Source organism: Columba livia, chromosome 4 (genome assembly GCF_036013475.1).
Source record: "Columba livia isolate bColLiv1 breed racing homer chromosome 4, bColLiv1.pat.W.v2, whole genome shotgun sequence".
Lineage (NCBI taxonomy): Eukaryota > Metazoa > Chordata > Aves > Columbiformes > Columbidae > Columba > Columba livia.
Window position 1 is genome coordinate 37,043,210 of NC_088605.1, and position 72,089 is coordinate 37,115,298.

Here is a 72,089-nt window from a genome sequence, read left to right on the forward strand (position 1 = left end):
GGGATATGATCCACTCTGTATGTAAAGAAGGTCAGAGCAAATTACAGATTTGCTGGAGGGAACAGTGCTCCTGTTCATGGCTTCTAGGTATTGCAATTTAGCACATGATGCAGTTTGACAAGTTGGCACATGTGACTGCAAATTGAAGGCAGCCCTTTCAATTTGTGTTCAGTCCGCTGAAATATTTCTGTGACAAGTGACATCCAAAATTCCATGTCCCAGTGGAACAGCTTTCTGGTGTCCTCACTGAAGTTAGTAAACACACCTGCATACTGAAATGAACTCATTTTTTTCTAGTTAAGTGTAGAAAATCCTGTATGAGATTTAATCTTCTGAACTCATGATCATCTTGAAATAGTCTGATATCTAACTTTTGAGTTGCACTGTTGTTCAGATTGGTATGTATGAGGCAAAGTAAGGAAAAGTATCAGCTACAATTTATAATACATGTTTGCACCCTTCTTAATGCTAGGAGGATTGCTAGACTGCATTAGTGAAAGAAGTATGAGCTCCTAAAACTGCAGGTGTTAGGCATTAGGGTGGGAGTTCTGTCTGCAGTTACAGAAAACACTGACTAAATCATTCTGTCTTTGGCATTGCCTGCCTCACCAACAATAGCAGACATCATTTCTATGTGGGTCCTCAGAGAAATAGGCTTCTCCTCACATATGCTGTAGGTTTACCTAGTAGGTTTAATGAGTAAGTTCATGCATCCTGATTAGTGTGGGAGGCAAAGGATTTGGAGATTTTGGCAAGTCCAAGTTATTTCCTGCTGAGGTATGGTGTGGGTGCGATCAAGAGAAGAGCTCTATTTGTACATTGCAATCTAGAGCAGAGCTCCAACTGACAAACTTTGTCTCAGAGAATATGAATTTAACTCAAGAACATTTATCGAAGTCAGCACAGTTGGAGATCTTTGTGTGTTTAAAGATCCCGTAATCTTTTTCAAAATACTGTGCAAAGAATAATGTGGCTGTGATTAAAAAGAACAGCTAGATTCAATTACATTTTCACTGAAGAAGCTATATTGCTTTGAAACACCCAGTAGAAATAACTTAATTTATATATTTTGTTCCAAATCAGGCAAGTTATAATTTCTACCTTCATCACTAATGCACATTACACTTTCTTTTTTTCACACAAATTATACTTCTTTTAATTTGAAACCATCATGCATTTAGTTATTCGATTTAAGTGCCTCTATTTCCATCCTTTCACTATGAAAATTGTGGATTTTTAAATCAAACTTTTTGCTTGACTGTCTTTTCAAAACTAATCAGTTTCAGTAATTCATAACTAATATACTCAAATAATTTCAATTTCAATATTATTTATTGTTTACAATGGATTTTATTACAAGTTTACATAAGAACTTAGATGCTATGATAATAATGTATCAAGTAGTATGTCTTGAACTGTTAGGATAAATCCTCTTATTACTTCCATGTGAATAACTGGGGTAGATCTTGGTCTCTATCAAACCTTGAAGCTCACTGATTTTTAAGGTGTGTATTTTGAGATATCGTTTATTTTAAATTAACCTACCAGAGGTTTTCCTGTCTTTTGCAAATGTTATCCAATAAGTATCCTAAGTTAATCAATCAGTATATACAATGTATGTTACATATCCGTAGCCTTCGGGGATATGTTTGCCAAAGAGTTATGCACCAATTACGTGGTATTTTTCACAGAGATTTTTAATGAAAAGCCCTGAAGACACCAGTGGTGAATAAATGCCTCAGGTATAAGATTCAGAAAAGTAAGCACCTCAAAGAACAAACAAGTGCATCATGGTCTAGAGAGGAATCAGCTAAAATGAAACGAATCAGCAAAAATTAGTTCAAATTTAATTTGCCAACAAAAATAAATAGTTTGCCATGAGAAGAGGAAAGCAATGCCACATAACCACTCCAAATTAAATGCTGACTTTTTCTTCCTTGTAAACTGTTCATAAAAGAGCAATTAATATTTCATACAAGGCATGCACATAGTTACTCAGAAGGCATTTTGTTTGACAGTTATCAGTTTCATCATCCTTTTGGCTTTCTTATAAAATTTAAACCTAGTTTCTTCAAACTGAGTCTTGATGGATAACTTGGTTCAGAAACAGATGTAGATGTGGGTGACGAAATTAAAAAGCCTAGATTTGGGGATTAAGGATACAGAGGGCAAAAATAAGAATGACTGTTCATGCTTATATTTGTTTTCAGGAACCCGTAGTCAGAAAATGGAAGGATATAACAGATGTTAATTAACCAGGAAAACACATTAACAATAGTACCAATGTCGACTGGGCATAGAAATGTAAGCTGAGTTGAGATGACAGAAATCACTAGGACTAGCCACCTTGTTCTGTTTTGTGGCAGGACAATATATATGTACTCCACAATATAAATATTTTCCTATGATTGCTAAAATGTCAAAAACAATGTGGCACTTTGAAACATCCATTTTCAAATGCATCTTACATTTTTTTTCTACAGATAAAAGAACAGTATGGCAACTAAGCAGGCAGTTCTGCGCAAGTGTTTTATGTATTACGTGAAATTATACTTAGGCTTGGTTATTGCTTTAACAGAGAGAAAACTATTCAGCTGTTAGTAGATATGCATGCACAGATAGAAGAATATAATTTTTTATACCATTTGCACTTAGTAAACAACTTCTGAGAATGTTAAGGTTCCCTCTTACCAATTCCCACCCTTATTGATCCCTTCAATGAATTAGAAAGAATAGCATTCCTAACCTCTGTATATTAACATGAGACATGAAGTAAGAAGTGATTTCTTCTCACAAGTTCTCGAAGTTGTATCTACATCTTTCTACAAGAAATGCATATTTGTCTTAGGGAGGTGTTTAGTTGCAAAGGAATCATACGTTGTCATTTTCCAAACTATTTCATAATTTAGAAAACATGTCTACCAAATCACAGTATCACAGTATGTTTGGAATTGGAAGGGACCTCAAAAGATCATCTAGTCCAATCCCCCTGCTGGAGCAGGAACACCTAGGTGAGGTCGCACAGGAACATGTCCAGGCGGGTTTTGAATGTCTCCAGAGAGGGAGACTCCACAACCTCCCTGGGCAGCCTGTTCCAGTGCTCTGTCACCCTTACTGAGAAGAAGTTTTTTCTCAAATTTAAGTGGAACCTCTTGTGTTCCAGCTTGATCCCGTTACCCCTTGTCCTATCATTGTTTGCCACCAAGAAGAGCCAGGCTCCATCCTCATGGCACTCACCCTTTATATATTTATAAACATTAATAAGGTCCCCCCTCAGTCTCCTCTTCTCCAAACTAAAGAGACCCAGCTCCCTCACCGTTTCCTCATAAGGGAGGTGCTCCACTCCCTTAATCATCTTTGTTACCCTACGCTGGACCCTCTCCAGCAGTTCCCTGTCCTTCTGGAACTGAGGGGCCCAGAACTGGACACAATATTCCAGATGTGGTCTCACCAGGGCAGAGTAGAGGGGAAGGAGGACCTCTCTCGATCTACTAACCACCCCCCTTCTAATACACCCCAGGATGCTATTGGCCTTCCTGGCCACAAGGGCACAGTGCTGGTTCATGGTCATCCTGTTGTCCACCAGGACCCCCAGGTCCCTTTCCCCTACACTGCTCTCTAATATGTAATTTCCCAACCTATACCGGAACCTGGGGTTGTTCCTGCCCAGATGCAGGACTCTACACTTTCCCTTGTTAAATTTCATTAGGTTATTCCCCACCCAACTCTCCAGCCTGTCCAGGTCCCGCTGGATGGCAGCACAGCCTTCTGGTGTGTCAGCCACTCGTCCCAGCTTAGTGTCATCAGCAAACTTGCTGATAGTACACTCAATTCCCTCGTCCAAATCGTTAATGAATATATTGAATAATATTGGCCCCAGTACTGACCCCTGAGGCACTCCACTAGATACTGGCCTCCAACTAGACTCCGCACCATTGACTACCACTCTCTGGCTTCTCTCCTTAAGCCAGTTTGCAACCCACCTCACTACTCTATTGTCTAGACCACACCTCCTCAACTTAGCTATGAGGATGCTATGGGAGACTGTGTCAAAGGCTTTACTGAAGTCAAGGTAGACCACATCCACCACTCTGCTATCGTCCATCCACCTTGTTACATTCTCATAAAAGCCTATGAGGTTGGTCAAGCATGACTTACCCTTGGTAAAGCCATGCTGACTGCCCCTAATAACACTCTTATCCTTGATATGCCTTGAGATGGCACCAAGGATAAGCTGTTCCATTACTTTCCCAGGGACAGAGGTGAGGCTGACCGGTCTATAATTACCCGGGTCCTCCTCCTTGCCCTTTTTGAAGACTGGAGTGACATTTGCGTTCTTCCAATCCTTGGGCACCTCTCCCATTTCCCAAGACTTGGCAAAGATGATGGAGAGTGGTCCAGCAACGACTTCAGCCAGCTCCCTCAGCACCCGCGGATGGATCCCATCTGGACCCATGGATTTATGGATGTCCAGACTATTTAATTGCTCCCTAACCCAGTCCTCATCGACTAAAGCAAACTCCTCCATTGACCTGGCTTCATCCGGGGTCTCAGGGGTACAGGGCTCCCCAGGACAACCTCCGGCAGAGTAGACAGAGACAAAGAAGGCATTCAGTAGTTGTGCCTTCTCTGTATCTTCTGCCGCCAGGGCACCCACCCCATTCATCAGTGGGCCTACATTGCCTCTGGTATTAGTTTTATCTGCTATGTATTTGAAAAAGTTCTTTTTGCTGTCCTTGACCCCTCTCAACAGCTGTAATCCTAAGGAGGCCTTGGCTATCCTAGCTGCCTTCCTACATCCTCTAACAGCAGCCTTATATTCTTCCCAAGTGGCCAGCCCCTGCTTCCATGACCTGTAAACTCTCCTCTTCTGCTTGAGCATACCCAACAGATCCCTATTCAACTACGCAGGCCTCCTGGCTCCCTTCCTTGACTTCCTTCATGTGGGGATGCTCTGATCCTGAGCGTGGAAGAAGCAATCTCTGAATGCAATCCAGCTATCTTAGGCCCCTTTTCTTTCAAGCAGTCTTGCCCATGGGATTTCCCCCAGCAATTGCTTGAAAAGGCCAAAGTTAGCCCTGCTAAAGTCCAGGGTTGCAATTCTACTTGCTATTCTGTTCCTGCCACACAAGATGCTGAACTCCACCATCTCGTGGTCACTGCAACCCAGGCAGCCCTCAACCTTTACTGCTTCGACCAGACCCTCCTTGTTAGTGAGGATGAGATCCAACAGTGCACCTCTCCTAGTCGGCTCCTCCACCATCTGCATGAGGAAGTTATCATCAATGCACTGGAGGAACCTCCTGGACTGTAGCTGGCTGGCTGAATGGTCCTTCCAGCAAACATCAGGGAAGTTAAAATCCCCCACAACAACCAGGGCCTGTGACTGTGAGGCCACTCTCAACTGCCCATAGAAGGCCTCATCAACTTCCTCAGCCTGATCTGGTGGCCTGTAACAGATGCCCACAGATAGCACACAAATAGCTTCTCAGTTCCATGTGTAGCAATAAGTTCCAAGTGGTTTTGATGTGGTGTTAGAAAGTATTTTATACTGTTAGTTTAAATTTCATTTCCTTTCTGTTTAACCAGATTTTTTTAAGCTATGATGAGAAGTTAAGTAGTACCAAAAATCTATTTTTCTTAGTCCTTATTGTATGCTTATGCTTATGGTCTCTGTTATTTATATAGAGTCTAACTGAAACAATTACAATGGTTTTATTTTTGCCTCACAGCAGACTTTTTATACCTTTAATATTTTTTCTTATGTTGCCCTGCATGTTCATTTTTCTCAGAGGGATTAGTATTTCATTACTAACAAAGAATGAAAAAGCAGGCAGAGCTATAGAAGAGATCTTCATTGGTCATATCAAGATGGCAGAGTTAGATGCTGAGAAGCTTGGATTTACCTGGAAAAAGTCTGACTGTCCATTCTGCCTCCTGAGGTCATGGTAATACAATCAGCTCTTCTTAAATCTTGTTTCTTTTCCTCCACTTCCAGTCATCACCCTAGAGCCAATGTTGATCAGAGCTCTACCACCTTTTATATTTGAACTCTTTTCACTAAAAGGGATTTCAGTATGGTTAACACTGGTGGCTGCATACATTTTGTTTATACAGCTTTCCCCATCTCTATTGAGAGAGAAATATGCATATAAAGGATGGGAACTGTTAACACCTAAAGAATATATAGCCTGTCACCGGGTTTTTAAAAAGTATTCTCTTACCTGTGGAAATGCTGCTGTGGTGAAGGGAGGGAAGGTGGGAGTTCAACTTATACTCGCATGCAGTACCACTGTCTACACAACTGTTTGTAGATTTCAGCAATTTGGATTCCAGATCTAAATATCTGACATGATCACTGGTCTGTACTGGGTCTAGGAGAAATAATGTCTGTGAAACAAATATTGATGGCAGCTGCCATACTCAAAACAATTTAGAAAGTCAACAAGGCTAATGTGAGAGTGCAATTCCAACACAAATGTCTATGGTTGACAAAAACTAATCTGCTACAATTAGCATAGTACAATAGTTCAGCTGAGTCTGTGCCAAATTTAATTCAGGTAGACACATCTCATATCGGGCTAATTAATGTAGAGCAATCTGAGAGTCACCTGGCCACACGTTTCCAGTCCCTTAAACTTATAAACCTTTCTCCTGGGTAGTGTCATAATCCTCTGCTCCATTTCCCTGTTGATGTAGCTGTTCAGTAAATGCTGTTTTTCCAGGATGTTATTTGTTTTCCTTCTGTCCCTTCCATCTCTCTCTACCTGTAGCTATATATAGTCTGAACAAATGAACCAGCAATCATTTTGGTAATTAGTGCCCATTTTTATGTATTATCCAGAGTGTTAACACATTCCAGATTTGCTTTCCTTCTCATCTCAAAGCTAGATCACTTTTTCTTACTTGTTTTTCATTCCTGGGTGGAGAAATACAAATGAGGATTTCCCAGTACATGCTCTTGTATGCATGTATATATGTGTGTACTTTTCTGTATATATGTGTGTGTGCATGCATATGCAGGTTACATTTCATGACACAGATACTGTTTTGGAGTATTCTAGATATATAATTTTATTACTTGTTCATCTTACAAATCGTATCATGAGACTCATGGACAAGCATTTTCACAAGTAGTTTCATAGAGGAAGGAGAAAGCTCTTTCTCATCCAACTATCCTTGTTACGGTTGTGGGGTGCTTTCTGGGTAAGACATGGAAAAAGTAATTTGTTAAATTAAAAAAGTTTAAGGTAAAAGCTGTTGTATCAATGTTTGGTTTACCTGTATGGTTAGACCCCTGGATGAGAACTGAGATTGAGTTTAAAGTACCCATGACAAATTGTTAGATTAGGGTTTATGGCAATCTCAGTCTCAGATTCTCACCTTCAAACCTGCTATTTGTATTTCAAACAAAGACTTGGCCTAAGTTGTCTCTCTACAAGTTAGCATTATACATTACTTTCCCAGATCTGGACCCCTACTACTCATAAACTGCACAAATAACACACAGAATACATACACTGTCATAATTAAACAGAAATACACTAATTATATTATAATCTCCTACTAAATTCTAGTGACTTCTCAGGGACAATGCAAAACTGGCTGAGGATCACTGGTAACAGGAACCTGAAACTAAAAATGCCAAATAAATAATTAGTTTGTACATACGGCTTCAGACTAATTTCCTTTCCTTTTTCACTCATACCTGTAATTAAAAGTTAGGCACAGGGGACATGGGTGGACAATGTTAGTTTTATTAAATCTACACTCAAAACAAAACATTATTCTCTAACTAGAGACTAATTAATGTTTCTCTTGAAGGTCTTCATATTGCATTGAAAAGAATGTCCCTGACTTCTTATTCTGTTTTTGTCATTCAAAAAGAGCACTAAGTGTGAGTGAAACTGCATGCAGGAGGAGGAAACTAGACTTAAATAACATACTTATTTTCCATAACCAGGCAGCTTTTCCAGTTCAGGGGCAAACTAGAGCAGTTGTTTTACCTTGCAGGAGCCTTTTATTTTGGTGTCTGACTATGCTTTCCTGCAGAAAGTACTCACACCACAGTGTGTGGGAGGTATACTTTTAAACTGAATTTATATACATACATATTTATACAAATATGTTTGTGTGTATCAGGTAACTTGAGATTACTGTGATGGGAATATTCAATAGGCTGACAGATTAGGTCACACTTTAAGCTTTAAAACTGAATTTACTAAATTGATTCATTAAGAAAACCATTTTTGCTGATGGTTACTTCTTGTATGTTATTAATAATTATCACTGCTTATAGCAAACTGATTGTCACTAAAAATCACAGCCTGAAATATCCATAAACATATAATACTTTAAAGCTGGTGCCATATGATTAGTGCATGATGTCTGTGGTCTGTAGCGATTCTGTAGGTGATCAAGCTTGAGAACTCTTTGATGAGAGAAACGAGAACCAAAGTGAGATTCTTTTCTTTTTTAAGTTCATCATTGACATTTTCTAATGTAGAACAGTATGTTTATTTGGTTTAAAAAACAGACTAAGCTGTCCTGTGTATAGGTGAAATTACACTAGAGATTTTATCAGTATAATTATTTAATCAAAAAATCACATACCATCCAATTAGTATTCTGCTAGTGAACATTTTCTATACAAATCGGGCTTAATTCAGTTTATTGGCAAGTGGAGCAAAAGAGTCAGCTTTCACTGTTGCTATAGATTCATGGACTGCCACCAGAAAAGGCCATTCAGTCATCCAGCATGTTGGGGTTTTTTATCTGTAATGTAAGATTTCAAATTCATTCCTTCTTGAGCTAGAGCAGAATTGGGGAACCAATCTGCTTTTAAGAACTTCAGAAGAGCAAATACTGATCATTTGTCCAAAACATGTCTTATGCCAGCCTTAAATTATCTCATTTATAATTTGAATATATCTAGCTGCAAATACAAGCCATTGGGTGTTACTGTTACATATTTTTTCTGATAGACTGAAGAAAGTTCTCTTACCAATCATCCATCCCCTTTAATTATGGTCCCCTTTAATTATAAATCTTAGTTATTAACAATGAAAGTTATATCTTAACTTTCGGGGAGGATTCTTAGATTATTTTCTTATCAGAAAAATTCTCCAATCTCTTCTCTATTTCTGCTGTTCTTCTTTTAACCTGTTCCATTTAAGCCATGTCTGTTGTGGACTCAAAAATTAGCTGTTAAAATTAGCTGTTACTGACTTAAAATTACACCAGTCTAACAACTGACCTATTATAAGCAAGTATGGAGATTTTCCAAACACATTAGATGGCAATTGCTTTATTTATGTGTCCACAGATCATATTACTCTTATGAATTACAGCATCATAGTGAAAGTTTGTTGTCAACTAATTATCCAGCTTACTCCTTGAGTCTCTCAGCCTGCTGCTTCATATAGTGTCCACCCTGCTGCAAATACAGCCTAATTTTTCATTCATAGATTTGTGACTAGATACTTATTTAACATTTTTCATTAGACTGACCCATCTTTACAAAAAAAAAAAAAACCCAGACATTATAATATCAGTAAATTATCTTATTCAATTATTTTAGCCATTCTCTTATCAGTATACTCAATGAAGAGTAATGTTTTCCTATCAGACATCAATAAAAAAACAACAGTAAAATGCAAAATATATAAAATCCAACAGGGTCCTGCTAGAAACTTATATGCTACATGACATTTTTCAACTCTCAGTGAATTTTGAAACTTTCCACTTAGACAGCTTTTCATCTATTTATTGTGTGTAACACTAATTTTGTTCCTTCCTTCTTTATTAGACAAATTGTGGTACAGTATCAAGACAAAAGCTTGCGATGCAATGGGTGTATTTCATCAATCCTGTTTCAATTATCAACCAAACTAGTAGTGCTGTTGAAAGAGCTATCAAGTCAGTTTGATGAGATTTATTTTCTGTAACCTGTTTTGATTGGCATTAATTATATTTACCTTTTTTATTTCTTTATTAATCAAGTGTTCTAACAGCCTCTTTCCATTACTTTGCCTGAGATCAATGTCAGGCTGACAGGCCTACACATCACCCAGGTGATTCAACTCACCCTTCTTTAATATTATCACAACATCATCTTTCCTTCAGTCTCTGGAGAACCGCCCCAGGGTTTCAAGACTTACAGGAAATCAATGCTAATAGTGCAGAATACTCATTGGCCAGATATTTTGTAAGAAATTAGGTAGACCCTCTGATTAAACAATGCCAAACTTTAGCACATGCTGTGCAACTTTAATCCAGTTTTCAATGAGGAAATAATTTCCCACATTTCTAAATATACCATCTGATATTTTCCTAAATATAGAACTAAAATTTGTGAATGTGATCATTAACAGATAACATTTAATCTTAGATTTCCTCTTCTTCCTGTCACATACAAAAGCTTCTGCTTTTTAGCTTGGCTACATTTCTCCACATGCACTTCTCGTTTTCTCATTGGTTTTCTGAAATTCCTAATTTCTGATTTGTATTCTTCCACTTGTAATATACAGATGTTGTAATTAATTATTTAGCTGCTTTTGTTTCCCCTTTACGTCAAACTAGAGGATTGCTTTTTTCATGCAGCAGAGTATTTCTTGATTCAGGATTATGAATTTTTGTCATGTGCTAAAATATTTTCAAGTTACATTATTATTAATGTTCTTCTATAAAAAAATGTCTTGCCCACTACATTCTGCTCATAGTCTTCAGCTCTTCAGGTCTTCTTAAAGTACAAATATAGAAGTATTGTTAGATTTCACATTAACTCTTTCCCGCTTAATAAGAAAATTATCATTTGCACAGTGACCACTTATTTTTAGATATTATTCTCTGTACTTTGTGATCAATTTCACCACTTTCTGTTTCTTAACATGAGTCAGCAATGTGCCCTTGCAGCAAAAGCAGTTAACAGAACATTCTGGGATCCAGCATTAGGAGGACCGTTGCCAGCATGTAGAGGGAAGTGATCCTTCCCCTCTACTCAGCACTGGGGAGGCCACACCTGGAATGAAGTGTCCGTATCCAGTTCTGGGCTCCACAGTACAAGAGAGACACAAACATACCAAAGAGTCACCAGCAAAGGGCCACAAAGATGAACAAGGGACTGGAGCTTCTCTCCTAAAAGGAAAGGCTCAGAGAGCTGGGACTGTTCATTCTGGAGAAGGGTCAGGTGGGATCTCATCAATGTGTAATAAATACATGAAAAGAAGATGTGAAGAGGACAGATCCAGGCCCCTTTTGGTGATGCGTAATGACAGGACAAGAGGCAATGATCACAAACTGAAAGACAGGTTTCAGGAGGTTTACTCTGGACATCGGAAAACATTGCTTTACTGAGAGGGTGATGGAGCACTGGCACCAGGTTGCCCAGAGACATTGTGGAGTCTCCATCTGTGGAGATATTGAAAAAAAAATCTAGACATGGTCCTGGGCAACCAGTTCTAGGTGGCCATGCTTAAGGAAGGGGATTCGGCAAGATGACCTCCAGAGGTTCCTTCCAACCTCAACCATTTTTACCATTCTATGATCATATGAAGATCTAATATATTTTTCTGTGTCAAGTCTAACAGGTTTTGAGTAAGGAAGTTGTAATTTATAATTTTCCAGTTTCAATGAATATTTTAGTTTGATCTGTGTGCTATTGCATTTGAAATCTACACTGAACTGCCCTTTCCCAAGATGAGGTTTTCTCCTAGGTGCTGTAAATGAGTAGTTAGAACCAGTAACCCTCTTCACCAGAGTAATTTGAAGATTTGCATCAGTTAATCATCAGTTTCCAAATTAATTTACTAAATTAGTTTAAGATTTTCTTTTGAGTTGTAACAGGGTATTTTTCAAAATACTCTCTTCTGCCTAATCACTTTTTCCCCCTTTCAGTACTATGAAGTTGTCTCAAGGATGAACTTTAATCTTAATTATTATAACTTTAACTGTCAAGTTTATAAAGCCAGGTTTCTAGCTTAAATGCCAAGAAAAATATTTATATTTATATTTATGTATATAATATACAGGCTATACATAACATATATAAATAAAATATGTATTGGGGGTGGGATTCAGTTCCTGATTAAGACAGTATATTTAGGTGCAGACATGCAGCTTTCTACCTCTGTGCTAAATGTGTATCACCCAAAATGGCACAACAGGCTGACGTCTTTAAGAGTCTTCAGAGTATCCAAGACATCCACACAGGCCTGGCATGGGATTTACAGGAGACCCCTGATCTCTCAACATTTCTCAAATGGCATGATCCACCTAGGTGGGGCAACTCAGCCAAGCCACTAGAAAACACATTTAGGGAACTGTAGAGAGGTTTCATCTACTGTAAACAACTGAGGCTTGTCTCAGTTGCCTGAAGACAGGGATCCAGTGCCATGTGAGATGCTCTAAACTATCTCTTACTCAGAGTTTGTTTGCAAATCTGTATTCTTACCTGTGGATTAATGAAAACTGGAATGACACTTTTAATCAACCAGCCAGAAAACAGATATATACTGCTTTTTCTGCTGTGGTTTTCCTCCATTTAAACGCATTTCAAGCACTTCTGAAACAGACAGAACACCATTTTTTCTTGGCTTAAATTTGTATTAACATAAATTTATGTATAAATATTTCTATTGAGAAGTTATAATAATTTCTGTGCAATTATCAGGTCCTTGAATGAATGGTTCTCAATAACATTTATGACTGATATTCTATCCACTGATAATCAAAGGTGTTGTTTCCACTATTACGATCAGCACACTTTCCTACTACCTGAAAAAAAACCACATTTTTAGTGGAAGAAAACCATGCATCTTGACGGTGGGATTTTTGCTTAATTGATGTATGCTTGCAAAAGTTATTTATATGTTTTCATTTTCAAATAAAAGTTCACAAGTAATGTAGCATAGTCTAAGAAGCAGCAGTTCAAGATTAATTTCTAATTTCAGCTTCCTGGAGAGGTTACTTTTTTAGATAATGGAAACTGTCTTTTCTTATTATATGTTGATAGGACTTTTTTTCATATTATAATTTTGGCATTTCAAGTTCAGAATTTTCTTCATATCTCCATGTTTGCATTTCAATTGGATGAGACTATCCAGCAGATTAGCACCAAAATGCCAACTTGTACTTCTAAACTTATTATTTGAAAACTCTGAGGAACAATATGACTTTGGCATTACTGTGGTGCTGTTGTTTCCCTACACAACCAAGGCAGATAGAATGCATTTGTGGCTATTTGGAGTGTTTGACAAGTACTAAAGGAAAATCGCTATATAAGCAATGTATAAATACAGTCAGGCAATTTATTTCTCATTTTCTTAGAAGCAATTTGATAAGAAAATGTTTGCAGAATTAACTGAATGGCTGCATTATACATGTTAGTAAACAGATCAAATTATTTCCTTCTTTCTCCTTGTGATAAGCAACTTTGCACTTCCCTAGGTGTGAGTTTATTGGTGTATGAATAATTCAGCTTTTTGAACTAACTTATCTCAAGGAGTGCTATCCAACATTTTTTTCTTTCCCTTTCCTGCTATGCCCTTTGTCATTTCCTCCTTATGAAGTAAATTGTTGAAATATAGACAAAAGGGAGATAAAGATTCCTCAAGGCACAGTGAGTGAAACAAAGGAATATTCATTTTGCAGAAGTTATTCTTGATTTATTCTTGACAGGTGTAATTGAATTAGATTTCTAGGGAATGTAACAGATGATGATTACAGATGACGAGCACCTTCTGACAGCTTTCTGTAGCTTCAGTATACTGTATGAGTAATTCAGTAATATGTGAAGGGACATAGTATTACCAAATTCATTTGTTGGGGTCAACTTTCATGCTTGTCAGATAGTCAGAATTCTGATTGAAGTTAAAATAGTTAATATAAGCAATGCTTATATCATCATTCATGAAAATTCAGTAATGGGATATCACAGAAAGAGCTGGAATCCGGCACACCTGCACAAATATTTTGAATAAATCTACTTATTTGCTATGAAGTGAAAATTCAGGCCAAACTGGATATACAGGGAAAAAAAAAAAAAAAAAAAAAAAAAAAAAAGGTTGGGTATCATTCATTTCCACCTAAAAGCTAATGCTTAGATTTTCACATCATTTAATTTTATTTGCATGATAAAAAACAAGAGGCTTTTTTTCAGCATTTTAATAATATATGCAACAAATCAAAAAGTCGGTATATCTCACAGAGCTATTACACATAGTGAGGCCATTATAACATAGTATTAATAATTTAATAATTTAACTCAGCTTGTGTGCCTCAAGATATCTAGATATCATGATATCTAAAATGCATCTGAAGAAGCAGACTGTCTTTCAGACATGCTTTAGACAACAGCTGTATGAAGTAGTCTTTATTTCACTATTACTACTCTAGGTTACCTGCTTTAGCAGGTGGGTTGGGCTAAATGATCTCCAGAGGTCCTTTCAACTCCAACCATTCTGTGACTGTGATTCTGTGATTAGATTAACACTTAATTTGCATTGGAGTAAACATGTTTGTTCAGTCACTGAACTTTTAACAATAAAACTTCTAAGCAATAAGTTACGTTTCCTGATGACCATAATAAAACAGTGTCTAGTTCCGTGTTTGTTTTTAAAGCTCATTTAAAAGATTGTTGTTTTTTGGGAGTTTTTATTACTCTGTCAGAATTCCTTAAATTTTTGAACTCGCAGGGCCTGTATTATTTATATCTGATGGCAACCAATTATATACAACAAATTGGCATATATTCTATCATATTAAAAGTCAAATAAAAACATTCTGCAGCACACTCTAGGAAGCGGGGGTGTCAAACTCATTTTCATCAGGGGACACATCAGCCAAGTAGTTGCTATCAAAGGGCCGAACTTAATTTTAGGACTGTGTATATACATATACATACATATATATATATATGTATAGATAGACAGATAGATACACACACACATATATATACAGTCCTACATAAATTTACAGTCCTAAAATTACATTCGCCCTTTGATGGCAACCACGAGGCTGATGTGGACCCTGGTGAAAAAGAGTTTGACAGCCCTGCTCTAAAATCTTTGAACATGTTCACACATACATTTTACAATTCTTTCTGCATACTTAACTGCTTAAAAGTTGACCTTACAGAAAGCCTTTGGGGTAAAATATATGAATGTTAATAATCCCCTAAATACTTATTTACATTATAAACTCTTAAAGCTTCAAAGGAACTGTCATAGGCTCCTCTCCCAAACATTTCAGTCCCGTGTTCATTCATCATTTGCTTTTATCATGCAAATTCTCAGACAGAAAATTCCAGGCTGAATGAGAGACACTAACACTCGGAACAAGTGGGCTTTTTCCAGCAAGTAGCATTCTTTAATTTCAGCCTTTTAACCATAATAGTAGCATTTCAGTCATAATCTTACAGACTCTTTATAAAAAGCCATGAACTACATGGGAGCTGTGTAAAGTTAATATCATCAATATCAATATGACACAGCCTTGCCAGGAATTCCAATTAGGAAGGAACTTCAGAAGTGCTTTGCACAGAGAGGTAGACACAGTCCCTGCAATGAAGTTTACAGTCCAATTTAAATCACAAAACTACAACTGAGTATAACAGATTGTAGGAGAAAAGTGGTGAAAGAAATTGTTTGAGTTACCGAGAACTATGTCAAAATACTTTTCATTGGAAAGTGTTGTTTCAGTCACATTGTTAGTATATGTAAGATTATGCCAACTGAGATGAATTTCAGAAACAAACATTTTCTAAATTAAACTTTTCAAGGACTCATTTAATCTACATGGTACTTTATTTTGGAATTTCTTTTCTATTTTTGCATTCTTTATCATATTTATGTGTTTAGTTTTACATTTTATTATTTTAGTAACAGCAGTATACAGTATTACTACTACTGCAAATGACATAATGAATAGCCTAAATGTGTTACTGGCTTTTATGTTATTTCTCACATCTTCAACTCTTAACTGAAATATCTCCTTTTCTTAGAGAAAGATACCTGCTGTTCATAGAATACCAGACCACCTCCTTAAAACACAAACAAGATTTGTCCTACTCTAGAAAATAAGATAAGCTCTCCACGTACTAACTGGAGACATCACTGTTTCAAATAGCTTGTATATGAGCCTGGAATAATTTTTCAGGATATTAAAAGTGATGCCAGGTTCGCAGTGGCTTTGCGGAACTTACATTTTTAAGAATTTGGACTCAAACATAAAAGGGTCAAAGCTGTGGCAAAAGCAGAGACAAATTCTACTTATCTTCTTTTACATCTATACTTAGCCTACAAAATCCTTGTGATTTAGCTATCGGTTTCTGAAAGGAAAACGATTAATAATTCCATTAAAGTAAATAAGAGACAAAAAATTCTAAAGGAAGAACATTGCCATATGTTCTCTCCTTATTGTCACATTTTCTCAAGATCATCACACAGGAGAAATATACTATGGTCATACTTCGCTGTTTTGGTCCTATATCTTAAAAGAGAACAATTTTATCAGACAGTTGAAAATTAAACAAATTTTTTTAAAAATTATTATCCTAATTGTATCATGCACTGCATAAGACTTGTGATATTTTGTAGAAATCTCACAGAAATAGAGAACAGTCATATTTCGCAACAAGAAATATGAAGGAGCAGATTTGGTTTTACTTTCTTCTAATTCTCAAAGGACTTCCAAATGAAGACGTAATTCATACAGCGCATCTACTGAAAAAACACTTTTAAAGGAAATGCTCAGTGGTTTATAGTGAACAAGCTCATCATAAAAAGATAGCTGTGGTTTAAGCCTAAGTAAACTTAGTCTGATGGTTCAAAAATAGAGGTAAATACACCAACCCACTCTGATTGCTTTTGATCTGCAAGTTCCTTGCAAACACCTAGTCACAAAACTCACGGCATTCATTACATTCTTTAGAGTCTACGTGTGCTGTTTGAGCACTTTTATATGAGTTGTATTTGCCATACACAACTCCCATAGCAGTGGATTATCATAATTGTGCTAAAAAGCCAGACAAGGAGAAAACAGTGTGACAATTATTTTAAACGGCATTTTCTTTATGAAAAAAAATACATGTTTAGTGGAATACTACGATTTAGAACATGTTTGTTAGTCATATAAGGTTGATCCACTTTCAACTAATCTGAGAATAAATATGTACAGCTTGTGACACCTGCAGTGTCATTGCAATGTGACCACCTTTTATGATTCCTGTAGTCTGTACTGTGGAATAACATTTACTGTCCTTTAAAATTTGGAATTTGTCTTAACATCTTGTAGACAGTGACTGCTGAGACAGAATCCTTTTTTTTTAAAAAAAAAAAAGAACTTTTTCTTCAGGTCTAAACTTACGTTACTTTTAGTTGAGCTAGAATACTTCATTGGAAATGAATGATGGATAAGCTGAAATATCATTCAGGAAATGAAAACTGCAAAGGAAAGTTCAAAGCAATAAAGAGGTCTAAGAGAGAGAGACAGTATTGTAAGAGCAAACAACACTGAACTGCAAACAGTTTTGAATAAAAAGATCTGCAGAGCAGCAGCGTGCATGCTGAAGTCCAATATCAAAGAAAAATGTGCTTCTGAGCACATCCAGCATCTGACTTTGCCTGACTACTGAATGAAAAGAAAAATGGGCAGTTTTAGAATGTGCAAAGGTAACTGTACTGCAACACTGGAACATGTTGACAACTGTTCTTCTTGTGGGACACTATTTTTTTATTAATGAGCCTTGTTGGTAAGTATTCCTCTAGTAACAAAAATTAAAATAATTATCCAGTTCTTCTGTACCTCTATGTTCTCCATTAATTTTATCAAATTTGAATGCCTCTTAATTTAACCCTGGCTCTCAAAACAGCTGCTACAATCATTCTAAGTTTACTTTTCTGGTAGAACATGTACATTCATCAGATTTCAGATATGGTGCATCCTACTGCCAATTGTTCTTAGTTTTGAAGAGTATTTTGAAGTCAGTGAGCCATATTCCGTGTTGATGAGGAAAGCTTAATCTACCCATGTTTGATGGATAAACACTTTTGTCATTTTATAGCAGAATGTGAAACACTAGTCCTGAATACTTTAAATTCTTCATCACTCCCGCAGCATGTATTTCCCCAGTAAATCAAGCTGCAACATTAAGTGTTAATGTTAATTAAGCTGTAACATTAAGTGCTAAAACTAAAGATGTGAAAATAGATCTCAAGCAAAGGATTCAAATAAAATTCCCCATCCCAATGAGAGCTAAAGCTGTGCCGGTAGGAGGGCAGCAGACAGAACAGTGACAATGATGGAAAGCACTACAGTGAGTGGAACAGGGAAAAGATCTAAAATCATGTGAAGCCTTGCTTCCATATGAGGAGTATAAACTAGAGCAAATGTGCTACTACACTAGCTCTAAACTTCTGACCATACTGCTGGACTCGTAAGGTAGATCCTCTCCCAATTGCTTTGTTGCTGTGTCACCTTTTTGCTAATGAAACAAAAAGAATGCTTGTTTAAGGCTCATGGAGACCTGGACTGTCACATCAAGCTGACTCTTCACATAACTGTTTGTTATACAGTCATTTAAGGCATTAAACATTTCTTCTGCAAGGCTTATCAGTATGAGCAATTGATTCTGTCATCACATTCAGGTAATGGAATTGTGAAGAGAATATAAATTGAAAAATTAAAAAAAAAAAACAAAACAAACTCATGTGTTTTAGCCTGAAAAAAATGAGAATTCCTGATAAAGCAAGTTTTATGCTGCAGTTGGTGGCAAAATGTCAGGATACATTTTGATAAAGTTAATACATGCAAGAAATCTCTGTCTTTATACCCCTTAATTTAAAAATTCTTTCCACAGAACTTGGGCTTGAGGTAATGATACTTGAACCGAGTATGGGCAAACTGACTGGAAAAAAACATTAACTGATAGAAAAAAACTGTACACACACTTGTCAGAAGTGTAGCACAACATTAGATTTGGACTCTTAAAGACTGACTAGACAGAACAGTAATTGTTAAACAGTTCTACAATGTACTGACAACCTCTCCTACCCCATTTCACTGATTTTAAATCAATGTAATTATATATATATTACATATTACATATTACATATTACATTATATATTATATATTATATATTATATATTATATATTATATATTATATATTATATATTATATATTATATTTTATATTTTATATTTTATATTTTATATTATATGTATTATATTTATTATATTATATCAAATAGTGACTATGGCTCTGTTTTTATAATTTCTTCTTCCTCCAAGTCACTTTTTGTTTAACTAATAATAATAAATTCAGTTTTCAAGTGAAATTTTTATAAAAAGAATAATTCATAACAGATAAATATTTCTACCAGTGATTCCAGATTTGCAACACCTGGAGTACACAAAATATCTGAGGTTTTGGTGTGCAAAGGTTTAGCCAATGACAGACTTTCAGAATTAATTGGCCTGTTATTGAAGTTAAACTCTTAAATATATGTTAAAGCTTCCCAGTACAACATATCCAGCTGTTCTAGTTTTGGTTGGAATAGAGTTCTTTTTCTTCCTGTTAGCTGGTATAGTGCTGTGCTTTGGATTTAGAATGAGAAGAATGTTGATAACACACAAATGTTTGAGTTGTTGCTGCATAGTCAAGGAGTTTTCAGCTTCTCATGTCATGCCAGGTGCACAAGAAGCTGGGAGGGCGCACAGCCAGGACAGCAACCCCAACTGGCCAATGAGATATTCCATATCATAGGATGTCATGCTCAGTGTGTATTTTGCAGAATGCTTACTAGAAGAACTGCTGCTCGGGGACAGGCTGAGCATCAATCACCAGGTGGTGAGCAACTGCACTGTGCATAACTCTCCACTGTGCATAACTCATTTTGTATAGTCTTCTTTGTTGTTGTTGTTTTTCTTCTCTTTCTCTGCTGTTCTGTTAAACTCTATCTCAACACAGTTCAACCCAGGAGTTTTACTCTTTTTTTTTTTTTTTTTTTCCATTCTCCCTCCCATCCCATTTGGGAGGAGGAGAGCAAGCAGCTCTTTTGTGCTGGCTGGGGTTCAACCATGACACCATCTTTCAACACCCTTAGGTCTGGACAATTTCTATAAATGTGATAGTATTTACAAGTCCCAAAAGTTCAGCAGATCTGTTTGCTTGTGTCTTAGTTATGTTCTTACTGCCCTTAGGAACACAGCTACTGAAGTTGAACCGCATGTTGTCAAACCCGGACAGCTTAGTTTAGCCAAACTGTCTGTAGCTGTTGAGTGTGAACATGAATTTCCCTGTGAAGACAACTAGCTGACTGCCTCCCGCACAGAGAATGCTCTGGCTGAGAAGCCAGACAAGAAGACAACTTGCATGAGTTAGGGACCTCAGGTCTGATCCCCCAGGTGGACCTGAGGCCCCAATATGGGCTGAACTATTATGGAAATACAGATGCAGACGAACTTATGACCCAACAGAAAAATACCGGGCAAGCAGAATCTTTTACTGCAAGCCCCCTCCTCCCACTTTTTTTTTTTTCTTCCCATGGATGCTAGTCTTACAAGACTTACTTGTTTGATTTTTCAACTTCTGAACTTTGTAGATATCAAAAAAAAAAAAAAGAAAATCCTGTAACACAGAACATATTGAGTAAAATTGCAACAAATTATGTCCACGAGCAGTGGTTGTTGGCTGGGGATATCTTTTTTGTTCCAGATTGGTGCATCTGTCCTCTACAGTAAAGTGCTGAAGATGATGTGTTGTGGAACTTAAGTTTTCTACCTCTAAAACCAATCTAACCAGACTTCCAGGTAAAAACCTTCTGCAGTTTATTCCTATATAAGTACCTGACAAATGAACTTGTACATTCCTTCTCTGATTCATTATTTATATGGGTTATTTCAAGGCACTAACGTTATTGACTCAAGAGACTATAATAATATACCATATTCACTTTCAAAATCAAGTCATATTCTTACTAAGACCTCATTCTGCTGCTCTCTTTGAAAAGGAAATTTATAGATTTCTGTGAGAACAACTCAAAATGCTACCATGGGATGGCAGAATGAGGAATTAACATGTCAAACTGTTGAGGTAAAAAAAGAGATTGGAGTATGACTTTCTCACCATGGTACTATTACAAGCTAACATACAACTTAAAAGATGTAAAAAATAGTGTTACAGGCATTTCAGAAATCCACTGCAAACCAAATTTCTGCTTAAAAAAGAAAAGCACTTCTGTACAAGAGTATTTGGATTTAATTTTGGTAGACATGCATTTAGCATGACTGCAGCATGAAGACACACAATACCTGAAGAAAATAAGTGAGTTATTGATTTTCATGAGGAAAAATACAGGTATTACAGGGCTCTTTAATCTTGAACAGAAAGGTGTAATGAGAATCAATGCCTACATGCTTAAGTCAAAAAAAAATCCAATTAGAAGTAAAGCACAATTTATTTTAATACAGAAATTATTAACCTTGGTAACCAGCAACAAAGAAAGTGATAGATTCTCTGTCTTCTGGTGTCTTTTAGTGAAGATTATATTTCCTGGAAAACAAGTATTAGCCAATGATCCTTATTCAAATGCAGATTATCAGGCTCAGTGGAGGGAATCTGAAGTGTAATGGCCCGTGATATAAAATACAACAGACTAGCTAATGTAATGATGCCTTCTGGCCTTGTGTACTTCAAATCAATAAACTTAGAACTTTGAAAAAAGTGCAGATCCATGGTAATAGTCATATCCTATATCCTATCCTTCCCTCAGGAGCTTCCTAGTATATAGTATTTAAAATATCTGAGTTCCTTGTTCCAAACAGAATATGAAAAATTCAGTTTTGATCTGAAATAAACTGACAATAAGGGTAAAAATCTGCTCCTACTGACATTACTGGCAATGTTGATATTAATTACAGTAAAGTCAGGTCTACAGCCCAAATCTCTGGTCCCATGATTGAAAATAATATAAATCCTGAGGTTCTAAAAATTAAGGAAGACATTTATCATGTGTTCTTTGAAAGGTGTATTTCATCTAAGCATAGATGTAAAAGAAAAAAAAAAAAAGAAAAAAATTACATTATATATTTAAAATGCAGTGCTGTTTAGTAAATTTATAAAATTAAATGGGCTAACTGAAAGTCTTTGGCTGCCCAGACTTTACATATACGTGTAGTATATGCACAACTCTGTTATTTACAACACAGGGAGATAAGGATGAACAAAGGAATGCAACAAGATATGTGACATCTTCAGGAAGGTGAAAATGGTAATGGTGATTGTTGTTAGGGAAAGTGTAAAGCTGGAGATTAACAGCAGATTTTTTTTGAAGGATCAGCTGGGGTGATCTTGTTTGTTAGTTCCATTGGAGATGCTGACATAGAAAACAGAAGAACTCTGGGGCTGAAGTTAAGAGATCCTGGCAACAAAAAAAAAAAAAGCACTATCTTTCAGGCAGAAATTGGTAACACATAGGAATGGAGAATGAAGAACAGAATAATTAACAATATTCATAGAATTATAGAATGGTTTGAGTTGGAAGTGTCGTTAGAGATCCCTTCAGGTATTGCGTGGCTGCTATAAGGTCTCTTCAGAGCCTTCTCTCTAGGCTGAACAACCCCAACTCTCTTAGCCTGTCTTCATAGCGGAGGTGCTCCAGCCCTCTGATCATCTTTGTGGCCCTCCTTTGGCCTTGCTCCAAGAGGTCCATGTCCCTCTTATGTTAGGGGCTTCGGAGCTGGATGCAGTACTCCAGGTGGGATATCATGATAGTGGAGTAGAAGGGAAGAATCACCTCCCTTGACCTGCTGGTCACACTTGTTTTGATGCAGACCAGGATACGGCTTGCTTTCTGGGCTGCAAGTGTACATTGCTGGCTCATGTTGACCTTCTCATAAGTCAACAGCCCAAGTCCTTTTCCTCAAGGATGCTTTGAATCCATTTCCTTCCCAGCTTGTATTTGTCCTTGGGAAGAAAAGAAAAAGAGAAAACAAAAAAAAAACAAAAAAAAAAAAAAACAAACAAAAAAAAAAAAAACAACAAAAAAACCACAAACAAACAAAAAGCAAAGCAAAACAAAACAAACAAAAAAAAAACAACAACAAAACACAACACACACAAAAAAAAAAAAAAAAACAAAAACACACACCAGAAAGAAAAAAAAAGGCCTGAGGGGAATAGCTAAATAGCTGAAAGCAGCCAGAGTAGAGGGATGAGGGACTAGCACCACAAAAAAAGAGAGATCCAATGTTATTGGAGTAAAATAGAAAAGTAACTTCTAAGCCTATCATAGAGAAGTCAAGACAAAGACAGAAGGGAAGGCAGGGAGAGTAAGAGATTAGAAATATATCAGGGAGAAGGAAACCAGTTATTTAAATGAAGTGCTATGTCAGCAAGTGACTATTAACTGATTCTGAATATATTTCCACAGAACATTAGGAAGAGTTTGCTGAACATCACAGCATGTAAATTCTGAAGCGGCACAAAAACTGGGTAAGCTGGCTAAAAAGCCCAACTGATGCACCTTTCTTAGTTATTAGTGGGAACAGAAGATAGGGTTTCTGTAAGTGACAAGGACTAAATTCATTGGGCAAATTAATACCTTCTGGTTCTGTGTTCCTGTGCTATTACTGTAACACCCATGTATAAGGAAAAGTGTTTTCTAGGCTGCGAAAAAACACATATTCTGAACAGTTCACTCTCTTGGGAGGACAAGAGGAGAACCTGGCAGGGTACAGCTGCAATCATTAACAAGGACTACACTGCTTCAGAACTTCCAGCTTTCATGAGTGAACACCATTTTGCTATGTTCAACTTGTAAGCTATTTTTTAAGTCTTTTTTCTTTAGAAAGTTAACAACGTCAAATGTCTTTAATAAGAACAGATGAATCTATGGACCACATTCCTGTTGTTGTTTAGATTTGGCAGTATAAAAAAATGTATGAATCATTCTAAGTTTTTTTTTTCAATTGACACTTAACCTCACCCAATACTGTTTGGAGACAAAGTCAGATGAGGTGAAAATAAAACTGACATTTGCCTGCCCTTGAATTCAATTAGTGTCATTAATTCATAGCATCCTGCATTCTGCTGAGAATCTGATATGCATGTCCTAAAGATTCTTCATTAGATTACATTTAAATCACTATCTAAAGCAGAGCTATTAACATTAAAATTTTATAGAAGCATATATTGTGGAGTTGTAAGGTTTTAACAAAGCTGGCTTGTCAGTGGTTTGTAGATTCAGCTTTGTTGGCAACCTTGTTCTTTTAATACCTTTTCATTTTCACCAAAGGTAATTAACCTCTCTGTTCGGTGACAGTTTTGAAAAAATGTCAAGTTATTAATGACCATCATGATTCTACCAGAAATGCAAAAGATCAAATTCAGTAAGAAATTTCAGTCAAAAAGAAAACGGTAAGATGCTAAGCTTGACTTTCATAGCATTTCCTCTGAAAAGATACATAAAGAATTCAGAAGAACAATAGCATAACCTTCATCAAAATTCCATGAGAACATGACTATGTTCCCAGGACATAATGCATTACACCGCCTTGCAAATAAATACATACAATCTGCTTAGGTACACAGGGAATATGTCTTCATTGCTGCCAGTTTCATTTAGCTACAATCATTCAGATATCCTTCAAGAACATAGAAGAAAAAGCTTCTATTTTATCACAATTAATACATACACGTATTTTTATCAGTAGAATTTTGATAGCAGTATTGCAATCAGCAGTTTTATTTTGCTATGTTTAATAGACTATTTTAGTCTGAAGTAGCCTCAAAAAGATGTGCCTATCCACAGAATTTAGTGAATTCTCTATTTCTCTACATAAAGATCATATTACCCATCTGAGTTCCCGAAACACACATGAAGGCAAGACAGGAACAGCAGTCACATCAGTAATCCACAGATGGGTTAGAAGGCTTCAGGTTTACCATATTTCATTCACCATTTTAAATTCTGCTATGGGATAGAAGTGACTGGCTAATGGAAAATTCATTTAACTGTAGAATGGGACAATATATATAACTATAACATGGAAAATTTGGATAGTTATATCATGACTTCATGAGCCTGAAGACTCCTTCATCATTGTTTAATACTGTATGTCTCCTACCATATTCAAAACTGACTGATAGCTTCCTCCTCTGAATAGACAGGATACAGAGAGCTCCCTGTAGATCACATCCTGTTGGAATTTCTACTCATACACCATTTGCCATACTGCTACCCTCTCTTCGTTAATTAATTAACTAAAGTCAATAAATACTGCACTCAAAGTTTACAGCATGCTCAACCTATAAAGCCAAGCTCTTTTGGTTAGTATGTATCATCAAATCTTTTCAGTTTTACAGATAATTTGGTAATGGATTTGTAGACTAATCAACCTTCACCACAATATTTTATGACCAACAGTTTTGAATCTAATTTAAAACTGGTCTGATCTGTCCAGAGAAGTGTACTTATGATGAGAAGTAAATTAAGTGGTATTTAGAAATTCTATAATTTTTTGTGTTAAAATTGTTACTTATTACAATGTTTTACATTTGGAGGAAGCATTTGGAGGAAGCACTTGGAGGAAAACATTCTTTTAAGAAAATTCAAATAGTAAAGAAAATATCCAGAATTGTAGAGACATGTTACAACATCCTTCCTAAAGTTTATTTAGGATTGTGATGGCTACAAGTTTTTATTTTAAACATATAAATTAAAGTCTCCAGTGGCCTATTTAGTCTTATGTCTGTAATATTCATGTTCACACCTACAACATGAAATTAATCTTCTAGAACTTTCTGGAAGGATATTCAATTTTTTGTCCTTATTTTATGCTAGAAAACAGTACAGCAACAGTAAGCAGCTACGTAGATGAACACTGACCAGAGGCACATGTTGACAAGACCTCTGAATTCTGAGACCTCAAAGGTACCACAAGGAAACTATCTCAGGTCTTCCACACAGCTTTATTTCTTTTGCACAGCTCTGTGCTACTGCACAGCTAGGCAAGTAGCAGAAAGATGAGCAATCTCCAAGAGATCTCACCTCTCTGACAGTACAGATGTCGCCCAAAGGTACCTCATTGCTCAGTCTGTTCCATCAAGAAGCATTAAGCCTGTATAAATGGCCTAAGCTGCAATTTGACAAGAGAGCAAAGGTATGTCCAAAGGCTTGTTCACATATTCCAACTACACCTAATAAAAGCTATTACTTGAAAATTTTGCTTCACTTTTATACCTTAAGCTACTGGAGTTAGAGTGTTACTACTGCTCTTAGAAGTGCTCGCCTAGTCATCTCACAGATGTACCTGGAGTACCTTTAATCAAGCTAGCTTGGACTGGTCTTCATATTAGTGGAAGAACAGCATGGACTTTGATCATACTTCCTGTGCTCAGAGGATTTCAAGCTGGTTTGCATGAAATGTGCATCAAAGTGACTGCTGGGATCTCTGTTCCTGGGCTAAGCACAAAGGCAGGTGTATCTACAAGTGCTGAATGCTGACCACAGCATAGACAAGGCTCCAGCAAGGCAGCTGCACACACAGAAGTTAGAGCGTGCCAAGTTATAGGCCACACACTGCTTGTCTTTCTCTGATTCCATCTCACGAGGGCTTTTCAAGTGCTGGAACTGATGTATTTATTGCAACTTTAGGTAAGCAATCAGAAACCCTTCCCCTCTTCCGATTTTCTCTAATCTCTTCCGTGTTGTACCCCCGACAATGACTACAAGTGACAATTTCCAACCTCAAAAGTTATGTCATGGCATTCTTCAAACTGGAATGTGTTTGCCAAGAAATAGTATATCTTCTGCTACATCTATTATTACTATTCATTATTATTATTGTTATTGTTGTTATCATCGTCATCATCATCAGCAGCAGCAGCACAGTTAGAGGGAAATATATCATGCTGGACTCAACAGCTCAGAAGATCAAGGCTGCTACAGTTCCTTGTGCCCAGGTCCAGCCAGTAGTGAGGGTGTGTTCCCAGCAGGCACGTACATATGAAGCACCCAAATACAGCACAAATGTACACATACAGTAACAAAGATCACAGGCAGACACAAAGAGCACTCACAACACAAACAGCACCCACAGCCTTCTCTTGGCTGAAGCACACCAAGGTACACTAGTGACCGTACATATATAAACGCAGATGTATATGATTTTGTATAGCTAAAGGACCCTTTATAATTTTCCTCTCCATCTTACCATCTTCTGTGCTTGCTTTACTTCTTTCTTTCTTTCATTCATTCATTCCAGGTTAAAAATAATAAATAAATAAGCTGCCTAAGAATACTTGAAAGGTAACCACAGTTTTGATCACTAATTACCTATCAAAAAGTTTAGGATGATCATCATCAGGATGTGCAAAAAAGGTTTTTATGGACAGTGAGAGATACAGAAAGTCAGAATGTAAGATTTTGCAGAGCAGCAAAAAACAGGAGAGTGAGAGATTAAATATATAAATTAACTACTCTAAATAAAGGAGGCAATGTTGATGCAATAAAACTATCTTTTCAATATGCACTTGCATTCGATTAGGGACATCAATAAAAAGAAAAGGCTGTAAAAGGCCAACAGATGCCTTGAGGCAAATAAAAATCCCAAATGTCATCTTCACAGTTGAGACAACAGTTCCAATATTATATACTTCTTATGGCCAGCCACAGCTCCTTGAAGTTGTGACCAACACATTCCCCATAAAGTCATGTGTCAGGGGATGATGAACAGAGGGGAAGGTTGTATTAATATCTTGGAATATGTCCTGGTTTGCTGTGTTTTGCATTGTGCTTGTAACTTCTTGAAGCTCAACAAAGTTAGTTTATGCATAGAATACATATTTCAGACATGACTATATGATAGTATAGGATATGTGAGTAAATATTTATTTATAATGGTTAAAATAACAAATTCTAATAAAGTAATCTTTTCTTGCAGCTTTGAAGTTAATGACCCAAAGTTTACTGGGACTGTAATACTCAGTGAAGCTCAAAGGATTATATGAGAAATGTAACACAGGAATAGTGAGTATTAGTGCAGAAAATCCTACTCTTTCTTCTAAAAATAAGTAGTACCATTAGGCCAAGAAAGCACCCGCTTTATACTGTTTGACATTAAATTCTTGAACAAGATTCTTATCCGTTGTAATCTAATAAAATTTCAATTTGTAGAGGTAAGGCAGTTTGTTGTTCTGATGTACAAGTCATTAGCAGTAAACATTATGTAAACGAAAAAGAATAGAAGAGTATAAACCACAGGCCCAAGTAAAGGACTAAAAAATCCTTAGATTCTGTGTATAAATCTCATTAAATTAATTAGCAAATCATGAACTAAAATTGCTCACTTGCATTTCTAGAATAAAACATTTTCCTGGATAAAACTGAATGAATAATCAATGAACCTTTAAAAGGAATGCCTATCATAACTGGTCAAAAGGCTACGAACAGCTGGATACGATTGCTGGATAAACCACATATGGTTTTTGCATCCATCTTTTTATCTTTTCACTATTTAGGAATTTTTACTGATTGTCTTTGCAGAGTCATGAAGGACTTGGCCTGAATGTCCCCAATTTGCATATGATGTTTTCTTAGCTTAAGGGTCTGCCTTCCACAAAGTAAAGATTTTTAGGATTTCTTTTTTACCTCTTAATTCACTGGTGAAAGAGAAAGTACTTTATTAACATATTAAGACAGTGAACGCATTAGAGTCACATCTTCAAACTTCACCTGTATTTCTTCTGTAAGCAAGGGTGTACTGCAAGTGCTGCAAAGGTATTTGCCATCCATTGAAGCAGAAATTTTGGAGTCATCTAGATGGTAGGGGGTGAAGAAGGTGATAAAGGCCTGTCACTCATCTGCAGTGTTTGCCTTCCCAGGGTGATTTCCCAAACAGCAAAGCACAGCAATTGCAGGGCTAATAATGCCTATGGAGAGCAAAGAAGAACAGATGAAGTATTACAATATTTAGGAATACAAATGTATCTACATCTTTACAGCAGAGGTGCTACAAAGCCATTGAATAAATATAACAGACTAGAAAGACTGGGATGTGGAAATACTCAAGGATAACTGAATCTGCAAACCAAATGCCAAATAAAAATATCAGCCCCAAACCTAGGTGCTAAGATACAAACTTAGTTACTAACATATAATATACACACCTTTGAAAGTTTTCTACTGAGTTACGTCTGTGCCATAGCTAGGAAAGGGTTGCTGTAGATACAGGGCTTTTGAGAGGCAGAAGCTGGCTTTTTCCTAGTAAGGTAGAAAAATAATGTATTAACATAATATATTTCTTACCTGAGGCTTTAGAAGCCTACTAGATGCTTAGCAATACCAAGACACTGTCTAATTATTTTCCAGCTTTTAGTATGATGCTGATGTTTCCCCACAAATATGATGGTAAATTTTGAAAAAAAAGATCTCTCATCTCCATCTGCCCCTTCCCAAATATAGCTCAAAGGACAGGTTTTGCTGAACTAAGGATCACTGAAGAGGCATGAAAGATCCAGTGTATCACCATACCACACTACCATATACATTTCAGATGTATGTATTTAGAATCTGACCTTCTATATACTTCTGGAAATGTAGACATTTCAAGTATTTTGCTGTGTATTTCTACACTTTTATTTATTAGTAGTTTTAGTGCTACTGAAAACAGCTGGATTGACAGGCCCAGAGGAGAAAACCCTCCATAGAAAAGGGACAGGGTCAACAGATTTCTCTGTACTAGCTCAGCAGAGTGTTTCGCTGTTAACTTAGAAAAGGAGGTCAATCCCTTTGCCCATTTAGTTTTTAGCCTTTCTGATCAAACTGCCAAGTTTGCCAATTAGTGCCAGTTGTGCTCAGTATGATCTATGATCTCCTTTCTAACATAAGAAGGGCTGCTACACAAATCTGCTTCATGCAGGCAACCAAAACCAAATGTTCCATATCATTTTAAAATAACTTCTAACCTTGGCATTATTTGAATTGTCAACCAGAAGAAAAGCTTTGAAATGCACTCATGTACAGATGTACTGTAACATTTGCTGAGAATGTTCTGGTGAATTCTGAATGAAATCTGTTACACTACCCATTTAATATACACAGAACATTTCTGGAACTTGTAATACAATTAATATTAATTTATAGTAAATTATAATTAGAAGGATCCATGTTTCACCCCATATGCACCCCATACAGGAGATGAAAGGGCATGTGGGTATGTACTGTATAGCCTGTGAAAAATATTGGCATTGGCATTAAGTGAAAGGCAAGGAACAATAAATAGGGACCTATCATTCTGAATCACAGTTTCTCTCTCACTATTAGACTTCCTACATACATCCTAATCACTTATTACATACAGCTTGCTAGCATCAAGAGATACAAAATTCCACAAGAATTAGTTGCAACAGGATATAAAGGTGATGCCTTTTTATAAGGAAAGAAGAGATCATGCCTTGAGATTTTTCGTAAAATTAATTCCCTTGTATAGCACCCAGAGCAGCTTTTGAACAGCAGAATGATAAAACCGACTTTTATGATTTATGTGGATTGTATAAAAAAATCAAAATACAATCCACATTAAATTAAATTCAAACTTGGCTGTGGAAGGTTTTGGAGGGGGCCAAGGTAATACTGTCATATGTATAAGGTGGGCATGGTCATCAGGTGTGTTTCTTTAGGGATTGTCAAGAATGTGAAATGGTCTTAAATTTTTATTACATTTGCTATCTGGCTGAGGTATCCCTAGAAAAGCAGTCATTGGGTATCATCTGACTATTGTATTCATATTATACTGCCTTTCTAAAAATGGAAAAGAAGATAAAGGTACAACACTTTTGACATGCACATAATGAAAGATGTCACAGAAGAATAAACAGTTTTTAAGCATACTGAGATCCAGCACTAAATTTTAGTACTCCGCATAAAAGCTTTTGTTATAATTTTAAAATAGGTTTTGTGCTAATACTTCTCATATGGCAATTTCATTCCAAACATAATGATTCTAATATGTCAAAAACAAAGCAAAATTCCAAAAGAGAAGAGTCAGACACTTCTCATTACTAAGACTTTTTTAACTGTAGTAAAACTGTCTGTGAAAGACAGAGTTGTCATATGCTCTTCAGTAATATATAGCAGTTTCAGAAAATCTTGAGAACACATCTGAAATTGCAGAATTAATTCCTAGTTAAATCATCTAGAAAACCAGAATTAAGCAGGGAAAACAACAACAACAAAAACAAACAAACAAAAAAGTTGTGAACTTATTTAACTGTATTGGATGCATATGCCACAAACTGAATAAAAAAAAGTCTTGATATTTGATTTACAGTCTTGACCATCACAAGAAAAAAGAACTCCAAAAGTATTCCAGCTTTTCATACTCTATCTATAAGGTACATATTGTAGATATTGTAGTGGTGTTATAGTATAGCAATATCTATCATTGTACAGAGGTATTTGGACCACCCATGTAGGAACTTCAGGTAGCAAAACATGTTACCAAAAGTTTTTGTATGCCTTTTTTGAATCTCAAAAATCATTCCCTTTCTTTCTGATTCTTTTGCCCTCTATGGACTGTATTACAATTTGTCTTTCACTGTGAAGCAAGGAATATCACTGATATGGTTCAGAGTGAAAAGGAACATAAATACAATTCTACAGTTGTTGACAGCTTGTTAAAAACTTTGAGAAAGGTTCAACAGCTTTTTATCGTGAAGAATTTTGAACAATTGGTGAAGGTTTGCACAAAGCATTACGACCTCGTACCCAAGTTTCTAGTAAACTGATTTTCCAGGAGTGAAAAGAACAGAAAAATACTATGAAAAAGAAATTTTGTAAACATTTCCATTATTTTTCCAGTTTTTCTCTACAGATAACTCAGATGCAGTCTTGACGTTAAAAAGGCCTATGCTTGACTTAGCCTTGGATTTCAGTCCCATTTTAAATGACTTCTCACGTATTCGTTTAAACCTGTTAATAATCCTGAACTGACAGTATATGAAACACTTTGTGTATTTTCTGCTATAGTAAACAGCTATGTCCACACAATCTTGGTCATAAACAGGATTCAGCTTAGACAAAATTCCTTTTTAAATTCTGACTATATATTTTCTTTTAGCAGAGTAACAGCTCCAATTTATTTCAATGACACATAAGATCCTCAGAAGAATGTGTTTGTAGGTGAATATTATGTGTTTTAAGAAAGTATAAGATAGTCATGCAATTGTTCATTCTCAAATGAGAAAAGGTTTCAAGAAGGTCAGGAAATGACTGCTGTGATGCTTACAATCACACCACAAAACCTGGCATTATGAGTATTCCATTACATAGCTGCTATGAGCAGTTGAAACCTCTACGGGTAGTGTGCTATTAATCACTCTGACTTGTGTCCCCAGCAACTTCGTATTGACTGGGATATTAAAAGAAATAAGTTTGTGTCACTGCAGGATATTATTATCAACTGTCTTATTGTGGAAGTCAGTAACACATGAATACAGCTTGAAGAAGAAGACTCTGAAAAGAAAATTAATGCATGTAATAATGCAAAACAATGAAAGAAACATTTTCAAATATGGAAATAAGTGCTAACTCTTTGAAAACTCGTCCATATACAAATTTCTACTACAGTTGTGTTAACACTGCAAGAAAATGAGCATATGAGCATGAGAATAAGATTTTTTTGGTTTTATTGAAATTGTGTGTGTACATCTTTGTCCCTCCTCTTTTGTTTGAGACATTGGTTATATTGGAGAGTAATTGCCATAAGTAATTCAGTTCCTCTTTTCTACTTCCAATAAAGCCTTCCACTATTTCTCCTTTTCATTTAGATCATGTTAATATGTGGTAGTTATTTTTTTTCTTGAGTCAAACCAAATAATTTTTCTATCCATGCAGAGATTATTTTCTAGCATCCCTGTATGTTTTGATTTGTTGGCTCTCTATCCCTGAGTATGTCATGAAAACACTTTTGGATCTAGGCTGTGAAGATGAATATCAAAAGTGAGCTTTTGAATGTATTTGATGATTCATATGTCATCCACTATTTTTAATATTCTAGAGCAAACCATGATGGACCTGAATGCATAAGACTGAATAGTTTTATTTCTGTCCTCCCAGCATACTTTTAGCTTCTGAGTTTTAAGAGGTACTGTCTTCACACACACAAAACACTCAGATAATGTATTTCAAGGATCTTATTATTATTAGAATTGGTATTATTATCCTCCAGTTACCTTAACAAATAACATAGGTAATGTCAGTTTTGACAACGTGATGTGCCATTACTATCTTTGCAAAAAAAACCCAAAGAAACAAACAAACAAAAATACTTTTATCTGTTGTCCCTTTTGAGCCCATACACTTCAGTGTCTGTTTTAAAGCACGGTTGATCTTTTTAGTCTTTTGCAAAGTCCCTGAAACTTTTTGCTCTTTCATAAAACGGTTGAGCATACAGACATTTTGCTAAGTAAATGAAAAATTTAGTCCTTCCAGGTAATGACTGATTTCACCACACCACTAGCAGATGTGGATGTCACTATGTGCAACTTTCTCTGCAGGTTTTCTAAAGAATAGCCAATTAAAAATTAGTAAATAATTTGTCAGGGGTTGATGCTGTTCTTGGCTCTATTCATTGTTCCTGTATTTGTTTTATATTCCACTGATTTCTCAAGTCCTGAGTTCCCTGCAACACACTAGTAGTCTGTGACAAACTCTGCTCCCACATATAACTCAAAAGATAAAATAGTAAAAGGGGAAATTGGATAGAGTCACTCTTCTGTGCTTGGATTCTGCAGGATTTACTGGTTCAACTGTTTTCTCAGCCATGCCTCAGCCACAAGGGTATATTGCATCGACTCTTGCTTCAGCAGCTGCTCCTTAATGTGTCACTAGCGTGCCATTCATAAACAGAAAATCTCATAAACCTCATAGTGCAGGATCTGGCTGCAATTCAGAGGAAAGAAAACATGCCTTTCCTACTGACTCTGAGGATGAACAAACATTTGATTTCCCAGTACTAATGAGAAATAAGATCAAGTCCTATGTCAGTGAAAACTGGAAACAAAAAAAAAAATGTAACTCTTGCAGATGAGCAGAGTTATATCCCTTAATTTGAAATTAGAAACCTCTTTCACGTTTCTCCTTGTGCGCCCCACAGAACATCTCATTTTGAATGTTTTCATAGAAACAAAGTTTTCATAAATCATCATTTTAGAGGTAGATATGGCTAATTAAATCATGTAGACTCATTCTCTGTTAAGCAAAGTCATAAAATATCACCTTATATTTTCTGTATCAAACTGATAGCTTTTCTTTATGTTGTCTTGGTAGCCCTGTTCACCTAAACCTCATGCAAAGTACCTTGTAAAGATGCTTTTAATGTGTAGATTATCCCATCACATATTTTTCTCATTAGTTAAGTTCTTCCTAGAAGTTTTTTCCATAAAGCAATTTTTGTAATTACATTTTTTAAAAGTCGCCAATACCACTGAGTCAGTAATGACTTTTAGATTCTTTCCTCCATTTTTATGCTCAGGCAGAGCAGAAACTCTTGTAACAGACTGTATTTCCAAGTATTATTCAAGACTCAGTCAAGAATGGCAAAATTTTTCCAATATATTTGTGCACCTTACTTCAGAGAATGTTGCATCCAGTCATGTGAAAACAAGCTTCTCTCTGGGGCCATCAGAACTACCTACTTAGGACCTGATCCAAGATTCATAGGAGATAATGGGATTTTTCTATCAGTCTCTGTGGGCTTAGGGTCTTTCCCTTCCTATAAAAAAGTGGAAAGTTTGTATCCTGCATGAGAAGTAAGGCCCAAAAAGTGGACCAAATGAGGTACATTAAGCTTTAAAAAAATAAATTAAAAAAAAAAAAAAAATCTTGGGTTTAGGTAACATGTTTTCTACTTGGATAGTGAACTAGAGGTGTACACATATTTTAGAACGTAAACAGCTCTGATTTCTCTCTTTGCATGCTTATACTCAGGTTCCCTTGACAAAAAACTCTTTAGAGGAATAAAAGGAAAAGGTACCTATTCCAGAGCATGTGTGTAGGTAGTTTTCCAGAGAGGAATTACCAAATGAAGCTGCTTGAAGCAGTCAACCTTTGTTCACTTAGCCAGCCTACGTCAAATTAAGGATAAAGCCCTACAAACGCAATACATCAACACAGCTGGGTTTTTTTGTTTGGTTTTGTTTTCTTTTGGCTGAGGATTTCTTGCCAGTAATGTGAAAAACAAAACCTCTTGTACCTGGCTAGGTAAAGCAGGGAATACTTGCCCTTCATTACGGTCCCATATGACTTCGCATCTCTACTGAAATTTGTGCAGAAAGAGTACGCTCCTGAGAAATCATTGCTCTGGGCTTTCAAAATATCCTATTTTATGTTTCTATGTTACAAAAAAAGACAAAGAAAACATAGTTATTGAATCACTATTCTGTGTTGATGTTTAAGAAAAAATATAGAGTTTGTGAAAGCAGTGTTTATATTTAGCTAAATCCGCTTCTTGATAGATTATTGATCATTCATTTGGTTTCCATTTTTTCCATTCTCTTCTTAAACCCAGGTACTCTTTATGAAGCTATGCATCAAAATGCACTCCAGCAGGTTCAGACACAGGGTCTTTACTTGTGCATTTGTTTCATATTTTGTCCCTGCGAAATTTCATGAGGATTGCTAGTTATTACCACTTGGTGATGGGAAAATTAACAATTCCAACATTATATATTATCTGTGAGACATTACAACAGTACAGTTTACAAAATGCTTCTCACACAAATGACTGTAATGTTATCTGCTTCACTGGTATATGTAGATTACTTCCCATTATCACAAATGTATTATGCCTCTATCTACAATTGTAGAAAATGTGATCTATTTTTTTGCAAAAGAGTATGCAATCTTATAATTACAATACTTTTTGTTGTTGTTGTTATATGCGGCTCAAACTGCATTAATCAATGTAATTCTGACTACATACGGCAGCTGAGCAATTTACTGAAGTATAGCATTATTGCAAAAATACAATAGGTAGCCCGACAATAACTCTGCTTGGAATGGTAGAGGTTACTTAGGTTCAGCTGCTCCCCCCATACAAAATGTAGGCATTATGAAATCTGGACACAAAGCAAAATTACCTCAGTGTCCTCAAAGCATATTTCAAGTGCCACGGACCAAACGTGCAGTGTGGACAGAAGTTTCCTTTTGCTAGCACCTAAGCTGAGAGTCCTCCACATACCATATTAATCTCATTCCCCAAGACAGGGTTTCTTTTGCTGTCAAGTATATTTCTGAAGCTACAAAACCCAACCACTGTTTCCTGATATTTGGCTGTGGAGTAGCTGAGGTCAGATGAAGTACACAACGAAAAGGAACATATCATAATTGCTTCCCACTGCTGTAAACACACACAAGACATAACTGCCCTTAGCTTATAACAAACCTGTTCAGAATCAAGGGATGAAAAATATTCAAAACATGAAGGTTTAAAATGACAGTAATGGCTACTCGATATATGTGAAAATATAAATATACTTTTTTTTTGGTAAAATTTAAGCAAGATTGGGAAAAATCCTCAGAGGTAGAAATATGAGCACTTTACTGATACTTCAGTAAACTTCAGTTTCTATCAGTGAAATAAAGTTCATCATATCTGTTTGACTGGAAATGGTACTGTTAAAATGAAAGTGCCTGCTTAAAAACCAGACTTTTTTTGCTAAAAGTTAAGTATTTACTGAAAACTAACTTTTGATGTGCTCTTGGAGTTGGAAGCCAAATTATTAACAAAATCAAGAGAGCTTTTCTTTGATTACTTTATGGGGGAAAATAAAAAAGTGAATTTGTCTATTTGTGAATGATGGAAAGAGTTAAAACAATTGGGACATTTGATAAATTTTGAAGAGCATTCTATCTGTGGGATATTTAGATTACCCTAATACATAATGAATTATTATTACAAAACAGTGCATTCATTTTACCATCTCTATCATGAAGTACTAAATAAAAGAACTGCAACTGAGAAGCATACTTAATCACCAGTCACATCAGAAATTAAGATGTCATCATTTAAAGAATTCTTTTAACTTACATTTTCTCAGAAAACATTTTTTATGCCTGTGAGACCGAGCTTCATTTGGTAGAAATGGACACAGCTTCATTGAAAACATCTGAGCTATAGTAATTTACCTCAGCTGATGTTCCAGAGGTCAACAGAATAAAATTGTTATTTCCACTTTTACTGTACCATAGCAGTGTGTTGCAGATTTTAGTTTTGTTGTTATTTTGTTTGTTTGTTTTTAACATATAAACAACTACCCAGTCTATTTATCATTTGTTTCCTTCTCACTTCTTAATATGTACCTTCAAGTTATGGTATTTCTCTGTAATTTTTTTCAAAATTCTTCAACTGCTTATAATTTCTTTGTTAGTGTCACTAAACTATAATTATTCCCTAAGGGTTTTGGCTCTAATTGCACGTTCTGATTTATCACATACAATTACATCTATTTTAAATTAAAAATATTTTGTGTTCCTGATGGATATGTGAATAACACTGTAATGTGGATTTCAATCTAGAATCTCTGGTAGAAAGCCATAATAGCATAAAGTAATTTCAACAGGATGCAGGCCTGCACTGTTTTCTCTCCAGTGTTTATTCTAAATGAAACTCATTCAGTTCTCTGCTTTTCTTATATATATATATATATATAAAATATATATTTATATTTATATTTATATTTATATTTATATTTTTATTTATATTTATATATATATATATATTTATATATATATATAAAAATTTTAAAAATAGTGTTTTGTTATTTGTTATGAGAGAATAAAGCAGTTAATATACTGATCAAATGCTATTTCCCTTACTCATTACTACATCGCAGCCAATGCACATTTTACCACATACATTAGACCAAGTTCCTTGCTTTAAACCTTCTGTGCAGGTTTCTGACCAATAAGGACATGATTCAAAGCCACTTTTCCTTGTCAGATTCACTTTTCCATCGCATGGCATGGCTGTTTTATTTTGCCCTCAACAGAAGGGTTTCTTCTACCCTGTCCTGGAAAGGGTGCAGGGCAAAGATGCTGCCTTCTTAGCCCCTCACTGCAGCCTGTGATCACAAGAGTAACATATCCCTTTCACTCCCTGTCTCTAACCTGATGGAGTAATAGACAATACATGGAGAAATTTTGCCCCCAAAGGTTGGATTTTTTTTTTTATTTTCTGTGTTTACTTAAACTGAAAAGACTGCATTTGGAATAGAAAATTGTACCTTTCATGGGAAAATACACCTAAGAAAGAATAAGTCTGTATTCATCTGCAGGCATTCCTATTGCAATTTCAGTACAAGAGGTGTTGCCCCATCACAAAACTCACAGTATTTTATTCAAGGAAGTATTCTAGAGTTTTCCTCAGGTAAGACTTTCCTTCTTTCTAAACAATCTCCACAGTACTGAGGAAACAAGAATTTCTCCTGTCATCTGAAACAGTTGTACATGTGCATCTGTTCTTAGGGGTACAAAGATAAAAGAAAATGAAAACAGAGAAATTTTGAAGTAAATACTGAAATGTAAAATAGGGGAGAGGAGCTGCCTTATTACTAGGTAATACATTACCCGTATATTCAATCCCTTCTTTTATACTGTCTCTGAAACATAGTTTTTGACAGGTGAGTTTAAAAAATCTAGGGAAGATTTAAGAACAAACAGACCAAACATATCAAGAACTCTTCAAATATATCAAAAGAATCCCACAAGCAAGACTGTGGATCCTTTAGACCACCAGGGTGCAATCAAACAGGATCAAAAGTCTGCAGGGAAAGTAAATGATTTATTGGCATGGGTCTGTACTGGAGAGGATGGTTCTATCCTCAGATTTGTCTTTACAGGTAATGAGAGTAAAACCACTACAGAGATAAGAGGATCAAAAAGAGTTGATGGAACAACTTCAGAAATACAATTGAAATCAATCAAAAGGACCAGATTGTGTTCATCTTAGAGCTCAGTGGAAGCTAGAGGATGGAGTAGCTATTCCAGTAATATACACATCTTAAACTCATCCTAAGAAAGAACTAAAATAAAAATTGGTTTAATACTCTGAGCTTTGTCAGGAAAGATTCTAATGATGAACCTAGGAATTCCAGAAAACAAGCAAACAAACAAACCAAAACCACAAACAAAACAAAACAAACAAACAAACACAAAACCAAAACCAAAACAAACCTGCACTTCTTTGCAGGCCCAAACACTTTAAAGGCTTTGTAATTTGTACTGTTCATTGGGAGTCACATTGCAGACTGTTAGATTTTATAAATCAGCAAGTAGAACTGAAAGAAAAGAAAAACACCTGAGCATGAAAAACCATGTTTCCTCACCATTAAAGTAAATTAAGTTTTGATTCTTTCCTGTCCCTCTCAGTCAGGAAAATAGAAAGGAAAAGCATATCAACATAGTGAAAAAGTATACTGCATCACATAATTATTTTGACAAGTGATTTAACAATATAAATTCACAAAAAAGAGCTAAATTTTATGTAAAAAGAGAAACCAATCTAAACTATAGAGATATATCATACTTCTACATTGGCTGTTCTCTAAAAAGGACTAGACCTACAAAGCCCTAGAGATCCTTCTGAAAATTAATGTGGAAGCTTTCAAAATTCTATTGCAGGCATACAATGCCCAGCAAAATTTTCTCGAAGTCATAATACAAACTTCATAGAGTACTGAGATGACTAACTGCAAGGATAAGAAAGCAAACCAAGTTTTTCATAGCCTGTTATGTCATGATGCAAGCTAAATCTTCACTAAGGAATTACTACAGTTAGAAAGTTAAGGAAATGAATGTTTCCTGTTTTGGTTTTGGTTGTTTGTTTTTGCTTGGTTGATGTTTAAAACAAACAAACAAAAAACAAAATCAAAAACCGAACCAAACTTGCAAAACTCTCATTGACCCTGCGACTTTGTCACATGAATATTGTAGACATTTCTGTAATAATGGTAAAGGGATAACATGAACATTACTTTAGGTTTAAATACTCTTATTTAATACTAAATATGCTAACCACAGAATAAAATTTATCTTGCATTTTGAAATATACTGAGACAACAACCTGCAAAACTTATTAGTCTTAGACATAAAAACACATAGTAACAGAGGTACATATATATTGAAATGTAGTCTGGATTATTCCACTGAGATACCGGAATATTAAAATATACTGATATATATGCAAGTTTTCATCTTTCAAAGCAAATACTGCAGTCAGCTACAGAAGAACTCAGTAGGACATCATAGAAAGTTTTGTGCATGGACATAATAATTAAATGCTATTTATTCATTGAAGTTTTATTGTGTACACTACTATCTTCAAGGAGGAGTTTCCTTACTTCTGGTCAGACAATATTATTTCACTAATGGAATTTGAATTTCTGTTAATTATAGCAAGGGCTGTCAGCTGAAATTTTCACTCTTGGTGACAGGGTGCTCTGTGAAATCCAAATACAACTCAGATTAGTCTGAGAAGCTCAGCAGACACCCTGGCAGCTCAGCCAAGCTGAGCTCCATGCTGTGGCAGCTGCACTGCTAGCAGCACCAGCCAACAAGGGATGTCTACCTGAGCTGTTGTCAAACCCTTGGCTATAGTCTTAACACCCCCTAAGATGATTCACCAGGAGAAAATGAGAAGCTGAAAGCTCCACCAGAGACTGGATCTTCACGGTTGTGGAAGACAACTCATGAAGTTCAAAGAGCATTTCGTTGCATGGCTGAAAACAACAAGCATGAGGAAGAGAACAAGTTTGGCAATGAGCAGCTCTGAACCATTTTGCATTGTTTTCTCCTCAGATTTGAGTGTAGGTTAATAACAATATGAATGTAATACAAGCATGTTAGGTGTGAAAATGTAAAAAAAAAAATAATGTCTTTATTTATAGGCCAACAATAGATAAACCTGAGTGTAAATCATTTAATATAATTTTCGAAAGAGGTCTGACAAGTTCTCTGTGAGCAGTTAAGTGGGACATTTTAGCTAAAAATACATATCTCCAAATTGAAAGACTGGCTTTCTTAACACTGATATCTGATATGTTCAACAACAACAACAAAAACACAGCAAAATCAAGTCCATCCTGAAATATATGTATTGACTTTAAAAAAAATACTGTCCTCCACCACCCCCACACCTAACAAAACAACAACAAAACAACAACCAAACACCTAATAAACCTAGTAAATCTGAAAAAATAAATCCACTCTTGCTTCCGGAACTGTTGCTGAAATCAAGACCCTGTAGACGGTAATTAAGCACAGGTGTCTGTGACACTGTATTCTCTGTCTCTGCTAATGATTACAAGATGAAAAAACTCAGTATGAAATCAGCCATTAAAAAAAAGGAAAAAAAAAGGTATGATGACTCTTTAAGTATTATGGCATAATGAGTTAAGAAAAAAGGTATGTGAAGGTATTTTAGGGACTGTAAAAAAATATATAAGGTAAAATTCACTTTTGTGTTGTGGTGCCCTGAATGAACAGTGACATAGGAAAAGAATTTAGGGTTTGTCACATACGCAAAATATAGGCCACATCAAGGAAGGGTCCCTGCTGATACCACAACAAAAAACACTATTTGAAAGTGTAGTTTAGTTTTTCTTCAAAGTAACATCCTATTCTAGCACTTCCGTCTCATTTTCTGCATGCAGTTTTTATGAGAACAGGTAAGAACTAAGCAGGTGATGTTCATATCCTGTTTTTACTAGACATTATAAGTTACAGTGTAACATGTGACAGTGAGTCCTACTTTAGGGTATAAGCTTAAGTCATTTACAGTTTAGTATAGACACAGAGCAGCTAGTTCCCATCATCTCTATTCAACAGCTTCAAAAGAAACAGTGTAAAAATAGTATTGTCCCTACAAGAAAGATCTAGACAGCCTGCGTCTGATACACCTCTATTGCCGTTAAATTCTAGAAAAGCATCAGCCAAACATGATTTTGTACCTGTCAGCATTTTAATAAATGGGAAAATGGAAACAAGAATTCTAGCAGTATTAGAAATTGATCTCAGAATCACTTGAATCTTCTTAACATATCAAGTGATAGATAAGGTAGGCAAAGGTATAATTTTGTGGTAACTGTTATCAGTATAGCAAAATGGTGTTGAAGTCATTAGACAAGAAATGATGGCCATAAACAAGTTCTTATATGAATTTCTCACCCTGTATAGACTTATCACAGAGCAATGAGTGAGAAGAGTGGGAAGTAAGGGATGCTGATTTGGTTTAACGAAGTCATGCAAGAACCAAACATTGAAACAGTGGAGCCCAGGGAAAGGGACAAATAGGATAAGTGGACAAATGCATGTTTATGGTGTTATTATGATGATAGTGCTAGTACACCAGGAGACCTCTGCAGGTCCAAGGAGAAGTCCTTCAAGAACTCGCTGACTACCTGTTACAGGCTGAGCTGTTGGACTGTTTGCAAGTGCAATAAATTGTGTGGTATGTTAATGTTGGCTTAAGTATTATATAGTCTGTGAGTGGGAAAATGTGTTATTAAAGACCATGACACTGGGTTGAGTTCATCTGACACATAACATCAGTTGCCTGAAGCCACATTTAGCCTAGTGTCACTTGAATGCCCTGTTTTACCCAAGATCAGTGTGAGTGATATGATGCGGTACTCAATACATGATTTGTGTCCATCTGGAATGGCAGCTGGAGGCCAGATGTAATGCCCTAGGGCATTGCTGATGAAGTTGGATGTCCTTATGTAGTCAGCCTAATGAGGAACAAAGCCTTAAAGAGGTTCTTCTGTTTCAAAGGATGCTTACAAGCACTGGATATTTACTGAATGTATAACTGATAGCATTCTCAGCCATGTGCAGTACCTTTTCTAAGAGAAACTTAAAAGCCTGTGAGCTGTTACAGGGTATTGCTGCATGAGGCCCATGGGCACCTATATATATATTTTATCAAAGAGACATGCAGCCATATTCAGAATGAATTTTTTTCTGTTATATACTCAAGGAAAACCACCCAGACTAATGATTACAAGACAACTATATGTGGAACATTATATGATCATACTTATTTTTTGAAAGAAAAAACATTGCCACTTCAGGTTTCTAGAGGTAAAAGAGTGAGTTTAGATGGGCTTAAAATAACAGCTGGCATTTTTCCTGGTAGTTTTTTATTAAGCTTTTGATTACCTGTAGATATTATACTAAAATGCTAGGTCTAATTACTCAGAATTTTGTAAGACTGAACACATAGCGTTAACCAACAGTGCCATGATATACAGTATTTAAAACATATGAAAAAATGACACTCTGCTTGTGAACTGCTCTAAAATGAAAGGCAAATTTCCTCAAAAAAAAAAAAAGAAAAAACAACCCAAAAATCTATTTTACAGCTCCAAGATTTACAGACAGACCAATTACCAAAATACATGGAGAATTTGCGTAAATAAGATTTTTATCCGTTTCACCAGGTTCAATGTTTATTTTTCCCTCTAAGCATCCTTACGACCTACCCAAAATGGAATGTGTGTTCAGTGGCCAAGCTGTCCCTGGGAACTGATTATTTTGGAATCTTCTCTGTGGGTATAAAGAGCTAGCTGTAAATACAGTAATTTACTCCCGATACAATTCTCTCCTTTTCTAGTTTTATCCACTGTCTAATGAAGGTCTCACAGCTCAAATATTGACTATTTTCTTTTATCTACAACAGTATATATTTTATTAGTTTCATTTTTTGGATAACAGTTTTATACCTTAAATGTGACTCCAGGTGGGTTCCAAAAGAGTAAAAGTGACTAGCCCCATGTTTCCCTTTAGCTAGAGGACTGGCTGCAGTTGTTACGAGAGCTGTCAATCTCTTCCTAATACATTCAAGTCCTTTGGAAGAAAGCACAGGCCAAAGGGGAAAACCCAGAAAGCAATACTTCTGAAGCTGATTATAAAGGAGACTGAGTGCTAGTCAGAGGTACAGTTCCAACAGAGTCTGATTAACGTTCTCCTATAAAATAGGGACCAGAGACTAACCCATTAATTTTATGGCTATTTTTTCCTACTGCTTGGTTTTTCATAAGTTGGACTTCCTTCCAGGCTAATTAACCACTAAACATTTTACAAGCAATCCAAGTGCGGAAGCAGTAAAGAGATGAATTGCACTTATGAAGTAATTGACAAAGGGTATATTGGGCCTTTTAAGCAATGATATTGTGCATCTTCATACAGGAAGAAAGGATCCTTTGTACTGCAGTTTGATAGGTCATTAGTTAATTCTCAGAACTCTACACAAGACAGTAATGACTCAAGGCTAAAATGAACTCATCTGGATTGGGCTGGGGAACCCTACCTCAAAACATCTCCAGAGAAAACACTGAATGTTTGTGTCTTGGCATTATCAAAATACCCCCTGTGTTATCTTAGATTAATTCCCTGGCTATTTTCTTTTCTTTTGACAGTGAAGTCAGAGCTGACAAACCAAGGCAGTTCTCAAGGAAATTCAATTACTGAAATGTCTGACAGTTTGCTTTGCTGCTTCTAACTAAAGTTTTGAAAGTTACATGCTGCATGTATAATATGGTTTTCACTACAAAGGAATAGATTTGCATTTTCTAGGGGGAAAATCATTTTAAAGCTGTAGGAGTCTAATGATAAAAGATAAAAAATGAAATGCTGAAGTTCTTATTTTGCAAAGAAATGAAGTAAGTTGAGTGGCTGCCACATGAAACTAGGAAAACACTGTGTTTTCTTAAAAGCAGAATTTACTTGCCTTTCCATGTAAATGAGAGAATGCCAGTCAATCCAAACAGTATCTGCATATGTCATTTTCTAATTAGTCTATATGATGCGAGATGCAAAGGTTCATAGACTTTTCAGTAACCAGGAGAATTTTATTTGTTCTTATCTCAACATCAATAACCTGAGATCTGGGTCCTCTGAAGTGGTTTCTCTGTGTTTGTCGTTTAATTATTTTTAGAGATGGGAAAATGATGAAAAACTTCTTGGTCACTGAACTTGCTAAAAGCAAGTCAGACCACATTTGCTCTGTTAATCTCACCATTTTCCTTTTTTTTTTCAGAAAGATGCAAACAGAAAAGACACATTTATAAGCAATAAATGCTTTCTCAGAGTTAGGCTGTTACCCACCTTCAGCTGTCATACAGAAAGAGCATAGGCAGAACTAGACTCTGAAACAAGAACTTGGGCTGTCTTGAGATCGCCAAGTCTAAAGTTGTGGTCCAACAACCTCAGGAACCACTTAAATTCATGGGACATGAACACTTATGAAAGACTTCTTAACATTTTAAATCCAAGGAAGTGTCCTGGTTTGCCACCTATTCCTTGAAAATCAGATACTGCTGCCTAAGTGCTAACCTGCCAGTTAGAGTATGCTCTTGGGAAGCAGTAATTTTAGTCTCCTCACTCTCCAAGCTGTAGGTTAAACTACTCATGAGGAAGAAGAGAGAGACAACGGGAGGTAGAACCATTCATTGTGCCAATAGGAAATGTATTTTTAGAAAGGAAAGAGACTTGTGATATCTTCCCCATTTGCTTTTTCTCCAGTGTTATTTATTGATTCCACATGCAACTGTCATTGGATTAAATCCAAAACAGGTTCCCTCTCACACAACTCAGAACCATAACGAGTAGCTGTAGTAGTAGCTCTAGTGGATTCTCCTGCTGCATTGAAACTTGCATTACTGTGCATAGTGGCTCAGATTCAATCAGAGGAGGAAAAAGTCTTTCCCTAACAGTGTGGCTTGTATAGTGCTTATTGCATTGGCATATAGCTCCTCTTGACTGGAATTAGTAGCTACAATTTACCACTGAAAAAAATATATCATGCTTGGAGTTTTTGACTGTGCCAGTTTAAAAATGTAGCCTTTGCTTCACTACTGTATCGCTCCTGCTTTATACCAGAGAAATTCTATTACAGAAAATGGGTTTATGCCAGCATAAAATTAGAATAACACAATGATGAATCAGCCCCAGCTTTCAGAAAAAAACAGATCTGCATAATGAAACAAGCTGTAAACCTTCCCAGCATGGAAAACCCCTCCAAAAACCTTTCTTTAGCTTGTCTACCAATCCAGTTTAAATGCTGACTCGTGGTTACTGAATCCATTTTCAAAGATGACACAAACAATTCAGGAATCTAAGTCTTCGGGATTTAGGCTGTTATGTGCTGATGCACTGATAACAAAAGTAAAGTGAGTTGGAAATTTTTACCCTAGGACAAAAAAATACTGTCCTAGAAATTCAGAGCATGGGCACAATAACAGAGGAGGAGCTCCTAATTTATAGCATGAATAGATTAGCTTCAGGGAAAAGCTTAAAGTGCATGTGTATTATCTCACTCCACCATCAAGTGATGCATGGGGTATAATAGATGGACATATCTTCCACAAGATTTGGACTTGGAGATTTCCATTCCATTTTATATCATTCCTTTCATTCAGGCTACTAAGCAATAAGCAGCCCTGTGGGCTACATATGAGCTAGTGACCTTCACTATTTCTGCACTGCAGCTTAAGCATTCATACACAAGCTAAATTCAACCAGTTCAAAACACAAGTGTATCTGTGGTTTCCCAGAGTTCAACCCAGTATTTTAATAGGTGCAATAAACCACATCAGATGCTGTGCAGCGCTGGACCTACAGGTATAACATAACCTGCAATAATGATAGTTTAGAATTAGCTTGAATATACTATAAAAGCATAACTCACATTCACAACTACAGTATGGTCAACCCCTTAGAGAGAAAAAGCAATATACTCCAGTATCACCTCTGGGAGTTGTTTAGCCTCCCCTTTTTTGACACTGAAAAATCATTGACGGAAGCACATTATGTTAAAGGACTTGGACACAAGAACCACTAATATCGTTTTGGTACCAGCTTTTAAAAGAATGTTTCCTTCAGAAAGTCTAGATGTGACACCTAAAATCTCAAAGGGTTTGGCTGTTTTATACAAATTCAATACACTATTTTAAGGTTTTGTGCTAATGATTTTGATGTATTGTTACACACGCTCAGTGTGTTTGACTATACCAGGGATTAAATAAATTGTGTTTTAAGGATTTAAGGTTGACAGGAAAGGATTTGGTTATGTAAATTGAGGTCTAGGAGGTCCTTGGTTAATTACATATGTCTTTGCGGTCTTGTATCACCTTCAGCCTTTGAGAAGACTGCTATGTATATTTTCAAATACATAGGATTACAATTTAAAAAAAAAAAAAAAACGCAAGAGAGGTATTAAACAGCTACTAAGTTAACTTTGCAATTATAATTAAAAAAAAAACATATATTTTTATAGTCTAGGCCAGCAGTTTACACAAAAAGAGAGGATTTGCTATGGATTCAGTTAACCCTTGGCACAAGTAATTGAATTTTCCCAATGTGAACTCCTCATGGATGTACCCAAAAGCCCCAGAGCAAAAGAGCTAGATAAACATATAAAAGAACATACATGAATATTAAAACATATTTGGTCTTAAATATGCTTTGCTGAAAAGAATGCCATTCTGGCCTTCTGACATGTTCCTCCTCAAATCTTTACTTTCACTCCTTTAGTGGGAAGTGGGAATTAGTTGTAGTTTTTTACAAGATTAAATTTCAAAGGTATAAAATACATTGAATATTTCAATTATGTTTGCCTAGAAAAAAATATTTATAAATTATCTTTATTAAAGTAAGAAAAACCTGACAGAAATTAATGAATTATCTCCTTTGAGTATCATCTAAATAGTACTGCATCAGTGACCTTGCTGTAGGAAAATCTGTGTTTTAAATTGTTGAAACTTGATTTTGTGAAATTTGGCTGAAGAAAAGCCAGATCAAAGAGGAAGGACAAAAAATATCTCATGTCCAAGAGACAACAACCAACATTTTTAAAAATGCTTGTTAACTTTCTTAGATAATATAAAAATTTGTGTTTTCTAATAGGTGCTTAATTTTATCTTCAGACTCCTTGAAAATGCTTTATTTTTTTTTTCTCAAATGTTAAGACACCTACAAACGATGGGAGTATTAATCAAGCAACAGAAAAGAAACTGATACATTACACAATGTCATGTCACGTAATTTCCATATTATTTAATGCCACATAAATAGAAACATAGAGCAGTTCAGACAGGAGTGTAAGACTGTCATGATGCTTTGAGCAGCCATGGTTTATAGGAAACTACTTCTGTCCTCGCATGTATGGAAGAGTATCTGACTAACCAAGCAGAGATTACCCATAATGAATTACTCAGAGAAAAAGTCTAATTTCTGAATTTATGCTTAGATGGCTGTATTGGGCTAAATAAAAATGATAGATAACAGTATAACTTTGGTTGGATTTTTCTTCAATAATATTTCAATAATATTCATATACCAAATATGGAAATGTTTATTATCTCTCTTTCACTGTGTTTATCAGCATTTGAAGAAGTTTTTTTGTATGAGTACTCTAGCATGATCCTTGACTGAAAGAATCAAGAGACAAGGCAGATCATGCAGTGAGTCAAAGAAAGAGTAAGATGGGAGATATGACTGATAACAGGAATAAAATAGCTAAAATAATTTAACACCACAGTCCGATTTATTATGCAAGTATTGACATTAAGGAGATAACTAGTGTCTGTACTTCAGTTTTCTTGTTCTACAGTCCTGTCTATAAATATAGACCTGTTTGGCTGAGATTTACGTGAGACATTGCACATAAACTGGTTCACCACTGTATTGAGTAAAGCCCAGGTTGGTGGCAGATACAGCCATAACTACTGGATGGCGCACAGTGCACCAGTGCCTGGTCACTGTTCATGCCCAGCACAATGCCTACCTCCTCCCACTGTCCTCTGCAAAAAAGTCATAAAACAGAAAGATGTAGTCGCAGGCTGAAAAACAGAGAATAAGTTTCCATGAACCCACAAGAACAGCTGTGAAATGGTTTAAAAACTATTTAAGAAAGAAATAAAACCTGAAACTCCTCAGGTCTTAAATGTGCATGAAATCGCCAGCCTGGACATGAGTGTAGATTTAAAGTTCAGTCACTATATGTGAAGCCTGAAAATCTGGGCTACATCTTGTGCAAATACATATCCTGAAGAAAATAACCTCCTTCTGACCGCTAGTGCTACAATGCAACACTCGTGCTTTCTCAATACATGAGCTCAAGCAAAAGCTGCAGATCTGCCACACCAGGTTTGCAGGGATTGTAGCACACTCGAGTCCACATACAAACAGTCACCTTTCTCACTCTTCATCCTCATCAGCATGAAAGCGGGGTGCAGTAATGTTGCATGTGTCCCCAAATACAGTCACATTGTTGCTTTCTGCTTAAATGACAGTGTAGCACCAGGTGTAAGCAATGTGTCCTTATTTGGTATTTCTCATTGGATTAATGTCACTACTCATAATGAATTCAGACACTGGAACTGCATTATCAAATCAAACTGTATAGGAAATGTATGTTAATGTTTTATCTCAATAGAATGGGAATTATGAAGTCATAAATGATCCTCATGCTTAATAAATAGTTATAGTTATTGCACATGATAAGAGGCCAGATTGCACCATTCTTTCTTTTAATGCACAGTATCTTCATTTTCCAGTGGATCTACTGAAATTAATATTACTGTATGGAGAACAAGTTATGGCTCAAAATGAAGAAGCATAAAACATATTTCAGTTTGGTTTTTGGACAAAAATCATAGTAACTTCTATAATAATCCCGTAACACTCTACCCCTACATCAACAAGGTTCTGCCTGGATGCATATATAAAAATAGAAAAATGCAAGATTGTACAAGCTCTGGATTACATTCAGTGTGCTTGCATTTGCTTTCATAGACAACTGAGTGCAAAAAAAAAGATTATGCAGATATGTATACTTGCAAGTATTCAAAGCTCTTGGCAAGATTTAGATTTAATGGTGGTATGAGGTATTTATTTTACCTTTTTAATATTAAAAACTTAAACCTTTCATTTCTTTGCTGTTAAACACTATAACTTTTTAAAAGCCCTCTCTCCATTTTTCTCTTTTTGCCACTTCACATGCATTCTTCATCATGTCTAAGTGTGTTTAACATTTCTTCTAACATTGTCTTTTGTCCCCAGAATTATTTGAGTTTGAAAGGACCTTTACTGGGTCATCTTTCCATTTCACCTTTCCTGTGCCCTGTTACTTCTTTTGTTCCATCCAAAACCATTTCCAATAGGTGAGCAGTTATTTCACCTTGAATACCTCTTGAGGCAGTGACTCCCTAACATCCTTTGGCAGTTTGTTTCATTGTCTATCTGCTTTTGTAGTTTCAAAGTTTTTCATAATATTTAACCCACATTTTTCTTGCAACAGCTCAAGCATATTACTCTGTCTTGGGTGACTAATGAGAATGATTTCCCTTGTCCCTTTACATATCTGTAGAGAGCTATCATGCTTTACCTAAATCTTTCTTTTTTTCTTTAGACTGAACATCCCGCTTATCTTATTAACCTTTTTCTCCCCTCACAGATCTTACTTTCCAAACCTTCTATCATTTTCTTGATCTTTCTTTTCTTCATTTCATGTCCCATTGCTCAAATGATAAAAGGAGAAGACGAAAGCCAAGGAAAACTGTAGGCAACCTTTTGAAAACAAAGCACAAAATAAGAATTTGTTTTAATTCACACTCAAAAATACAACTACAAAGAAAAAAATATTCAACTGAAAATCACCACTGGGGGGCTGATGTGTGCACACATGCAGGCTGTGTGCGTAATTGTATGACTGTTCAAATCCTTTGGAAAATAGCGTGGCTGCATGTCAAGATCTAAAGCAAAAGGACTGAGAATTCAAAACAGAAATACAGACTCAAACAATCCCTTGCCTATTGAAATAATTTGTCCTTGCCTCAGCTGCAGGTCTCGTTTGATTTTTTTTTAAGTGATAGTTTTGATGCTTTTGCTTCACAGCACTACAAAACAAAGCAAAGAGAACTTTCTAAAAGTAGTGAAGAACTAATTTAGTTGTGTCTGACTGAGGATATTAGAACAATGCGACTCCACTTGTGGTCAATCTTGAAGAGCACATGAGCTGCAATACTGAATCAGAACAAAAACTCACATCAGTGTCCCTGGCACTGGCCAGCAGCAGGTGAATATAAGATGCAGAACATGTTTTACTGGCAGGGTCTGGGCGCCATATGTTTTAACTCAGAAGAATTTAATTTAAAATGGGTTTATTGTTCAGTTTGACCTCTGTAATTGGTTTGATCCCTGCTTCATTGAGCTCATCCTTCTTACTCCCTTGTGCAAAACTCTCTTCCACAGGAACTCTGCTGGCACCGTATGAATCAGTTTCAATTAAAAACACTACCACTGATGATGTTTAACTTGCCAGGAGAGACAATAAGTACCAATTTGAAACAGCATGTTTCACTCCCTAAACAAAGGCGAGTTTTCTGTGGCATAAACTGGGAGAGAAAGCAGACACATTGCAGTGCTTTACTGTGTTTAAGATTACTCGGAAGCATTAATTTTCTTCTTTTCCCCTCCTCCAGCCTCCTTCAGTCCTCAGACAAGCCTCGTGTCAAAGACAGAAGAAACTGAAGTGTTATCACTACAGGGGGGGACTCTTCTAAAACATAATTAAACTGCTCAACCAGAACTATTACTACAATTTTCCTTCACAACTTCATCCAGAAAACACGAAGAGTGAACTGAAAGATAAAACATCAGAAACATCTCATAATGCTGTTGCATTCTTACACTAGATATTATTCTGCTTATGTCTAAGACGTGTGAGAAAATATCACTATTCAAAGATCATCACTCTTACTACTGGAGTCATTAAAAACCGCTGGGTCATAGCAATGATATGGTAGTTTTCTCATCAAGTGCACTGCACTGGTGGCACAGTCCTGCAGTGCATTCTTAAAGTGAGACCAGAGACCTTTCTCAGTGCTCCGGTGGTTCAGGGCTAGACTGAACTCTGTGGCCCATGGAGGCAGTGGTTCAGTTCACAGGAATAACTGCTCACCATGGCTTGCTAGGGGTTTATCATTGTTTCTAGAACTGTTAATGACAGGTGTGTTATAACAGAAATGTTGAATATTCTTTTTGGAATAAAAAGTATGAACCACACACACACAAAAAAAAAAAAAAAAGCGTTTAATAGAATTCATCGATTTAGCTTTAGTAGGAGAAAAACCTGATCTGCCTTATTAATGGATAGATTCCACTTTCAAAGTGTAATTAAACCTTTACAGTTGTAACTCTGCTTATGCAGTAATGTATCTCCCTTCTTACAACCTCCAAGCTAACTGCTAACATAATCACTGGGATGGAATATGACCAATGAAATGGAGTGTTTTGAGTGTTTATATTTCAAAATGCAAACAAATTCGAACTTGTTACTATGGGTTAGGCAATATTAGAGCTGCCATTTCTGTTACAATAAAGCCAGAAGAAAATGACATCTCTTGTTTTCTGTTTCCAGTTCTAGCTCCCAATAAAGGGCTCTTTTGCATACTCTTTGTTGCTTTCTGATGGAAGCTGCGAGGAGATTTCATTTGCCATGGGCAATTTTGTTTGCCTGTGTCAGTCAGGTGGCCAGACAGTTTTGCTGACTGGGTGATGGGACAGTAGAGATGGTTTACTCCCTTCCTACTCCCAGTCCACAGCTGAGTGCTGTACTGTTCCTGCACTTGCCTCCACTCTTCCCTACTCCTTCATTTCTGTTGGGAAGAGCTAAAAGTTGGATAGCCCTGTTCTGACAGGACAAAGGTAGGTATCTCACTCATTTTCCATTCATTTTATTAGTGCCTAATGGAAATGTACTAAGATTGAAGAAGTTCTTTATAACACTTTGTGACTATTGACACTCAAAAAGTTAATGAATAAAGCAAATGCTCACATACATTTTGAACAAGTTGGTGTGGAAGTGGCTTTTGACTCAGATGGATAGAATCTTTTTTACACAGTTTCCGGCTTTTCCATAAAACAGGTTGGAATAAAAAGCAATTGTGTAGGGGAACAGGGGGCTCTGAAGAGAAGGATTGTGGGGGGTGTAACCCAGAGCACATGAAGCAATTAAGCTGTCAGATGTGTTGGCTAAGTTTTACAAGAAAAGGGATCATGAAATATTTCTAGGGAGTGACAGTGATTCAGTTTTGAGGATGTGGAACAGGCCTCACTCTCCCACAACCTTAGAAGCAGGACAGTTGACTGCAATTTCTGCCTTCTCAAATAGGTGAGGCCAAAAGCCACCAGTACAGCCTGCCACACTGTGACAGTCTTCAGCTGAGAGGTAATTCTTGGGGTTTATTTTCATTCACCCCAGATTAAGGAAGCATCCAACTCAGTCACCAAAACATAGATCTATACCAAATCCTCAATAATTCCCTTAGACCTGCACCTCCACTGCCTCTGATTAAACAGAAACTTGGCATATCTTGGTCTCTGACCTCCAAGTCAGTATACAGAATGTAACAGATTGTCTGTTTTCCTATGCATACAATATGCATCAAAGCACTTCAGAGATATCAGTGTTTGGAGTAATTACAGAAGTGCCATATCCAAATGATGTGCGGCTTCATTCCTTTCACAATAAGTCTGGTCTTCTTTGCCTTCAAACTTTGTCTTGAATTAGATCATTTTGTAAGTGTGGGAGAAATTACTAGTGACAAATGTGATGTGTAATACAATTGTTTAATCTGTTTTCCAACAATGATCAGAAGTCACTCAGATATTGTTCATGCATACTTGTAAACGGTTTGAATGATTTTTCTTTTGAGGTTATTTGTTTGTTTACTATTCTTACTCTTGTTTATAATGAGTTCCCTTCCACCTATTTGTCAGCTGAAAGGAACCTCAAAATAGGCACTTTCTCTGACTTTGAGATCCTTTTGTAATGCCAAAGTGGTGCCTTAAGGCAAATGACAATGAAATGCTACCTCTATTTGCTATTCATCATTCACTATTTGTTATTTGTATTATGTGACTTGTCAAAAGTTTTTGTTTCTTCTCGGTGAATGAGGAATTAGAAGGTTTGAAGCAGGAGAATAACAAAGGTGTCAAGTAAATAAAGCACTTCTGTTTTGTCATTCACCCTAAACTGGAGGTGGAAATTGGTATGTTCAAAGTCAGTGCTAAGCCAGAAAGAAGCAGCAGTGTAGCCCACACAGGAAAGCAGAGATTGAGACATACTTTACACCAACTCCTGAAAGAAAAGCAGTGAGGAAAACTGTGCCCAACACTTGGGATAAATGAGAGACAGAACTGAAGTAATCAGGAATGAATGAGTTCCATCATTACCGCGGTTAACAATCCGTTCTATTCTCTTTCTCCCTTGCTCATACATTTTAAGTGAAAAGCTGGAAATCTGGAACGAGAGGAAACAGAGAAAGAGCTTTAGCCTGTATCACTGAAGCAGTGGGGAAAAATAGGAAAATTCATTCTTGTTCCTTGCCCCTACTGGAATAAAAATGGACCCTGACTACTGCACTGATGACAAGCTTACTGAAGAAAGAGTATTTGAATAGCTCTACCACCTTTATAATACTGAATATAAGCTCTTTTTTCTCTTCTGTTTGAAAAAAAAAATCTTTAAGTAGAACTCAAAACAGCAAACTAAGAGCTTAAACCTCAAATTGCCTCTTTCTACTAACACATCTTACAAGTTATAGTGAATGTGTTATTTGTAAAACAAAAAAGCATCAAAGAGCTTTCCAACAAAAATAGATTAGCAATGACTCCAAACATTAAAAATTCCTTTTTCTTTTTTCTTTTCCAAGAAAGCCATTTCAGGATGAAACTGTACCCAAAGGGTTTGCAATTTTATCAATAGAAGAGGAAGCTATACTGAAGAGATACAATTTTCATCCATTCTGTACTTGTATATAATAGCTTTATTTATAGAACCTTTATGGGGTAATGACACAGTCTACTTCACAACAGTGGTACTTTTGTGGTAGACACTGAAATAAGGCCTTCAAAAATTATATCACTACAGAGTACTTGGAAAGTACCAATGACTGTCTACTCTTCACTTTAGAGGACTCATTATTTTTAACTTCTTGTCTTATTCTTTTTTTGCCGTTATCTTTTGAAGGTTGACAAAGTACTTTTGGAACCCGTGATGCATAGCAATGTTTCTGATAAGCACTATTTCCTTAAGAACATCCATACAGTGGGCTCAAGTGACAAACAAGAAATTGCCTGCCTCAGAAAAAGACTATCTAATAAAGTGTTTTTGATTCAGTGGTTTTGAATAGGAAGAAGTGGAACTATCCAGACTGTCTAAACCAACCAAAGCTCCACAATCAAACAATCATACAAAGCTATCTTGTGCTAAAAGCAGTGTAAGTTCAACACTCTGTTAGAGCAAATGTCTACTGATAGCTTCCTTCAACATATCTAAGAAGTTGGCTTTAGCCCTTTTATCACACATTTGCAGCATGTTTTCCACTTAAATAATGCTGCAATGTCATGTAATGCAATGTCATGCATACAATGCCACTCTCTACACTTCAGCCCTGGGGGAAAACAAAAAAAAACACACACAAAAAATGAAACAAACACCCCCAAAAAACCCCACACAAAACCACAAACAAACAAACAAACAAACAAAACCCCACAACAAAAAAAGCAACCAAAAAAAAACCAAAACAACAACAATGAAAGACAAAAACAAACAAACAAAACCCAAACAAAGAAAAAAAAATAACACAACAAAATAACAAAACACAACCAAACAGGAATCTAAGAGAAGTCTTCATTACAGACCGTGTTCTACAGCACAAATAGAAAATACATTACTGTCCAAAAGTTTTTGTAGTTATCAATATAAAATTGGTCTTTATTTTCTGCCACAGTGTGAGTTTTCTGGTTTCTTTACTAATACATTCTTCCTCTCATTTCACATCCTGAACTCATGACTCACTTCCAGCTGGAAGCTTCACCTCTGCAGCTGAGCTTGGATTGGTCTCATCTTCTCAGATGCACTAGCTGAGGTAGCAACCCTTTCAGTTGGAGCCACTGTCTTGGAAGTGAGAATATTCTGAAGTTGATCTCATGGTTCTGCACCTCTACCTCATAAATGCCAATATTAAAGGGTCTGCAGAAATTCATCCAAAGAGTGCTTTTCATCGGTCTTTTAACATATGAACACTGAGTTACTTTAGTATTTGCAACTCAAACTAGGCAGCTTCCCATTCACATACTTCAGAAAGAATGAGCTGAACTCTGTCTATGAACTCCTGGCAAGTGCCTGCCCTTCAGCACTCCTGCTGCAATGATACAGAGTCTTAGACCATGTGTTCGTTACTACAAATTTTTGGGGAAACCTATAACAGCTGTTTAATTTCAGTATGCTGGTGAAAATATATAAGAAATTTGGGGGCCCAAGTACCAGTCGAAGTGTGATAAGGGTACAAAGTAATTTGGATGTTCCTATTTTGATTTTGAATGAGACCATAAATACAAGGGATGTAGGCTTTGAAATCTGACCTGATAAAGCATTCAAGCACATACATAGCTTTTAGTATTTAAGTACTTCTTCTATACTCCATTAGAATAAAGTCAACTGGATGCCCTATGCAGAGGTGCATCAAAGTTAAAGGCATACACTTTTAATCTCAGAGGCTGGAGTGCGCTGAAGCTTCTGTGCAAGCAACACGTCTAAATTCTGAAGAAGAAATGGAGAGGAATGAAACATACCCTGGCCATGAGCCAGCAAGAGCTGGGATGTACCAGAATATACCCTTGGTCCTGAGAGTGAGGATATGTTTCTGAATCTACCAGTTAAATGGAAAATAAGTACCTTACTGAAAATGGCCCAGCCAATTCAGGAAGGATCATTTGGCATCAAACAATCAAAAGATTGAAAAAAAAAAAAGGTAGTGAGGGGGTAAAAGAAAAGCAAAACAAAAAAAAACAACCCACCACACCACCCCAGAATAAACAGCTTTTGTGATGCAGCTACAGTAAAAATATCACTTGAAACATTTTTTCTTTTTTTTAAATCACCTTAACAAAACTAGATCAGGAGAATGAGGTATTAAAATTATTCCTTATGTAAACAGTTATTGTCTATTGTTTATACATACCACTAGGGATGTCAGAAGTCAGACTGAAACATGAGTAAATCTCATTTCAGAAGCATATGCAAACTGACTATAGACCTCTGGCACAAGGTCAAGAGAACTACTGTTTGTTTTCTTCAGACTAAAGGAAATCACTGCTTTCCACTGAATAACAGGTCAGACTTCTCAGTGTCCCTGTGTTGAAATAAACTAATCACGTTGGTATAGGTGAAGAAGTGGCAATAAAATCATAAAGAACATACACTCATCAATGAAACAAAAGCCCTTAGGCAACAGTCATTTGAAATGCCTGTTTGTCAAAAAATAATTGTACTTGAATGATTGATAACTGAAATGCCAAAGAACTAAGATTTTGTCTTTTCAAACTTTCACAGGTAGTAGGATCAATGCTCACCCAGGCTCAGGTTTGCTGACAAACACTTTTTAGAGTTAAGTTTATTTTCTATTCCTATAAAGGTCTACTTTTTGACATAATTCTGAACACAAGATATAACAGTCGATAAATGTATACACATACATGTGTGCAAAAGAATCTAGTTTCAGTGACATCCATAGCTCATATGGGGAAGAAACTTGGTGCTCTTTATTAAAGCAACTATTCAGAAGGGAATAACTGATGCTCATTAAAAGTATTGGCCTGACTGCACTGGAAAAGATGTAAACACCAGGAGGAGGGCTGCAACCTTTCTACATTTGCCCCAAAGTGCCTTTGAGCTGACCTGGAAAGTATTTAGGTCTGCTTCTTTAGACTATCTTCTGAGATTACCAGTTGGGGCAGCAATTAGTGCCTACTTGTCAGTGCTTTCATGTGACTTGCACACCTCTCTAGTAGGCTGGGAGCTGAGGTGGAAGAAGTGTGTTTAATAAGGACAGAGAGATAAACTGAGCGGAATGAGAGAGCCTCCTTTTAAATGTGAGCAGCTCAGCTAGGGTTGACCTGCATGGATATCTACAATAATCACCTGTCATGGTTGCTACTATCCTATAGCTAATTATCAAAGCTTAGATTTCTAGTTTTTTGGGTTCTAGATTACAAACACTAATTTTCAGCTACCCATACATAGTCTGCTTCCAGCACTCTAAACATCCTTATATGTCAAACAGTGGAAAACATAGTTGAAAAACAGTGTGAGGAACACCCTTCCTTTTAATCTCACTGCATTTTCTTCTCACCTCTAAACGTAATATTTTTCCTGAAAGAGGACAGGAAGATGATTTTTGCTGAAATTGAGTTCAGTGGCTCCTTCAGTGCACAATTTAATTACTATTCACATGATTTAATAGAGACAGGACTCATAAAACTGATTTATTGTATTATTATTCTGTTGTGATTACAGAAGGTGTGGGTATTTTCCTGAAGTCTGAAAATTTAAGGCAAGTTTGGATATCAGCTCCTTTACTGAGCGTGACAAATGCAGAGAGTTTTTGTTTCAGCAGTGAAATGCTGTTCCATGATAATATTTCCTACCTTAGCATTTTAGCCAGCCTGTGATATTTTGCCGTAATAATTTTATTACCAGCCTGTTATTTACAGCACAGTATTCATGGAGTTAAAGCCACTATGAGACTTGCACATTTCACTCTTAACTCTTTGGCGAAACAGGATGCACAAAAATTAATAAAAATATAGGGGTACTATGCCAGCAAGTTGTTGGTCTCAGTCAAGTTGCTGGTGCACAAGTTTCCATGTTAAATAGCAGCATCAGTAACAACTTTGTTCCAAACCCTAGGGGAGATGCAAAGATTTAATGAATGTGGGGGAAGTTACACTGAGACCAGGGTGAGACACAATTTTCGAGGAATTAGAGGGGGGAATTTTCCATTGCTGTTTTTATACTGCAATTAAAGACAGGACAAGAGTCTGAAGGGCTGTCAGCTTGGCACCTTACCTGCACTTTCACAGAGTTCTGAATTGAGTATATGTATTTTAAAATCATACATGTGTTTAAGATTTCCTTGCAGAATACTTTACCCAGCGTGTTTTGTAAACATAAGAGAGACAAGAGAAGCAAAGCTACCTTGTCCTGGCATAAACCAAGTGTAGTAGTGAACAAAATGTGAAGTTAAAAGTTACAAACATGCAGGGAGCAAGAGTTTTCAAGAAAGATAAATCATCAAGACATGGGTAATTTCTTGGATTATTATTGTTGAAAGAATCCTAAAAAAGAGAGTAGGAGGTATAAAAATGTATAAATGTTAGATGCAAATGTCATCAGGTAAAAAAAGAAGCATATAAAAGTTAGCAGAAGATTTACAATAGTATATCCAGGTTAATCCAGTAGAATTCCCAAGAGCTATCTAGTTTCCTAGTCAAACAACCTTTTTCAATAGTTGGAATTCTGTATATAGTTAGGAAGGCATGCAAGCATGTGCATAGACATGAGCATCTGAAACAGTAACTAACGAGAAGAGAAAAAAAAGCTCTTGCTTGAGAAAGGCAGAAAAATGTTCAGGAACTTTCCCATTGTATTTCCAAGCTACTGTCCTCTTCTAATTAGAAATACAATGATGCTTGAAGTCTGCTTGCAACTGTGCAGCATGAAAGGTTCAACATCTCTTAGGACTGCAAAACTGTAAAACTCACAAATCCTTTTACCACTGAGATCCAAGATCGGTTCACAACTAATCACTATTACAGAAAGCACAAAAAAGTAAGATCAGACATGGGTCTATCAGTTCTTGCTTGGGTAATGGGCCACTCAGGTAGATCAGATTAACCTACCTAGTCTCAGTTCAAAGCTGTGATGGATGGGGGCATATTGTAGATCCATTTATGGTCCATCTGTGATTATGAATAACAAAGGCATAGTAAGTAAATTACTCATGCCACAAAAACGGTTTTGGTAATGGTAATTGCCCCAAATCGAATGGAAGGACTAAGATTATAATTCTGAGCATAACTAGTTTTCAATTTCCTGGTCATACATGCACAACATTTCAGTAAAGCAAAAATGAAAACTCTTCAGAAAGCTGAAAATGTTTTCTTTTCCTGACAAGCAAAAATAAACGTAGAACAAAATGATTTTGTGTTATCCCATATATTTCACCTCCATTTTCTTCAGTAATAATATATAGAATTGCTTTCAGAACATTTTATTTTTTTGAATGCTAAAATTCAAATATTCTTGATCTTTTGAAATTGTTGTCAAAACTATCACCCAAATCACCATAAACTTTTGTTTGGGAACAGAAGGACCTCAAATTTTGGAGGACAAGCATCCCATGCTTAGCGGCTCCTGTAGTTACATCCCTCCACCCAGGGAGACTTTTGATAGTTTCTCTGAAGCGTTTCATTAAGTTCGATCATATGGCAAGTGTCTTTAACCACCACAGTACATCCTACAATGCCTGGGCTTTTGAATGCACCTACTGTGCTGTTAAAGACAGTTGCAGCTTACAATTTAAATGAATTATGTAAATCTGTTGTTCTTTCACCCGCGTGTCCTCATCAAGAGCTCTTTGGATCTGTGCAACACACACAGAGGAACACACCGACAAAGCGTGAGCAGAGATGCACTTGCTTTCTGAGCTGTTAAAGATAAAAAGCTAGCTCAGACCGAGATAAGAGACTACAGAGAGAAACCTTCTGGATGACAGTGAATGACTTCAGCTCTAAGGTGCTACTTCCCCTAATATCTGCCAGCTTGTTTTTTAAGAGAAGTTACCTCAAGACTGACAAACAGAGGTATTATTCATTCTTCATGATTCATTTTAGAATTTCAGAAACCTTCATTATGGCCAGGATAGTCACGTTAGAGACATGGAAAAATATGGAGGATATTCACAGAGTTTAACTTCAGCCTAATGAGCTCAGTTATATGGATAAACGAGTAATCACTGCCAGGCTAAGCTATGCTCACTTGCTCTCTCAGGGGATGACACAGCACACAGCAGGCCCCACTTACACGGTCAATGGACTTTACGTTCCGATCGTCTGAACTGAAGAGCTTCACACTAAAATCAGTGAGACTGCACACAGGTCCAGAGTCATGTATGTATTGGTCAGCAGGCTCAGAGGCAAATACCAGTTAGAAGCAGGCTGTCACAGAGGCACCCTGAGGTTAGTTTAAGGGACAACAGGGTCCAAAACAACTTTTATTAAACCAGTGAGAAACAGGTTTTTAGCACTCCAAAAGTGACTTGAATACAGGTTCGGATATCAGTTGAGGAAAATTACTAAGGGGCAGCAACTAATAATTCAGGAGGTCCATAGTGTGCATACACGTGGCATCACCAAAGCAATGCCAGAGCCGCCCCTGAATCTGGGAGGAGTACACACTTGCCTGAACACGGTATGGGATTATTTTAAAGGGATACACGTACTCGTACTGAGTACGGAAAGTGTACACTCGCGATTCTGCAAGGATTAATTTATAATACACTCGCAATCCTGCGAGGGTTAATACACGTGCAAATGTGCACGGAATATTACATGTGCTTATGTGGAAGCACGGGGGGAAAATACACCCGCAATTATGCGCGGATTAATTTTACACGTGCTCGTATTGAGCACGGAAAGTACGTATGCATATGTGCACGGGAAGTATAAATACACGTGCAAATGCGCACGGAAAGTAGATAACACTTGCAATCCTGCGAGGGCTAATTTTACTCACACCCGTGGCTGCAAGGCAAGCGAAGTGTCCATCCCACGTGGGCTCTCGGCGGTACCATCTCGCTCGTGCTCCAAGAGATCCGCGACAAGAGGGCGGAGTCTCGATGAGAATCCCGTTTTATAGCCTGATCAGATCTGACTGTAGGCATTCCAGAAGCTTCTCTGCACCCCCACCTGTGGGGTGCCCCTGAAGCCTCCAAACATCCCCCACACTGGCCACCAACGCCCAGCGGCTCCCTAGCGCCTCGGCACTCCCTTCTCCTAATGGCCCTGGCCAGGGGGCTCTGGGGCCAAACAAAAGAAGCTGTTAGCCTCAAACAGCAGAGAGAGAGAGGGAGATGTGTTTACTCCTTCCATGATGAAGGAGGGAGGGGGAGAGAGGGGGAGTTTGCATCCTGCCACATAGGCTTTATTTCTGTTTACAACTGGCAATACCTGATGGAAGAAGTCTAGCAGTAAAGATATGCTTTGCTCAGAAAATCAGTATATGTTTTCCTGGCTAGCGTATTTTTGAGATAGAAAGTTATGTCTTTACTAGAATCATTTGTGGGAAAACATTGTTCTAAATTATGAGAAAATGGGGCAATAACTGAACGTAATAAAAATACAGGGGAAGAAGCAGCTTAAAGTGCCATATGAAGCCACACTGGCTAGTTACATGCACAGTTTGACTCAACTGATACACAAATAAACACAGAGAGAGACACTTGCCAAAGTTAGAATTTCCAAAGACTCCCTAAGGCAGCTGACTTTCAGTAAGCCTAGGACAGTTCAGCATCCTCAAATACTTTCTAAAGTTCCAGATTAAACAAACTAGCAAATGTCATTTAAAGCAGAAGTTCTGATACTACTGTTCTTTTCAATGTTCCACTCTTAGCGTCTCATCTTTAAAACACTCACTTTTGGATTGTGCAGAAGGGAACTACTTTCACTAGGAGGCAGATCTCTGACAGGGGTACGTGTAGTTGGAGCTGTGAATATAGTTGGAATAAGCAGGGGAAAGAGTAATCCACAACAGAGTTTTATGAGGTCCTGATTGTAAACTGAGGAAAGCCACCTTTGTTGCATTCGTAAGTTAACATCCTAGAGCTATCGATTTACATGCACTTCAGCACTCATTTTAGCCCTGGTTTGCAACCACAAAGAGTCACTGTTTCAAAGAGAATTTGGTCCTGTTTTTCTTTGAGTGCAAGTGCAAAATGTCACGTGCAAATAGGTGAATTAGATTTTGATCACCTGGATGGACTTTGGCACATGTAGATATTTTATCGCTAGCACAAGCAGATGACAATGCTCAGAACTCACACAGGGCAGTGCTCTGGGCCTCCAGGGTTTTGCCCTTCTCTCAAACAGATGACTCACAAAAGACATTTTTGAGTATGATAAGGATTTTTTTCAAGAGGATATCTGGACAGTATTTTGCAATAACATGCAAGCTCACTTTTTTTTTTTTTTCCTCCAAGTAAATATAAGCTTGCTCTGCATTATTATAATATAGTCAGACAACATGCAGACAGTTAGCATGGGTCTGAGCCTAAAACGACATAACTATTATAGCTTCCTAACAGGATCTGATATTTCACAAACAACAGCAGACCAGCAGGAGCTGTACAATTGCAAGATTACAGCTGGATCCCATCCGACCCACACAGAGCTCACACAGACAAAGCCTGTATCCACCTACTAAACATCATGTTGGCAAAGCCTGAGAGACTCAGGCTGCGATTGAATGATGTAGCCAACTCATCTTTAAGGTAGCTGGTGCTAGATCAAAAATGCTGCAGGATCATGACAGAAAAATGCTTCTCCCTCGGTCTGTCAGCTATGTGAGTATAAACTCACTTTGTCATCTCATATTTGTTCAAAGCATTTGGGTACATCCTGGCAGGCTTTTTGCTGGGTCATAAGACTTCTACCTTCCCATAGCAAGCATGAACCTGATATAAAAGCATAAAAATGGCATACGTTGCAATTCACGTCCTTTGACTAATCTGACAAAACAACTGTGACCTCATTTCTGTGCTGGTTCAAATTTCTAATGCTGGATGATCCAACAGTGCACCATTCAGTATTAAAGACTGCAGAGCCTTGTCTCACCCTCAAGGTGAGACTTTCAAAGTGGCCAAGTGTTCTCCTAATGCTGCAATAGGTGAAGTCAGTACAAATTTCACTGGTAAAATCATGGCATATAACTTTTACAAATTCTGAGCTTTTGCCTCTTAATCTATTGGATTCAAACCCTACTGTTAACTCTAGTGCAGTTCATTACATGCAAAATTAAGTACTCTTTAAAAGGCTGCATTTTAAACAGCAGGCATCAAATACAAATTTAGCCAAAAGCTGAACTGACAGAAAACACATTTTCTTTTCCAAATAAACTACTGTTTAGCCCTTAGTTTCTACATTTAATGTAATACAGTAAGCCTACACAGCAGGTAAGGTGGTTGATCACTAGTAATGGAAATTGCTACACTGGTTTAGAGCGCCAGGTTTCCCAGACACTGCAAGAAAGGAGCATGGCCCCTCAAAATTACATCCACAACAGCCAGCATGGTTATGTGGAGAGATCCAAGATGAAAGGACACTCAAATGAAAGGGTAGGTCTCAAATGCAGCTCATCTCTGCTGCTTGCTACTTTTATTACAAGCACTCACTGCATAGCCTTGCTTCTTCTCCTGGAGGTTGGTACAGAATCTTAGAACAAGTGGTCCTTTCTACTAAGAAGGCTGTGACAGAGATTTCACCATCCTCCTCTAGATATGTGATAGCTTAGTGGCTAGCACAGGAGCTCAAAGAGGACTAAATTCAGACTCTTCATCTGTCTGAGAGGACTTAGACTTCAGCTCTAAAGAAAATCACTGCACAGGCTATCCTGGTGTGAAGCAGATGCTGTCAAATAATTTTCATTCCATTTGGAAGAAGATGCAAGCATTCTCTGGTAGGTCGGGGTAGGCTGGGGGTATCTGAGCACAGAGCAAGCACCACCGTCTGCATCAAGGCCTCCCTAAGGAGGAAAGTCCCACGTTATACTTCCTGCTGCATCTACGTTTCCCAATTTTGTATACTGTCAATTCTGTACTACCAGCCTCTGAAAAGACTCACCAATTGCACAGATGTTTTTAAATGCACTCTGACTCATTTTTCTTTCTCTGGTCTCAGTTTAATAAATCTGTCACCACAGTTTGCAAGTATTCATTCTATTTCTGTAGTTTCATTTTCTCTATTCATATTCTTTTTCACATATGTATAGCAATCTCTTGACACACACACATTGGCAGTTAATCTATAAATATTTGTTCTGGGAAAAATTATGAAGAATTTCTGTTTCCTTTCAGAAGCTGAGGTTGGCTTGTTCTTGTTTTCTTTAAGCATGCACAGGAATTTCACAGTTTTTTTTAAATCCTATTTGCTTTTCAGTATAATGTCATGGGTTTGACTGTATCTGGCAACATCAAAGCTTACAAAGCAAGGTACAGAGGAAATGGATTTGCCTTCTTGGAGTGCTTCCTGGAAAACAAAATAACATTCTCATTTCTAGTTTCTGCTCTTCTAAATGTCTTACCTGCCATCATTAAATAAATCGGTGGCAGGAAGTAAATGAGATCCTGACTCCTTTATCTGTGGATCTAGGTACTGAATTTGGAAATAAATAAATAAATAAATAAATAAATAAATAAATAAATAAATGAGAAAGTAAGCAAGAATGAATATGTTTTTTTGGACTGTTTTCTAAATGTATATAGCAATATTTGATAAATTAAAGTAGAGATAAGAAGGCATATACATCAGGTAGACTAACTGGACAATCTCTAGAGGTTTACAGTATCCTTACAGTGGGTCCACATCAGCATTATAGTTTTGCCTAGGACTGTTTAAACTGAAAAATCTTCACTTTCTATGCTTTGATTTGCATCATGGAGCTGCCTCTGAGCACATTAATTCAGTTCCTGTTGGAGGAAGTCAAGCTCTGGGATGTACCCAAGAATATCTACCCTGTGTGCTCTAGTCACTAATGGACATTCAGTCAGTGGGAACAAAAACTAGAGCAGGTGTAAAGGAAAACCCCACTGAAACAAAACCCTATGTGAAACACATGGTGCTGACACCAGGAGAAGACTACTAATTCTTTTAACACCCTTATGTGCTGTAGAACTTGATTGAGTCACACAGCTTTTAGAATCTGTGAATGTTCCCTGGGAGAACCCTTCTTTCTCCTCAGAACAAAAAACATATGAGCCAGCTTTGGCAGCTAACTCAAATATAGAAGACTTGAGGAGGTAAGAGTATGTCCCGTCATTTTCAGGTCCCACTCAACCTACATCAGGTTTTATAGCTTTAGGTGGGAAAGTGGTTTTCAGATGCAAGATCTGACAAATTCAAGTCCTCTCAAAGCAGGGGACTGTACACTTTTTCACTCATGAGCAAACAATTCAATTATTCATTTCAAGATAGATGGAGGCTTCACTTCTCATTAGACTCCATGTAGTTAGCTGGCAGAATGCACTGCTAGGAGAGCACCTGCTAGAAGAAGTACTTAAGACTTTTTTATTTTTTTAAAGGCAAGCTAATTTTATAATCATTAGTAGGAATTTAGTTCGTTAATTAATGTTAATATTGTCAAATCATATACTTTAAGGAATAATTTATCCACATGGAGGCCAGAATACTTCACTTCAATGTGAACTGAAACATGCCTCATGGCCTTGGTATTACTCTTTATATTGGAGCACAGGTTGGAGGCTAGCTTATCTGTCCATAGCTGTTGTCTAAAGTCAGAGATGGGATGATGAAGCTGATTGAGAAATACAGTGTGAAAAAGCTAAGATTTAAAACAACAATTTTTATTCACCTCCCAACCAACCTTCTGTTTCCTAGACCATTATCTTTCTTATACAGACAAATTACTATCAGCTTATAACATTTTACATCATTTTTCAGTTGCAAGAGGGCCGCTAAGTACTCTTTTAACTGAAGAGTATATTATTGTTTTCTTTAGAGACTCCATTGGTTTCACAGCATATAGCTAATGGCCTATCTAAACCTGTATCAGTGAAAAGGGCTCACTGTGAGGTGTCTTATTCTGTCTGCAAAGGAGCCTCTAAAAGCTCTGATCACTATCTCTATACCGCCCACCAACAAAAGGAGACACTGGCATTAGGCAACAAGCAAAGTATTAAATTGAAATGAAAGAGAAAAAAACTAATTAATTGATGCATGGATTTCTCAAGGAGCTGGCTGCTGCTTGAAGAAGCAAAAAATCTTCTGGCACTAAGAAAAAAAAAACTGAAAGACATTTAAGTCAAAATAGAATGCAATGACACCAAAAGACCGACAAAGCTTCTTTTTAGCCTCTTTTCTGCAATAGATGAGTGCACTTCTCACTGCTCTCCTCTTAATGTATTCACTAGTAAAGGATGGAGAGATCTGGTTCACCACTATCATGAATTTGCCCGTTATAAGAAGAAACAACTCTTGTTGGTGAATATATATGCTTTCTGTTCGATGTTTTCATTCCAGTACTCTTCTTGCTATGGTAGGCAGCTATCTACTTTTCTCCTGTGGATTTACTTTGGGATTTTTACCTTTTAGATAGGAGGAACATGCTGGAAAATGATTTCTTTCTCATCAAACAGCTAAGGTAATTTAGAATCCCCAGATAAGGCGACGAATTCCTGCAGCCCTTCCAGAAAGATCCTGGAGTTGGTGAAACACATCAGTAAGATTCACCAAATTTCTAGCCAGCTTGCACAGACTGCAAAAGGAACACAGACCAATACTAAAGAGGGATGTCATTCCACCTAGGTGTTTATTTATCAGAACATACAGGAAGGCTTGAGAGGATGTTTTTAAGACAGTCATAAGTAGCCATCATCTCACATTCAAATAGTACTTTGAAGTATCTTAACTCATTCTATGCCTTGCTGTTGATTATATCCCTGTTGCTTTTCTGTTGTTGACGATGTTGATGGTAGACAATTCAAACCCCTAAGGTCATGGGACTGCCCTTTCTGCTGACTCCTCCAGGCACGACAAGAAAATGCTCGGAGGGTGAGGCTGAATTTGTGTGGATCGTTAGTGCCACCCAGTGGCTATTTCGACGATCACAGGTGCGCGATGCCAGTCCAGACTCCACTGCAGCGGAGTGCTACGAACTGAAGAGGACGTTAGGAATCTGCCTACGTTCCCTGTCCGCGTTGACCCTTTATTCCGCCAAAAAAAAAATAAAATTATGCATTTATTTTGCAATATTGTTATATTTGACTGCATATTTCTCTTCTGTGGAACCTAGTTCTAAAGTATATCTCTTCCATCACTTCACCACAAGTAGAAAATGGAATTGCCCAGGTGGCACCTCTTGTGTCAAGAGCATATAACCAAGCACAAAGGGCAATCTCATGAGGGGGATGAAGGGAGGGTAAGGAAAGAAAAGAGGGGAAAGAAGGAAAATATTTTAGACCACTTTCTATGACCCCACCACTCTAAATCACACTATCTATGCCACATGGTGAACTGCGACATCAGCACTGAAACAAAAAGCATGGATGGTTTCTATTTTGTTACTTCATGAGATTTTATTCAGTTCTTGTCTTAAATCTCTTCTTCTGGTCATTACCAATGAGGCATCACGCTGTTTTAGACCTAAAATGAAAACCAAGATAATCTAATAAATTCTCTACCACAATATGATCCATATTTTGTTTTGCTTTATCTTAAATAAAAAACCAGATACTTCAAAATCTTTTCCTGTCTTTCTCAATTTCTGTTTCAGTCTCACTCTACATACACTGGGCCACCTTCTTGTATCTGTGTGTTATTCCCAGAGAGTCCTCACACAGTTCTATGGCTGTGTTGTCCTTGATAACTTCTCAACCTTTGCTAAAATTTTAAAACTTTCTTCTAGCTATTCAGATTAGCTCATGTTTTCCACCTAAACTGTATATATTTATGAGCCATGTGAATAGGGTGCAGCTCTCTGCCTCTCCTTGGTGGCCTGTCTGTGTACAGAGGTTTATAAGTCCATTACAGGCTTCAGCTAAGGAACCTTCTTGTCTACAGCCTGCCCAGCCACCACCAAATAAGTACATTGCATTTTATGCACCAAGGAAAACAGAAAAATTGTACAACTCACCTAACCTCTGAATTAAAACCATATTTCACTATCTTCCCCATTGTGCAACATAAAAAAGGGGGAAAAGGCCCCAACCATACAAGAAGAAAAACTTCACTAAAACCAAAACAAACAACCCCAACTAACCAACTAACCAACCAAACAAAAACAAAAAAACCAAACCACATCTTGGTAGTACAAATAATTCACTAGCAAGTTCTCTAAATAAGAAACACTAACATTTATGTAAAACATTCCAATGCTCAGCAGAAAAAAAAATAATTAATTTGAGTTATGACACATAAAATACTCTTCAAACCATACTAATTGTTTCAACCTCATCCATGTTTAGTTATCAAAGACCATGCACATCAAAACATAAACACTTTAGCTAACCAGGATCTCTTGTAATAAAGGCCACATGCCAAATGTTAATGTTTTAATACCTGTCCAACCGCCAATGAAATACAAAGTATTATATTAATGCATAAAAAATTATTTATTCAAAACTAGAATATTTTAAAGCAATATATTTCTAATACGCCCATGAAATAATTTATTTTCTTTCCGTGTACAAAATACTCCAGACACTGGTCCTTGCAACTTAACCCAAAAGACAACAGGCCAAAATACAGGGCAGCAAATGGAAGTTATACTGATCAGCATCAATACTTTTCTTGTGACGTGTATTGATATCTATTAATTTTCTGGTGCTGTCTGGGTGTACCAAAAAAGGGTTTATTCCCTTGGCTAAAACAATATATCTTCCCCTTTCACACATACTGATTCAGTCTGTAAAAATTATTATAATGCTGAGATCTGATAAATCCTTCATCATCAGTGCAGTGCATATTTCACGTATGTAACCAGATAAGGGAATATTATTAAAATGCTACACTAAATCAGAAGGTTAGAATATCTGCTAAAATGAACAAAACTTAGTAGATAGAAAAGTAGATAGAAAATAATTCTGCATTTCTGTCAAGTTTTGTGATTATTTTATTTAATATACTGACAGATTTTGCGTTTAGTAGTAACCATTATGAAGATAATGGTTTATTCCTTGTGCAGACCTACTTTTAAGAGACACAACAAAAACACTGACACAGCTTTTAAAATATTAAACAATACTGGTTTGAAACATAGGTTTAGAAATTTACTAAGTCATATAAATTCAGCTGCAAAGCAGAACAGTTTGAGAGAAAGGAATACACGAAGATAATTAAAACCAGGCTTATATATTTAAACATTTATATATTTTGTCTCAAGTTCTCCTAAATATTTGCTCTGAATTGATTCTAAAACCTAAACACCCTCACCATCAGTACTTAATGAAGCAAAATCGAAATTTGTTATGTAAAATAGATGGCACCACTTCAAATCACAATTGGAAACACTCTCAAAGGATTCCAAGGGATGAAACAGCATCAGACAAGGGAACCTCAGGGGTAGTTTACAGAGATGTCTGTTCTTCAATCACTCTTTAACTCAAGTAAAGTAAAATTTTGTGACTTTAGCCAAATGTAAAATACCTCTTATCCTAATAAAAGTAAGGCAAAATTCCCTCTTGTATTCTTTTTTATTTTCCTTTTTCAAAGATTAAGGGGTTTTGTTTGTTTTTTTCTATAGTAAAAGCAGTTCAAAACATGTACTTAGATGAAGTTCCAGGTAAAAATGGTGTATTAGGGACAAAAACCCAGTTTTTTAAGCAGAAAAAAAGCTAAATATATAATTACTATCTTCTGCATTCTCCATCTTACTGGAAAATAAAAAGGTAATTGCCAAAATCTACTCTGAAGTTTCTAAAACTTTGAGAAAATGTGATGTTTCACTTATTAGAAAAATCTATATTCAACTTTCACCCCCCCCCACTCCCGGGAAGGTACACATAATTTTGCCATTGCAATTTATTCAAGCACATTGAGTTTCGAACTCTCAGAAGTTCCACTTGCCCTTTAATCTGATCTCTTCCATAACACAGTCTGTCCATGTCACACACGAATTCTTGTGTCCACAGTAAGGATTCATATATATTAACGATCTGAATGTACCTTCCTTACCGAGTTCATTAACTTTACCCTATACGAGTGACCCTCCTTATGAGGAAAGTTGAGATGGTACTCCACGGACTTGATTCACCGTATTTAACCAGTCTTATGTTACCAAATTCCATCAATAGGGTTCTTTGTGAAAACAGAGGGCAAAATCTGCTGCCAAGAAAAGGAACAACAATCTCTAATTTTTCTCCTATGCCTAACTCTTCTGCTGAGACATGCATTCATCTTCATTTACAGTCCAGCTAAATATACTGTAGTTTGACATCTTAGTGTCTGAGGGCACAGTGCAGTTTACTGTAATGCTAAAGTAGAAGTGAAAGAGGAAAAAGCATCATTTTGTCACCAGATGGAAAGATGAGTAGAATGAGGTTTGACGGGATGCTTAGTATGTGTGTTAGAGAGCACTGTTCAAACAGCAGGTCTATTCCTTAATGTAATGATTTTCCTATAGGTATCCTCTACTTTTCAAAGGCAGACCTCAGGCCAGATTCCACCATCTTTTCTGAAAAACTGAGTAGTAGCCAACTTTGAAACTCAGCCTACCACATTTGTGGTATGAGAAAGTAAATAGAATCCTTAACTAATTTTTTATCAAAGTGATAAAAACCAAATTCCTAAAGTTCTTAATGGGTCAGGTGCCACCTACGGCAAGGATGACACCATGTGGACCTGATTCTTTCTTTTTTTTTTTTTCTTTTTTACCCCTTATTCATTTTCAGTCTTCATTTTCTGAGCTCGTTATCTAGTCTCTGTATTTTCTATGTAACAGGGAAGAAGGTGAAGGTTCAACCCAATTTCTTGATGATTATTATTTTCTGATAAAAGGTATTCTTTGGTACATAATAGAATAACCCAGACAGAGCCAATTATCTGTCTCACATTGAATAAGAAAATCTGCCATTTTGGTCAAGTTTTGCACATTGAGTTTAATCATATTACTTTTTGAAAATCTAGTTAAAGTTCCTCCTTTTTTTTGTACAATTGATTCACCAGCCCTCCTTTTCATTTGCTTTCTAATCTTGGCATGGCAGAAATCACATGTATTTAGAAATCAAATAATTACCAGATAGAGTTTCCGAAGAACAGTAGAGGCACAAGTATCAATTCAGCACCTAACCTACTTTACCTTCATTGAAAGTTAAGTATTTGCTAACATTGCAAACAGGGAAGTTTCTCTTTGGATGCCACAGTGGTGGTACTGTATCTTGCTAAACAGAGTGCAG